At 42.9% G+C, this 72,089-nt stretch overlaps 1 protein-coding gene across 1 annotated transcript; it reads right to left on the bottom strand.

The window, feature by feature from the left end:
• Nucleotides 1-11,771: 11,771 nt before the first annotated feature.
• Nucleotides 11,772-45,127, bottom strand: LOC126266770 (facilitated trehalose transporter Tret1-like). Its single transcript, XM_049971335.1, has 4 exons — nt 45,079-45,127; nt 36,813-37,525; nt 29,193-29,468; nt 11,772-11,798 (listed from the first exon to the last, which is right to left on the bottom strand). The coding sequence occupies exons 1-4, from the start codon at nt 45,125-45,127 to the stop codon at nt 11,772-11,774; spliced, it is 1,065 nt and encodes a 354-aa protein (XP_049827292.1).
• Between the last annotated feature and the right edge of the window lie 26,962 nt (nt 45,128-72,089).

Here is a 72,089-nt window from a genome sequence, read left to right as displayed (position 1 = left end):
TATATAACTCAGTACTTATCTCGAAATATCTCTTCTTACCTTACCGACTCCTAAACTTTAATATACGATGATTATCAATGCAAAGTAGTTTGAAACCCTATTATTCCTTGGAGCTTCCATTTACTCCATGGAATAGCTTCTCTGCTATCTACGTTTTCTCTTATGAAAAGAATGAAGGAGATCTTGCCGATTAGCCGTGAAAGTAGGAGGATGTATATGTATGTATTGTTGAGCTAGTCGCAATCTTGATGAGATTCTGTATGAGAAGGAATTTAATACATGAACTAAATTAAAGTAAGAGTGTTCGCGTATTATTTAAGTGATTATTATTGACAGCGTCTGCTTACTACGCTGTGTTGCACGGGATCAGTGGGGAACGTCTGATTTACACTGGACGAACCTGCCGTTTTGTATGCTGAAGATATCCAGTTTATTGCTTCAAATAAATAGGCTAACACGGTCTTACCAGCAGATCTCCGGTCTTCCCCATGTGATCACCGAAAGTGAATAATTATTACAAATGTTTTCAGGAGATCGACTGACAATTTTCGTCGCACCGAGACTTCGAAATTGCTTCACTGCCTTATGGAATTTAAGTTAAGCTCATTTTAATCGGGATAGAACAGTACTGAATTGTGTGACTGTGATAAGCCTGCTTTGTGAATGAAAATTCCCTTAATATACGCATGTTTTACTATCCTGATCAGTGAAGCTAAATTAGGCCGGTGTGAGGGAGGTTTTTTATATTTTAGATCCCACAAAAAAAATTAAAGAAGCATTGCAGAATAAACTATGTCATTGTTAACTGACAAGGGGAGGTAAGCAGTCGGGACCCGCCGATTTCGCCCAAATTGCATGTGTAGAAGGAGGTGGGTCTCCACATCACGTGCCTTAAATACTTCGCCTGAGTGGGCCTTAGCAAAGGACAAAATGGTCTCGAAAGTTTTTCCGATAGTACTACACTCCTGGAAATTGAAATAAGAACACCGTGAATTCATTGTCCCAGGAAGGGGAAACTTTATTGACACATTCCTGGGGTCAGATACATCACATGATCACACTGACAGAACCACAGGCACATAGACACAGGCAACAGAGCATGCACAATGTCGGCACTAGTACAGTGTATATCCACCTTTCGCAGCAATGCAGGCTGCTATTCTCCCATGGAGATCGTAGAGATGCTGGATGTAGTCCTGTGGAACGGCTTGCCATGCCATTTCCACCTGGCGCCTCAGTTGGACCAGCGTTCGTGCTGGACGTGCAGACCGCGTGAGACGACGCTTCATCCAGTCCCAAACATGCTCAATGGGGGACAGATCCAGAGATCTTGCTGGCCAGGGCAGTTGACTTACACCTTCTAGAGCACGTTGGGTGGCACGGGATACATGCGGACGTGCATTGTCCTGTTGGAACAGCAAGTTCCCTTGCCGGTCTAGGAATGGTAGAACAATGGGTTCGATGACGGTTTGGATGTATCGTGCACTATTCAGTGTCCCCTCGACGATCACCAGAGGTGTACAGCCAGTGTAGGAGATCGCTCCCCACACCATGATGCCGGGTGTTGGCCCTGTGTGCCTAGGTCGTATGCAGTCCTGATTGTGGCGCTCACCTGCACGGCGCCAAACACGCATACGACCATCATTGGCACCAAGGCAAAAGCGACTCTCCTCGCTGAAGACGACACGTCTCCATTCGTCCCTCCATTCACGCCTGTCGCGACACCACTGGAGGCGGGCTGCACGATGTTGGGGCGTGAGCGGAAGACGGCCTAACGGTGTGCGTGACCGTAGCCCAGCTTCATGGAGACGGTTGCGAATGGTCCTCGCCGATACCCCAGGAGCAACAGTGTCCCTAATTTGCTGGGAAGTGGCGGTGCGGTCCCCTACGGCACTGCGTAGGATCCTACGGTCTTGGCGTGCATCCGTGCGGCGCTGCGGTTCGGTCCCAGGTCGACGGGCACGTGCACCTTCCGCCGACCACTGGCGACAACGTCGATGTACTGTGGAGACCTCACGCCCCACGTGTTGAGCAATTCGGCGGTACATCCACCCGGCCTCCCGCATGCCCACTATACGCCCTCGCTCAAAGTCCGTCAACTGCACATACGGTTCACGTCCACGTTGTCGCGGCATGCTACCAGTGTTAAAGACTGCGATGGAGCTCCGTATGCCACGGCAAACTGGCTGACACTGACGGCGGCGGTGCACAAATGCTGCGCAGCTAGCGCCATTCGACGGCCAACACGGCGGTTCCTGGTGTGTCCGCTGTGCCGTGCGTGTGATCATTGCTTGTACAGCCCTCTCGCAGTGTTCGGAGCAAGTATGGTGGGTCTGACACAGCGGTGTCAATGTGTTCTTTTTTCCATTTCCAGGAATGTATATTGCATACAAAAATAAAAAAAGTTTTTTTAGAAACAAAAGATTATTAATCAAAATTGTATAACTTATTTTTATATATCATGCTTCAACTAAATGCCCATAGAACATGTTTCAGTGTTTAAAAATTTGATTTCGCCCGGATCCGAACCGAGGCCCCCATGCAGTAAGCAGTCACTCTACCATAGAACCACACTGGTTGCCGAAAAATATCTACCTTAGTTTAACATATTCAACATTATCGGTAAACTTCAAAGACGATTTTCTAAAGAATTTTTGAGTGTTACATCGAACTGCTTGGAGAGAGGTATATTTGAGTTCTGAACTTCACATACCATGAACATAAATAATTACAAAAATTCAATTGGCATGTAGTCCCTGTTTTAGAGGAAGTGGTCTAAATGTCAGCTAGGGTTTGGTACTTGGCAATGCTCCGGCCTAGTGGTCTGAATTAAAAACAATGCTCCAGGCCACATCAGTTGTTCTGTACAACCATTTGTAGTCAACATAAACTCCATCTTGACCATATTAAAAGTTCTGCAGGCCTGCATTAATTATTTTTTCAGTTTCTGTGTTTATGAATAGTCTTCCCTCTACTCTCCAACTTTTTTGGAACATCTTTACTTTTATTAGCTACTATTGTTTGTTGTAATTACCGTAAAAATTATGTAGTAGTGATGGCACAGCTATGGGATCACCACTGTCTCTAGCAGACACGAATTTCTCATGGAGGACTTTGAGGAGCAGGTTCTGAACTCTGTGGTGTAACATCCATCTTGGTTCCTAAGCTACGCCAATGACATGACCACATGGCCACATGGTGAAAATGCGCTGCAACAGTATGTCGATCACATGAACGATGTCCATCCCAACATTAAATTTGCCGCTGAGATGGGGAAGGATGACAAGCTACAGTTCTTGAATGTTTTAGCTGAGCAGAAGGCAGCAGGTGGCTTGGTCGTTTAGTGTACAGGAAACCGACGCACACTAATCGATACTTGAAGGCCAATAGTTTTCCCCACCCTGTATACAAGAAAGAGGTCCTGAACGCGTTAATGTATAGGGAAAAAATTATTTCTGACTCGGCCCTCTACAGTCTGGATTCCAGCACTTGAGACACGGGTTCAGAGAGAAATGTTACAGCAAAAGAGACATTGGAAACGATTTCAGGTGTCACCAAAGAAGGACGTCTTGTGAATTGCAGGTCAAGCCAGCTGTTTTCCTGCCATGCTGTGGGGCAGCAAGTTAGGATGTGTGATGCAGAGACTTCTACTGAGACCTGGGTTCCGGCCCACCCTGTAAAGCTCTTCATGTGCTTTGTGTGTACTGTGTCCCTCGGCGAGTGCGGCGCCTTCTGTATAATCCAGTCAATTAGCACAGTTGCAGTGGAAATGGAAATGAGCGTTTGGCGTCATTGGCTGGGAGGCCCCTTAGGGGGCAGGTCCGGCCGCCTTGGTGCAGGTCTCACTACATTCGACGCCACATTGGGCGACCTGCGCGCCGGATGGGGATGAAATGATGATGAAGACAACACAACACCCAGTCCCTGAGCGGGGAAAATCCCCAACCGAGCCGGGAATCGAACCCGGGTCCCTTAGGATGGCAATCCGTCATGCTGACCATTCAGCTGTCGGGGCGGACCACTGTTGCAGTGCGTTGTACCGAGCACAAGTGGCATATTAAACAAAGGGAGCTTGACAAGTCAGCCATAGCTGAGGATTGCGTGGAAAACAGACACAAAATATACTTTGAAAACATGGGAGTCTTGGCTCATGCATCAACATACTGGGATTCGGTTATAAAAAGGGCGCCTAAGACTAGAATGAACAGCAACAATTTTAACAGAGACCAAGGTATACGCTTAGGATATCGTGCTGGCGGAATTTGGTTGTCGAAAGGAAGTAACGACGTATCCTTTACGCATATAGGGAGGCGGGAGCGGCAGTTTCAAATGTGGCAGTAGCCCCTTGCACCAATTGACTTCACTCAGTTCTATAGAGAGCTGGAACTGCTATGATCTGCCCAGCTCATCTTCCGCGCATGCGTCGTTTCATCCCTTTCTGACTGGTGCCAGAAGCCGCAATCGTGGCTACATAAGAGGAAAACCGCGCTGGCCCCGGTATCCTGTGGGTCTGAATATCACAGCTTCCAAATTAGAAGATTTTCGCTGCCTGGGCTACCCTCGAAGACGGAATCGACGCTTCGGAAGCGCCCCCTGTCACCGTCTGCTGTCGTCTGATGCTGTCGTCTGGTGTCATCAGTCGCCACCTGCTGCCGACAGTCGCCGTCTGCTGCCATCCATCGCCGTCTGCTGCCATCCCTCCGTCTATCCACCGTCCCTGCCAGATGCTCGCCTTGACCCCATCCCCTCGTTTCCCTGTCTTCGTTCCTTTTCCCTATCTCGGCGACAAATGTAGATTGTCCACCGAGGACACCCTGACTACCACAGTCATATACACCTCCCCTCCCCTACCCCCCACCATTACCTCCTGGAATGTCTCCTCTGGGATTCCCCATCTGCAACACTTCCTCTTCTCATAGGCTCCTCCCCTTCTGTCTCCTCCCCTCTCCTGTATCACAACCTGCATACAGCCCCTGCTCTTGCTCCGCTCTTGTACCGCTACTATCCATCAGGAAGACTTACCCTCGCTCCCCACTCACCCTGCTACAACCGACCCTGCTTCGCCCCACCCATGTCACCACCATCCACGCCACAGCCCCTACCATGAAGCACCTACCCTTGCTTCAGAGTGCCTCTGCCTCATATGAGGGGCCTGCCTCCTTCCACCTCCCTCTCCAACCAGTCCCTCGCCCCTCCTCCAAAGCCACCACACAAAAAAAACCTAAATGTCTGAGGCTGACCTCACCTCCACCACCTCCTCCAAGAAACCATCGTCCTCCAGAGTATCCACCTCTTCCAATGCCCCCACTCCCTCCAGTAGATCTCCCTTGCTGCCCACTCCATGTTCCATTTGAATACCTATGCCACATATTGCCACAATCAGGCCACATCTCCTTCACCCACCTAGTAACCCTCATTTAAGCCTCTCTCCTCCTCTCTCCACTCACTTTGCTCCTCCCCATCCCTGGTGCGACAACAGTATTGTCTCCTACACCTAAATATTCGCATCCTGCCCACCAACAAATACATCTTCATGCATACCCTGTCCCAGTACCAGGTCAACTCCTTCATCCTTAATGAAACCTTCCTCCAGCCTCACCATGTTGTCCACGTCTCTCCCTACCAACTTCACAGCACTCACAATCTCCTTCGCCTAGCACAGGATGGGAGCGGCTATTGGGGCCACCTCAAGCATATTGCTGTCCAGTAACAACCCTGCTCTATGACCCAACAGAACACCTCATCCCCAGTCCCTTTTTTCCACCCCCACTGTCGCCTATGCCACTATCTATGTCCAGATGTGCAGATACTCTCCCCTATTAATTCATCTCCCATGTTGAGTGGACCTTCTTCACCTATGTGATTGCCACATACCTCAACATCCACAGCTGTGACCCTGCCACACTTTTGCAGTGGCATCAGTTCCTTGCTACCCTCCATGGTGTCGTTGTTCCCCTCCCACAGCACACCTGTCTCGAAAGTAACTTACCCTGGATGTCGTCCTCGTTTCCCCCAACCTCTTTGGTCGTATCATTGTGGATGCCATCGACCTCATTGGTAGCGACCACCTCCCAGTTCATCTCACCATCTCTTCAGCCCATCGCCCACCCCCTGCCCCCACACCTTGCTGCCTCTCCAAAGTCTGTCTATGACTACCATCGAGCTGACTGGGATGCCTACTGGAAATCCATCGCCTCACAGGTCAAAAGCCACCCATTTACCTTTCATCATCCCACTGATATCGCCCATGCCTCGTCCTTCCTTCATAGACCATCGCTGACGCCATGGGGGCTCATGTTCCTACCAAACTTATCCACCCTCACCATTGTACTCCTCTTCCAACAGACTGTCCTTCTTCTCCTTCAATCCTGCAGGCTCCATCACTCCTTCCGCCACACCTGTGACCAGGGTACACTCCTCCGCCACTGACAACTACGTCACATCTGCAACAGCTTAACAGCAAACAACCGCTGGGGCTGCTGCCAGACATGTACGTGGCTCAGCTCCACCCTCCCTGCCAACTCCTCCCTTCCACTGCCTTACTGGTAGCCATCCTGCATTGCATTTCCCCCTTCTCCACGATGACCACCACTACCTTGACAACATCAGTAAGGCTAACCTTTTTGCTTCCCACCTCTCTGAGGTCTTCTTCATTCCTGACAATCCTCACTTTCATTACTCCCTCTTCCCCACAGTACTCGAAGTCTCTGATACCTCTGTCCTGATATCCAGTCCCAGGTTCCAGTACTTGGATCAGTTACCCCCTCAGTCATAAACATTCCTGTTACAGCACACATCATCAAACTCATTTTCCACTTAAAACGCAATGCCACCTGTGGTCATAGTGGCGTCACCTAATGCCACCTCAAAGAATCCCCCCTCCTTCCTAGCTGTCCTTGCTATCTTGTACAATGTGATCCTCTCCACTGGCTTTTACATCGACCAGTGGAAGACTTCCCACATCCTGCTGTCCCCTAAACAAAACAAACCCCTCTCAGACACCTCTTCCTATCGTCCCATCTGCCTCACCTCCATGTTCAGTAAGGTGTTCGAATCCATCCTCTCCCAACATATTCATCACCACCTTAACCAGCACCACATCCTTCCCCTTATCCAGTGTGACCTGGGGCCCTCCTTCTCAGCCAACAACCAGCTCCTTATCCCTACCAATCTTCTTTCCCTCCAACTTCACCCCTGTTGTTCTGATATCTTTGTTTCCCTCGACCTCCAGAACGCCTATGATCATGTCTGGCATCCCTGGCTCCTCTTTAAACTCCAGACCTACGCCTTCCCATCAATTTCTTCTATCTCATTGCTTCCTTCCTCGTCCCTCCTATGTCCTTATCCACAACAGCAACTCCCATACATTCCATCTCGCTGTGGGTGTGCCCCAAGGCTCCATCCATTCTCCTCTCCTCTAACGCCTTATACTGCAGACATGCCCAAACTTCCCTGACCAGGGTGTATACGACCTGGGACAATCGGGAAATCCGGGCAAACCCAGGAATTTTTCGGAATTCCGAGAATTTTTCATTCTTTTAACTTGCAGTTAAATTTTTGTAATTTTGCCTGGTAAGAACTGATTCTCTAGCAAAGAATGTTACTGTATCCTGCTACTGGAGAATGATACTGCAGCAATAAAATATAAGCGAGAGGAAAAAAATTGTGGCAAAGGAAATGCGCAATTTACAACAACAAAACATCGTGCACGCACAAGCGTCTGCAAATAGCAAAAATATGTCAAAGGCCGTAGGGAGAAGACTATGTAATTCTTTGTAACAATAAACTGCCTGCTGTGAGCATGACGTCACAACTGTTCACATCAGTTTCGTTAGACCAGTTGCTAGCGGCTTGATGCGCATGCGCAGTTGACTCGCGTATCAGCAGTACCTTCTGCCACTACTTGTAGTGAAGCTGTTAGCTGTATCGGAAGTAGCAGCAAGCTGCCAGATGCAAACGAGAAAAATTTTTCTGGCGCGCCCTAGCGGCCAGATTCACACATGCGCAGAGTTGTCTGAGTAGTAGTGGGGAAAGGGTTAGTCTCCACGTGACCTGTGTTTACGTGATTTCGCTGCTTCTCTTCGTTCACAGTTCCCAGGTCAAATGAAGACAAAACGGATTTATGTGGCCAGGAGCTATTAAGTGAATTAAAACACATTCACATAATTACCGAGGGCAAAAATATATTTTTAGTTTCAGTTTTCTGATTTTATGTTATTTCCAAGTTATTAGCAGTCAAGCATTAATCGCCTTGCAGAACAGTGAAGTTATTTTTGCAAGTATGCTAAAGAATTTGGCTTTATTAATCTTTCCGCTGAGGCAATCATTTTATTTGAAACGAAGTGTTTCATTCCACAGTATTGGCTAGTTCCAACTGTTCGCTAAATTTCAAGTGCACGTTATCATCTTCTGACATGTATGGGATTGTTGTGTTGTGGTCTTCAGTCCTGAGAATGGTTTGATGCAGGTCCCCGTGCTACTCTATCCTGTGCAAGCTTCTTCATCTCCCAGTACCTACTGCAACCTACATCCTTCTGAATCTAATTAGTGTATTCATCTCTTGGCCTCCCTACACGACTTTTACCCTCCACGCTGCCCTCCAATACTAAATTGGTGATCACTTGATGCCTCAGAATATGTCCTACCAACCGATCCCTTCATCTAGTCAAGTTGTGCCACAAATTACTCATCTCCCCAGTTCTATTCAATATTTCCTCATTAGAATGTGATATACCCATCTAATCTTCAGCGTTCTTCTGTAGATTTGATTTTTTTTTAGTTTTTGCTATTCTGTACCTTTTTCTAAATGACGCAGGTCACAAATGAAAACATGAATAGTTACATGAATTGATTGCCCTTCTGTATAAAATAACAAATTGCTGCTACACATGTACAAGTGCATTATGACATGACGTATTTGTACTTGATGCTGGGCATTTTTACCTTATTTGTGAGTGTTTAGTTACATGTAGAATACCAGGGACTTTCCTGCACTTTATATTGAAGTTAACAAAAAACGAAGCATACTTAAATGTCTGGTGCCACAACATTTCACATTGAATATAAAACACTTACAAGAGGCTATATGATGTAGTAGACGTCAACGTAGGATAAGTAATGATTGTGAATGGACCTTGAGGAGAGTCATGATTGGTAACTTCACATGCGAGGCAAATTATGGAGTCACATGACAATAAGGGCAGAGAAAATTTTGATACATAGGGTGTTTATAAATGAATGATGTGGTTTTAAAAATTAGTAACAAATCGATTTATTTCTTAATATGGGCAAACCTTACAGCACAAACAGCAACAACTGTCAAAGCTTTTGACACATTAATCACAATCTTTCAGTATGTATACCCTTGGTCACACAACACACATATCCACACTAATCAAATTCTTCCCGTACTCAGTGCAACGTTGTTGTTGTTGTTGCTGTCGTGGTCTTCAGTCCTGAGACTGGTTTGATGCAGCTCTCCATGCTACTCTATACTGTGCAAGCTTCTTCATCTCCCAATACCTACTGCAACCTACATCCTTCTGAATCTGCTTAGTGTATTCATCTCTTCGCCTCCCTCTACGATTTTTACCCTCCACGCTGCCCTCCAATACTAAATTGATGATCCCTCGATTTCTGAGAACATGTCCTACCTACCGATCCCTTCTTCTAGTCCAGTTGTGCCACAAACTCCTCTACTCCCCAATTCCGTTCAATATCTCCTCATTAGTTATGTGATATACCCATCTAATCTTCAGCATTCTTCTGTAGCAACACATTTCGAAAACTTCAATTCTCTTCTTGTGTAAACTACTTATCGTCCACGTTTCACTTCCATACATGGCTACACTCCATACTAATACTTTCAGAAACGACTTCCTGACACTTAAATCTCTACTCGATGCTAACAAATTTCTCTTCTTCAGAAACTCTTTCCTTGCCATTGCCAGTCTACATTTTATATCCTCTCTACTTCGGCCATCATCAGATATTTTGCTCCCCAAATAGCAAACCTCCTTTACTACTTTAAATGTCTCATTTGCTAATCAAATTCCCCCAGCATCACCCGAATTAATTTCACTACATTCCATTATCATTTTTTTTGCTTTTGTTGATATTCATCTTATATCCTCCTTTCAAGACGCTGTCCATTCCGTTCAGCTGCTCTTACAGGTCCTTTGCTGTCTCTGACAGAATTACAATTACAATATCATTGGTAAACCTCCAAGTTTTTATTTCTTCTCCATGGATTTTAATTCCTATTCCAAATTTTTCTTTTGTTTTCTTTACTGCTTGCTCAATAGGCTACAACCCTGTCTCACTCCCTTCCCAACCACTGATTCCCTTTCATGTCCCTCGACTCTTATAACCTCCATTTGGTTCCTGTACAAATTGTAAATAGCCTTTCGCTCCCTACATTTTACAACTGACATCTTCAGGCTTTGAAAGAGAGTATTCCAGTCAACATTGTCAGAAGCTTTCTCTAAGTTTACAAATTCTAGAAACGTAGGTTTGTCTTTTCTTAATCTATTTTCTAAGGTAAGTCGTAGGGTCAGTATTGCCTCACGTGTTCCAGCATTGCTACGCAATCCAAAATAATCTTCCCTGAGGTCGGCTTCTACCAGTTTTTCCATTCGTCTGTAAAGAATTCGTGTTCGTATTATGCAGCCGTGGCTTATTAAACTGATTGTTCGGTATTTTTCACATATGTCAACACCTGCTTTCTTTGGGATTGGAATTATTATAGTCTTCTTGAAGTCTGAGGGTATTCCGCCTGTCTCATACATCTTGCTCACCAGATGGTAGAGTTTTGTCAGGACTGGCTCTCCCAAGGCCGTCAGTAGTTCTAATGGAATGTTGTCTAGTCCCGGGGCCTTGTTTCGACTTAGGTCTTTCAGTACTTCGTCAAATTCATCACGCACTATCATATCTCCTATTTCATCTTCATCTAAATTTTCTTCCATTTCCATAATATCGCCCTGAAGCATATCGCCCTTGTATAGACACATTATATACTCCTTCCACCTTTCTACTTTCCCTTCTTTGCTTAGAACTGTGTTTCCATCTGAGCTCTTGATATTCACGCGAGTGGCTCTCTTTTCTCCAAAGGTCTCTTTAATTTTCCTGTAGGCAGTATCTACCTTACCCCTAGTGATAAGCGCCTCTACATCCTTACATTTGTCCTCTAGCCATCCCTGCTTAGTCATTTTGCATTTCCTGTCGATCTCATTTTTGAGACGTTTGTATTCCTTTTCACCTGCTTGATTTACTGCATTTTTGTATTTTCTCCTTTCATCAATTAAATTCAATATCTCTTCTGTTACGCAAGGATTTCTATTAGCCCTCGTCTTTTTACCTACTTGATCATCTGCTACCTTCACTATTTCATCTCTCAAAGCTACCCATTCTTCTTCTACTGTATTTCTTTCCCCCATTGTTGTAAATCCTTACCTAATGCTCTTCCTGAAGCTCTCTAGAACCTCTGGTTCTTTCACTTTATCTAGGTCCCATCTCCTCAAATTCCCACCTTTTTGCAGTTTCTTCAGTCTTTATCTACAGTTCATAACCAATAGATTGTGGTCAGATTCCACATCTTCCCCTGGAAATATCTTACATTTTAAAACCTGGTTCTCGAATCTCTGCCTTACCATTATATGATCTATCGGATACCTTCTAGGATCTTGGCATAATAAAGAACCAAAAATGAGATCAAAGAGTACTGATACTCCAAGAAAATTTACATCCCAAAAACCAGACTGAAAAGCTTAATATCAGACGGGACATACTTCATTGTGAATCTGGAACAAAAACCAATGTACACTTCAAGCCAAATTATGCATTTTAGTATGGTTTACGAAATTCCGATGCTCTTGGGAGTGTCCTCTGATATCCTGTTTCTTTTATGGTGTAATGTACGCTCTATTACTGCTTTTTAAATACGAACATACGGGCTTCCTACACCACTGCAGCTGCGCACTGTTTTCTGACGCTCTTTGGCAACTGGTAAATCGAACCTGTTTCTAACAGTCTCTGGATAGTATTGCGAACGGTGGTTCGAAAAGCGTTACTTTCAAAGTAAATTTATTTTTAGGCAAGATGAATTATGTTACGTGTGAGAAAGTGGGATCGATTTCTAAGTCACAGAGCGTTTAAAACTGAACAGTTTGACGACCAGGCACTTAAAAGAATTTCGAGCCAAGATATTTATGTCATAATTTTAATTATACTGGCATATTTGTGTGATGTGTCCTAAAGTATAACACACGTAAAAAAAGGTCAATATTACATGTGAATCTTAGCTTCTGTTGTAGCTTGTTAATCTTAGAGACCAGTATTATATGTGAAAGCTTAGCTTTTCTTGTAGCTTTACTATGTACATTAATGTAAACCGTTAACTTTTCCTCTTTGTGTGTTCGCGCTACGTAACCAGTGATCTTGCTATTGGCTTACTATAACACGTGTGTTATGCTCTGAATATCTGCTGTCATCGCCTGGCGAGATCACGTGGCATGACGTACGATTGGCTTACAAAAGGACATCGCAACCTCGGTTACAACGCTGTGGAAACTAACGCGCTGTGTTTGTTGCAAATCGAATGTATGCTTTCGTAATACGAAAGTATGCAGCGTGTATGTTGCTGCAAATCAAAGGTCTTTCCAAAACTTCTCTCCTTTTTTTTCATTAAATCTTTACAAAATTCTCTCCCCCGTCTTTACTTTATTTATTTTTTCCTATTTTCCGGGAAGTTCTACGCGAGTATATAAAACGTTAACCATTCAAAGTATTGGTAAGTTTTACAGTCCCGAGGGAAAATCTACGGAGACCTGCTGTCACTTAGCACGGAAAAAGTATATTTTCACCCGGGGAAAAGCATATTTTTTAAACGGAATATCGGGGAAAAATCCGGGAATAGTCCCGGAATTGTTTTACTTGTCCCCGTATACACTCTGCTGAACTGTTCACCTCAACCAATTTACTGATGACACCGCCTCCCTGGCCCTCTATCCTACCCTTCAATGGTCCCATTGTAGCCTTCAAACCTACCTCGACCAGTTCACAGCCTGGTGCAGCCAATGACTCCTTCACACCAATCCTTCCAAGACCCATTCAATCATCATAATTCATATCACCCCCTCCTTCCGCCTCCATAATTTTTACCTTATCATTTATGGTCTCCTATCCACCTCACTTCTTCCCTGAAATACCTTGGCCCCTCCCTCGATCGTCACCTCACCTGGACACACCCCATCTCCTTATGATATAACACAAAGCCCAGAATAGACCATGCCTCCTGAAACTCCTGTCCAATCAGATATGGGGATTGCATTTTTCCACCTATCTTCACACCTACAAATCCTTGATCCATGCCATTCTTTGTAGTGCCAGCATCACCTGGATTTCTGGCCAACACAGATTCTATTAAGCCCTGTGTTCGAGGATTTGTCCTCAAACACTTATGGGGCCATCGCAAGGGTTCTGTACATTTTTACCAAACGTGTAGCGGATTTTCAAGCAGAAGCAGCTGACTTGAAGGAATCCATAACCGTTGCAGCAGATGGACAGCGACTCCGACCCTGCTACCACCAGATCAATTTCTGGCCAGGCTGGATATGGGCTGAGCTACCAGCGAAGCTGAAGTTTATTATACCTCCAGGGGAAAAATACCTTGTTACCATCTGAATGTGGACAGACAGTACAGTTAATAACTCTTGATCATTAAACATTTGAAAAAACTCTGTGGAAACTGAACACAATGCAAGATACTCGTACAATGACCATTAAAAACGGAGCACTATGAACTTCCACTATAACTGTAAAAGGACCTACCTTTGAACGGTGGATTGCAGATGAAAAGAAGGGTGGATATTGAGGGAGACAGGGGAACGATGATGATGAGGACGACGATCTGGGAAGAGGTGGTGACGAGACAGGGTTGGCTGTGTGGGATAAGTAGGGAGTGGAACTATTGGCAGCTATGGATTGGAGAGCAAAAATGGGTGGAGGGCAGCACGGAAGTGGGAAAGAGTGAGGTACAGTAGGTACAGCAGGAGGAGAGCAGGAGGAGCGAGCACTGGTGGGTGTAGATAGAATAGGAAGCGTTAGTGTTGGTGGGACGGTTGCAGGTAAGCTGCATGAAACAAGTGAAGAAATCAAGAGAGAAATGATTACCAGAAGGACTCACTCAAAGCATAGAAAAGTCAAAAAAACCTTCGGTGAAATTAAAAACAAGAGTGCAATGGGAATTTCGCTGTTAAATGCAGAGGAGAGAGTGGATTGGTGGGAAGAGTACACTGAAGGTCTCTATGACAAGCAGATTTATCTGATGTAATAGAAGAAGAAACAGGAGTCAATACAGAAGAGATAAGGGATCCATTAATAGAACCGAAGTTTAAAAAGAACTTTGAAGGCTTAAGATCAAATAAGGCAGTAGGGATGTATGACATTCCATCAGAGTCTCTAAAATTATTGGGGGAGTGGCAATGAAACGGCTACTCGCTTTCTTGTGTAGAATGTGTGAAACTGGCGAAATACCACCTGATTTTCCGAAAAAATATCATTCACACAATCCGAAGACTGCAAGAGCCGACAAGTGCCAAAATTTTCAAACAATCAGCTTAACATCTCATGCATCCAAGCTGCTCACAAGTATCATGTATAGAGGAATGGAAATGAAAATTGAGGGACAGTTACATGACGATCAGTTCAGATTCAGAAACGGTATAGGCACTACAGAGGCAGTTCAGGGGTTGCGGTTGATATTGAAAGTGAGACTGTAGAAAAATCAAGATATGTTCATAACATTTTTTACCTGGAAAAAGCCTTAGACAGCGTAAAATGGCGGAAGATGTTCGAAATTCTGGGGAAAGTAGGGGTAAGCTATAGGAAGAGACAGGTAACACGTACGACATGTACAAGAGCCAAGAGAGAATAATAAGAGTGGAAAACAAGAACAAAATGCCGAGATTAAAAAGGGTGTAATATAGGGTTGTTGTCTTTTGCTCCTACTGTTCAGTCCATACATCGAAGAAGCAATGATGGAAATAAAGGATTCAAGAATGGAATTAAAATTCAAGATGAAAGGCTATTAATGATAAGATTCACTGATGGCATTGCTATCCTCAGTGAGGATGTGCTGAATGGAATTAATAATGAGTACAGAATACAGACTGAGAGTAAATCGAGGAAAGATGAAATCAATTAGAAGCACTAAAAAAGAGAAGAGCGAGAAACTTGACTTCAAGATGGTCAGGAAGCAGATGGAGTTAAGGAATTCTGCTATCTATGTAGCAAAATAATCAATGACGGATGGAGCAAGGGGGACATCAAAAGCAGATTAGCACTGGCGAAAAGGGCATTCCTGGGTAAGAAAAGTCTACTAAAATCAAACATACGCTTTAATTTGAGGGATAAATTTCTCAGAATGTACATTTGGAGCACAGTGTTGTATGGTAGCGAAACAGGGACTGTGGGAAAATCAAAAAAGAAGAGAATCGAAGTATTTGAGATATGGTGCAGCAGACGCATGTTGAAAATTAGGTGGATTGATATGGTAAGGAATGAGGAGGTACTGCACAGAAATGGAGGGGAAAGGAATATATGGAAACACTAGCAAGTAGATTAAAGCTGAAGAAACTCAAAAAAGGTGGGAATTTAAGGAGATGGGACCTGGATAAACTGAAAGAACCAGAAGTTGTACAGAGTTTCAGGGAGAGCATAAGGGAACAATTGACAGAAGTGGGGGAAAGAAATACAGTAGAAGAAGAATGGGTAGCTTTGAGGGATGAAGTAGTGAAGGCAGCAGAGGATCAAGTAGGTAAAAAGACGAGAGCCAGTAGAAATCCTTGGGTAACAGAAGAAATATTGAATTAAATGATAAAAGGAGAAAACATAAAAATTCTGTCAATGAAGCAGGCAAAAAGGAATACAAACGTCTCAAAAATGAGATCGACAGGAAATGCAAAATGGCTAAGCAGGGATGGCTAGAGGACAAATGTAAGGATGTAGAGGCTTATCTCACTAGAGGTAAGATAGATACTGCCTACAGGAAAATTAAAAAGACCTTTGGAGAAAAGAGAACCACTTGCATGAATATCAAGAGCTCAAATGGAATCCCAGTTCTAAGCAAAGAAGGGAAAGTAGAAAGGTGGAAGGAGTATATACAGGGTCTATACAAGGGTGGTATACTTGAGGATAATATTGTGGAAATGGAAGAGGATGTAAATGAAGATGAAATGGGAGATATGATACTGCGTGAAGAGTTTGACAGAGGACTGAAAGACCTGAGTCGAAACAAGGCCCCCGGAGTAGACAACATTCCATTGGAACTACTGATGGCCTTGGGAGAGCCAGTCGTGACAAAACGGTACCATCTGATGAGCAAGATGTATGAAACAGGCGAAATACCCTCAGACTTCAAGAAGAATATAATAATTCCAATCCCAAAGAAAGCAGGTATTGACAGATGTGAAAATTACCGAACAATCAGTTTAATAAGCCACAGCTGCTAAATACTAACACGAATTCGTTACAGACGAATGGAAAAACCAGTAGAAGCAGACCTCGGGGAAGATCAGTTTGGATTCCGTAGAAATACTGGAACACGTGAGGCAATACTGACCTTACTACTTATCTTAGAAGAAAGATTAAGGAAAGGCAAACCTAAGTCTCTAGCATGTGTAGACTTAGGGAAAGCTTTTGACAATGTTGACTGGAATACTCTCTTTCAAATTCTAAAGGTGGCTGGGGTAAAATACAGGGAGCGAAAGGCTATTTACAATTTGTACAGAAACCAGATGGCAGTTATAAGAGTCGAGGGAAATGAAAGGGAAGCAGTGGTTGGGAAGGGAGTAAGACAGGGTTGAAGCCTCTCCCCGATGTTATTCAATCTGTATATTGAGCAAGCAGTAAAGGAAACAAAAGCAAAATTTGGAGTAGGTATTAAAATCCAGGGAGAAGAAATAAAATCTTTGAGGTTCGCCGATGACATTGTAATTCTGTCAGAGACAGCAAAGGACTTGGAAGAGCAGCTGAACGGAATGGACAGTGTCTTGAAGGGAAGATATAAGATGAACACCAACAAAAGCAAAACATGGGTAATGGAATGTAGTGAAATTAATTTGGGTGATGCTGTGGGAATTAGATTAGGAAATGAGACACTTAAAGTAGTAAATGAGTTTTGCTATTTGGGGAGCAAAATAACTGATGATGGTCGAAGTAGAGAGAATATAAACTGTAGCCTGCAAAGGCAAGGAAAGCATTTCTGAAGAAGAGAAATTTGTTAACATAGAGCATAGATTTAAGTGTTAGAAAGTCATTTCTGGAAGTATTTGTATGGAGTGTAACCATGTATGGAAGTGAAACATGGACGATAAATAGTTTGGACAAAAAGAGAATAGAAGCTTTCGAAATGTGGTGCTACAGAAGAATGCTGAAGATTAGATGGGTAGATCACATAACTAATGAGGAGGTATTGAGTAGAATTGGGGAGAAGAGGAGTTTGTGGCACAACTTGACTAGAAGAAGGGATCGGTTGGTAGGACATGTTCTGAGACATCGAGGGATCACCAATTTAGCATTGGAGGGTAGCGTGGAGGGTAAAAATCGTAGCGGGAGACCAAGAGATGAATACACTAAGCAGATTCAGAAGGATGTAGGCTGCAGTAGGTACTGGGAGATGAATGCGCTTGCACAGGATAGAGTAGCATGGAGAGCTGCATCAAACCTGGCTTAGGACTGAAGACAACAACAACAACAACAGCAAGAAGAAATGACAGGATGATAGGACATCCGTTAAGCCATCAGGGAATAACATCCATTGTACTAGAGAGAGCTGTAGAGGGTAAAAAATGTAGAGGAAGACAGAGATTGGAATACATCTAATAAATAACTGAGGATCTAAGTAGAAAGTGCTACTGCGTAGATAGAGGCGCTGCAGCAGAGGGGACACAATAGAATCGTTGAAATCGAGTGTGAAGATGCTGTTGAATTTGATGGGTTGGTAAAGGATCCCTATGTGAGAAGGTAAGCATATGCGGAAAGCGAAGCAGAGAATGTGACGTTCGAGGTTCTAGAGAGTCTTATACAACTTTGGAGATATGGAGATCCAGGCAACATTTGCTTAGCAAAGGATGTGCTAGATCAAAGATTTGCACGTTTGAAGGGTAATATATAGGCAAACAAAATAATATGTAAGATTTCTGTTGCCATGTTCTGAGTGAGTACCCAAGTCAGTGTGAGACCTTTTGATCAGATAGCGTATATATTGTCATGCTACTCTGATATTAATTTTTCTATACTGTCCCTTTGTACTTTACCACTACAGCATCGCCTACAAAGCTGTGTGTTATCAACCGATGTAAAAGAATATTACAATATGATGCTTAGAGTTGTTATCGCTTGAATGTACTATCTCTGATAAGTGAATAGATACATTGACTTCTGGACGTATTTTCGTGCCACATAGAAACAGTATGTTAGAACACTGATTTGCAGCCATTGGGCCATTTTGAAGTGGTACTGCAAAAGCTAAATAGGTACAAAAATGAAGCTCATAATATATACAGAACTGCAAAGCACTAGGCAGCAGTACATTACAAAAATGGTGAAAATAAAACAACCCTTAAATTTTTCATCAGCGCATGTCAGACTTTAAAATCCTACGACATAAATCATTTCATCGTCAAAAATCGGCATTTTCACTAATATTAAACGAATGAAAAGCTCTGTACATTGTGAAATGATGTAAATATTGTGAACTGTTACAAATGTTAGCACCGGCACATAAATCGCTGCATATCAATTTTCTAGCTCACTGCTTATATCTGAACCAGCGCCGTTGACCTTAACTGTCCAGATAACTAATACATTAAAATATCTTGGTCTTACCCACGACTGGCTACTAACGTTGAAATCTCACCTACTAATCATCCAACAGAAAGCCCACAATAGACGAAAACTATTAACTATTAACAGGCCGAACTTGGGGATTACGCACCTCCACTATTCTCCACACCCATAGAATCTCTTCCTTTGCTCTGGAAATGGAGTGTAGATCTCCACCCCACCAAAGTTCTATAAGTCCTTCCAAAGCATCGTACGCCAAGCACTCAGTCTGGTGTTCCACGCCTGTTTACCTTCCCCAACCAGGATCCTCTACCGTCTCATCAAATTCTCACCCTCCTTCCATCCACATCGAATACCTCCACATCTTCTACACCGCCTTTGTCACGCTAGTGGTCCTCTCTGATACCAATCCTGGTATGCTGCCGTGCCTTCATACACTCCATACCCTATTCCAACGTAACTTCAACCAACTACCTCTCCCAAACAGTGAGATCTGTCCTAATATTTATCCTTCCTATCGGCTTTAACCCTTCTCCACCTATCCCATTTCATATCAGGCCTCCTGTCTCCTTTCCCTCTCCATCAAGCCCCATCCCTTTCTATTGCAACCACTGCTCTACCTACACAACACACTACTCCTCACCCTCTGTCTTTTCCACTGCCTGTATTTCCCACAACTCAGATCCTATTTCTCATCACCATAGTTTTCCTATTGACAGACTCCTATTTTACTACCCACACTCCTTGACCTTATGGAACTTCTTCTCTCCTCTGGCATTACTACTAACCCTAATGCAACTTCTTCAGACGTGCAGAGTTTGTGTTTTATCAGAAGAATTTTATCCTTCTACAATATATTTTAAAATCATATATTTTCGTTGTTTTCTTAACGGCCCATCTTTAATTTTTATTTTAAAATAGTAAAAAGCCCCAAATTTTGTTTGTACATTTCTCACTGTAATTTTTTTATTCACTTGGCTGAAGACAGGAGAATTGTACCCCCGCCCATAAGTATAAATTACAGCCGATGAAAAATCATAGACGATACAAAATACTCGCCAACGATACAGCCAATGTTGTTGTTGTTGTTGTGGTCTTCAGTCCTGAGACTGGTTTGATGCAGCTCTCCATGCTACTCTATCCTCTGCAAGCTCCTTCATCTCCCAGTACCTGCTGCGACCTACATCCTTCTGAATCTGCTTAGTGTATTCATCTCTTGGTCTCCCGCTACGATTTTTACCCTCCACGCTACCCTCCAATGCTAAATTTGTGATACCTTGATGCCTCAGAACATGTCCTATCAACCGACCCCTTCTTCTAGTCAAGTTGTGCCACAAACTTCTCTTCTCCCCAATCCTATTCAATACCTCCTCATTAGTTATGAGATCTACCCATCTAATCTTCAGCATTCTTCTGTAGCACCACATTTCGAAAGCTTCTATTCTCTTCTTGTCCAAACTAGTTATCGTCCATGTTTCACTTCCATACATGGTTACACTCCATACAAATACTTCCAGAAATGACTTCCTGACACTTAAATCTATGCTCTATGTTAACAAATTTCTCTTCTTCAGAAATGCTTTCCTTGCCTTTGCAGTCTACAGTTTATATTCTCTCTACTTCGACCATCATCAGTTATTTTGCTCCCCAAATAGCAAAACTCATTTACTACTTTAAGTGTCTCATTTCCTAATCTAATTCCCTCAGCATCACCCGATTTAATTTGACTACATTCCATTATCCTTGTTTTGCTTTTGTTGGTGTTCATCTTATATCTTCCCTTCAAGACACTGTCCATTCCGTTCAGCTGCTCTTCCAAGTCCTTTGCTGTCTCTGACAGAATTACAATGTCATCGGCGAACCTCAAAGATTTTATTTCTTCTCCCTGGATTTTAATACCTACTCCAAATTTTGCTTTTGTTTCCTTTACTGCTTGCTCAATATACAGATTGAATAACATCGGGGAGAGGCTACAACCCTATCTCACTCCCTTCCCAACCACTCCTTCCCTTTCATTTCCCTCGACTCTTATAACTGCCATCTGGTTTCTGTACAAATTGTAAATAGCCTTTCGCTCCCTGTATTTTACCCCAGCCACCTTTAGAATTTGAAAAAGAGTATTCCCGTCAACATTGTCAAAAGCTTTCTCTAAGTCTACAAATGCTAGAGACGTAGGTTTGCCTTTCCTTAATCTTTCTTCTAAGATAAGTCGTAAGGTCAGTTTTGCCTCACGTGTTCCAACATTTCTACGGAGATACAGCCAATAGCACAGCATAATAAATTTGTCCGCACATAAAAAGGCGCTACGACGTAAATACAGGATCGTCTTTTTACCAGTGGAATGTACTGTTATAAGAACATAGCCTATTGCATAACTACATTCTTGATACTAGGGAGCCGGTCTCGGTGGCAGTGCGGTTCTAGGCGCTGCAGTCCGGAACCGCGGGACTGCTACGGTCGCAGGTTCGAATCCTGCCTCGGCCATGGATGTGTGTGATGTCCTTAGGTTAGTTAGGTTTAAGTAGTTATAAGTTCTAGGGGACTGATGACCTAAGATGTTAAGTCCCATGGTGCTCAGACCCATTTGAACCATTTTTTTATATTAGGGGATGGTAAAAATACATGTCTTGCATTTACAAGGTAGCATTTTGTGATGCGATGTCGAAATTTATTGTGCTGCTCTGTTTGCTATATCTTTTCCAAGAATTTTGTGTCTCCTACATTTTTTCATCAGCTGCAATGTACACTTTTTTCTTTATTATTATTTCGTCCCTCAACGCCCCATATCGATGGAAAGGGGGGAGGGTGGGTGTGGGCTGAATCCGCTCTTTAGCCAATTGACAATAAATGAATTTAAAACTTATAAAGTTTTAAATTCATTGTACATATTACTGTTTTTAACTAAAACGCAAGAAATCATATCTCTAATATACACTACTGGCCATTGAAATTGCTAAACCACGAAGAAGAAGTTCTACTGACGTGAAATTGAACCGACAGAAAGAAGATGGCTGTAATATGCAAATGATTAGCTTTTCAGAGCAATTACACAAGGTTGGCGCCGATGGCGACACCTACAACGTGCTGACATGAGGAAAGTTTCCAACCGAATTCTCATACACAAACAGCACTTGACCGGCGTTGCCTGGTGAAACGTTGTTGTGATGCCTCGTGTAAGGAGGAGAAAAGCGTACCATCACGTTTCCGACTTTGATAAAGGTCGGATTGTAGCCTATCGCTATTGCGGTTTCTCGTATCGCGACATTGCTGCTCGCTTTGGTCGAGATCCAATGATTGTTAGCAGAATATGGAATCGGTGGGTTCAGGAGGGTAATACGGAACGCCGTGCTGGTTCCCAACGGCCTCGTATCACTAGCAGTCGAGATGACAGGCATCTTATTCGCATGGCTATAACGGATCGTGCAGCCATTCTCGATCCCTGAGTCAACAGATGGGGACGTTTGCAAGATAACAGCCATCTGCACGAACAGTTCGAGACGTTTGCAGCAGCATGGACTATCAACTCGGAGACCATGACTGAGGCTACCCTTGACGCTACATCACAGACAGCAACGCCTGCGGTGGTGTACTTAACGACGAACCTGGGTGCACGAATGGCAAAACGTCATTTTTTTCGGATGAATCCAGGTTCTGTTTACAGCATTATGATGGTCGCATCCGTGTTTGTCGACATCGCGGTGAACGCCCATTAGAAGCGTGTATTCGTCATCGCCATGGTATGGGGTGCCATTGGTCACACGTCTCGGTCACCACTTGTTCGCATTGACGGCACTTTGAACAGTGGATGTTACATTTCAGATGTGTTACGGCCAGTGGCTCTACCCTTCATTCGATCCCTGCGAACCCCTACATTTCAGCAGGATAATGCACGACCGCATGTTGCAGGTCCTGTACGGGCCTTTCTGGATACAGAAAATGCTCGACTACTGCCCTGGCCAGCACATCCTCCAGATCTCTCACCATCTGAAAACGTCTGGTCAATGGTGGCCGAGCAGTTGGCTCGTCACAATACGCCAGTCACTACTCTTGACGAACTGTGGTATCGTGTTGAAGCTGCATGGGCAGCTGTACCTGTACACGCCATCCAAGCTCTGTGTGATCAATGCCCAGGCGTGTCAAGGCAGTTATTACGGCCAGAGGTGGTCGTTCTGGGTACTGATTTCTTAGGATATATGCGCCCAAATTGCGTGAAAATGTAATCACATGTAATTTCTAGTATAATATATTTGTCCAATGAATACACGTTTATCAAGTGCATTTCTTCTTGGTGTAACAATTGTAATGGCCAGTAGTGTATATAGGGATATGACTGGTATATATGTATATATGACTATATATGGATATGGATTAAATAAACATTGAGCTATGACTTTCTGCGTTTTTAGTTAAAAACATTAATAATAAAATATACACGAGGAAAAGGAGGATTGATTTCTATGTGCGCATACTCCGAATGAATCCCGACAGACTAACTAAACAAATGTTTGACTTCTTTTACAAAAAAAGGCTAAACCCAATTCGTTAAAGGAAGTGGAAAAGGATTTGAGAGAACTCCAGATTCATGAAGTAATGTTAAAGAATGGTACAGCCAAGACCGGGATCAAAGACAAAATTAAGAGTTTCCAAGTTAAAATCAACACCAGGAAACCGATTCAGATATCAGAGGAGGAAAGAAAGAAGAGATCAGATAAAATGAAGAACTATTGCGAGAAAAAGAGAACACAAGCATTTAAGAAGTGATTTATGTGACGTACCCCAAAGATGCGTGATTCGAATATAACGAAACATGTTAAGAGTACATTGAAGAATGATGTGAAACACTGATAATTGAAAGAAGCATTTTCCTGGCACCATAAAACCAGAAGGAGACTGGGATAGGGAGTGTGTTACTGAATGGGAAAAGGTTGGTTGGTGAGGAGGGTAGGATTGTGATGGTATAAGGATGCAGTATTTCTGCACAGTATCGATGGAGTACGAGTGGCTGTTAGGACAGAAGAGGGGGTGGAGCAGCGTGTGCGGAGTATTGGCCGGGCGAACATTTGACGGTGAAACGAGGCAATGTATACTCAAACAAAGTAATGTGTAACATTTCTGTTGCCATGTTCTGTGTGAGTACCCACGCCAGTGTCAGACCTTTAGATCAGATAACATATATATTTTTACGCTATTCGGTTATAAATTTTCTTATCCTGTCCCTTTGCTCCTTACCACTATAATTTCATATAGGAATATTTTTCAACAGATGTAAAAACATATTATGATATAATGCTTACAATTGTTATCGCTGGAATGTACTATCTGTGATAGGTGAACAGACAGTTCGACTTGTGGACATATTTTCGTACCACAGGCCTTAGTTTACGTATAAACAGTGAGTTAGAATAATGATTGCAGTGATTTACGTGCCGGATGTTAACATTGGTAACAGTTCACGTATTTTGCATCATTTCACGATGTACAGAGCTTCGCACTCGTATGATTTTACTGTATTTCTACGCTGAAAAGTTTTACGTTTGAATCTGATATGTGTACATGTTGAAGGATATTAAAGTCTGACGTGTACTGAAATAACCGTTTTTGGCATGTCTGTAGTTCATTTTTGTATTCTTTTATCTTTTGCAGTACCATCTGAAACTGTAATTGTGAAATAAATAATTTGTACAGTCAACGGCGAATATGATGTCCTTCAAAAAAGTTGTCGCTGTTGTCCTGATGTCAACCGTGTGTGTTGAAATTACATTGTGAAATACTGTGTATATAGATTATTTAATGTGTGCAGTAACTGGTAGTGACAAATGATTGGACACTATTGCGCTAGACTTTTACTTTACTTGTATTAATAAAGTGATGTACAGTAGAGATAAACAGAATGAGGCAGCGCAGTCTTGTACTTTGGAAGGATGGAGGCTCCAGTCTCCATCCAGTCATCCTGCTTTAGGTTTCCCATGGTCTTCTTAAATTGCTTCACGCAAACGCCAGGATGGTTTCTACTAAAAGATTACTTCTGGCTACCTGTCCCATCCTTGTCAAACTAAATCTGTAAATATGTAACTGCTTGTATATACGAATTATATCAATTTGATGTTCTCGAATTGTAATTCTTTGACCTGTCTAGCATCCTTGTAAAGGTGATCCACGGTTGAAGTAATTACTACTGCTAATATATTACTACTACTATATTACACGAGGACACTCCTTCCATCGAGGAAAATGAAAGAAATCGGCTCACACTGCTGGAATTTTACAAAAATTGTACTCTCTGGTAGTCAAATAACAGATCTGAGGGCTCTTGAGTTACAGGCTATCTCTTGAATTTCTTCGTAGGAAGGGGTAGGGACGGGAGTGACTGAAACAAGGGCCCCAGCACTTTCTGACGTCAACATCTGTTATCTTCAATTTCTTAAGATTAAACAGTAACAACAGTTCTAGTATCCCCTTCCCTCTTAATAACACCATAACAGTTTTAGAATGTCCGTTTCCTAACTACTCATGCACTGGGCATGGCTAGATGTTCCAAGCTGAGTTCTAGTAAATGTGTTGCGTTACTAATATATTCTCTGATGTAACAAAATTCTGGGTAGAATATGTCGGTGCCGTTGGGAGATCCCCTCCTCAAACTGATATCAACTGCCGCTCTCTTATCTGTTGCTGGTGAAGATGGGACAAATTCTTCGAGGTAATGTCGAGGTCTGTATCGAGGATCTTGGAAATTCGTTCAGATATACTACGATACTGTATATGTAGGTGTTTTGAGGGTGTACAGCCCAGTTGAGCATGGTGTCGAACTAAGTATAGATGACGGATATTGGTACATCATTGAATGCTGCATCAACTTTGTGCCAGAATTCATTAATCATAGCACCTGGCGAATGGTGGGGTAGCGGAAATTTTGAGTGGATGGGAGCTCTGGAGAAATTGCTGTGTATAGCAGTTCAGGACAGCACGGACAACAAACTGTTGCATTATCAAGTTGAAGATTAATGTCACAGCAACCACGAAGATCAGGCATAATGATTAGTATTTAGCACAACCACAAAACGTAGGTGAGAGTAATGCTTTCTACACTGTCTGTATAAAGAAAATATTACGCAAACAGTTTGTCACCCATAAATTGCCTTAAAAGTTGATTGTTCATGAGAAGATAATGTTATGCCTCGTGTAAGAAGGAGGAGCTCTGCTACTATGTGTCGAAATTTGACAGCAGTAGGATCGTGGCCTAAAGAGACTGCAGTTTATCTCCCTCGATACCGCTGCCCGCGTTGGTCGAGATAGGACGAGTACCTTCCGAATATGGAATCGATTGGTTCAGAGGACTTATGTTCAGCATCGTTCAGGTCCCCAACAGCCTCAAGCGACTAGCACCCAAGAGGACAGACACACAGTTCGCTCGTCATGTAGCATCGTAATGCCACGTCATGTACCTTGCGTCACGAAATGAGCTGGTCTGGAGAACAGACATACGCAGACAGTGCAACAACGTCTGAAGCACCACGAGTAGTGATCACCACGAGTAGTGATCCCGGCAGCCACTGCTGGGGTTCTCCTTGCCACGTGGTGATGGGTTGCCAAGAGACTGCCACGCCACCACTCGTCAGCCTACAGTTGATGAACTCTGGACTCAGTTGAAGCGTGATGGAATGACGTACCCACATTTGTCATACAAGGCGCAGTTCGACTATCATTGACCCAGCAGAGTTAGAGCCATTGTTGGTACTAGAGGTGGCAACTCTCCAGTATACCAAATTTAGCACCCTTTTTACTCTGAGCCAGTTGCTCTTCCTACTATACTCTGTATTTCATTTGCTGTATTCCTGCTGTTGTAGTTTTAGTATCCAGCACAGAACTTACCGTCATCGACATCTTCTTCTCGAACAGAAACAGAATTAGCTTGGCCCTGCTATTGGAATGATGTGCGCACACCTGTTCGCTGCCGCGGCCAGAAGTGAACTGCGATCACTGGTAACGAAAATTTACCCCATCATCCAAATTCGAACACGCTGTCTCTGAGTCATGCACCACCACACTGCTTGAACAGGTGCCTGTCGCCGTTCTCACTCCACAGCAGTAACAAAATAGGAGAAACCGTTAATATCTGGTAGAGTGAAGTGAACCTTCTACCATAAAGTCCAGAATGGCTTTCAGAGTTCAAATATAAAAATATAATTTATGTCCCTTTTGCTGTTAGAGACACTATTTTATGTTTTTGCGTATGTGATATATCCTTATAAAACTATACGTCAATGTTTATTTATAATTTGTTTACCGTAGAATATTGTGATAACCAAGCAACATCAGGAATCAACCAATTTGAAAATTTAGTATTTAAGAAGAGGATCTACAGACATATAAATGTCTATATAAAAAAAGGTTACTAGTGGATAGATGGATTATAATGAAACGCTTAGAGAGCTTTCATCCACACTATGTACATGATCTGTAGTGCAAGCAATAATACAGTAGTGACACACTATTAGTATCACTAGTGGCGAAGGAGGTGTGGGAAGCCAGTTACTAGTAAGATCTAACTCTGGAAAGCCCGTGGAAATTTTAACCGAATTTGGCGCACTAATTGAAAAAAAATCATGAAGGTAATATATCACTGATTTTCCTAAGAGTAGATAGCACAAAAATGATATGTAAAAATAATCTAAAACGCGTAAATTAACGTTTAATCTAATAGAACTCTGTGGAACCCTGTACTATCTTCTAAAAAATTTTCCAATATTTTTATGTACTAAGGAATCAATCATCCCAAGCGTTTATATATAGGATCGTGAGGGAGGGAAGGAAATGGGGGTTATAACCAAGCAGCGCAGTTAATTACTTCAGGCGTGCCAGAGCTATTCTGAAACACACACATTTTTATTTGCTCAAGAGTTTATTTCCTCTTACTTCTGATGGGAAAACAAAAAACAATGTTTATAATCCAGTACTTTGTTACATTACTGTTACAGAGCATTTGTGTCTTTATAAATTGTTCACTGAACAGTATTGCGATAACAAGGCGATACCAGTAATAAAAGGGTTACGAAATATTTTTCTTCTAATTCAGAACAGTATCTACAGTGTATTGTATTGACTGTGGGAAAACGGTGTTCGAAAGCACTACAGTATTCCCTTTATGTAGCCTTTTGAAGTTGCTGCTGGCAATCCAAGGCAAATAAACTGAACAGAACGCTGCATTAATCAGAATTTTATGGTGGGAATGTGTCAAAAACTGTAAGCCTAATTTCCTCAAACGTTCATTATATAATGAAGCTGAAAAAATCGTCTTTTTTTTCTTTATGGTTACTTACGCTCTGGAATTTCTGGGGCAACATTTATTATCTCATTCCCAAGATATATGGAACGAATGTAGCTTCTCCACTCCTAAATTTCTGTCTTTTGTGTTTTGACCTGGTCGAAAGACGGCAAGCCTATGGATCACTTTCATTTTTTTTCGTTTTTGGGGAAAGAGGACGCAAACCAAAATCACACGGCAACCACACGGACCATCCATGCAGATGTGGATCCGCAGGACTTATATGTTACGTTAGAATTCTGGCAAACAATTGCAGTTTGTCAGTTACATGTACTTTAAAAGAAAGAATATCGATGATTCAAAAATAGTTTATTATTAGTTACTGTCACAAGCAGATGTCCGCCACCTGTGATTACCTTTATTCATTCGTCACATATCTGTCAGTTCGTGCAGTTAAAATTCTCCCTTCAAGAGATTCTTTACTTTCAGTATGTAACACATCTGTTTTTTGTATGCAGGATTCTAATTCATTGCATATATCTCTGTTCTAGCCGACGGCGTGTGAGATAAAAATTGCTTAATTATTATTTCAGTTGTTTCTCTGTTATGTTACTAAGATTCAAAAACACAAACATATCTGACACTTAATGCACCATTTTCTTAACTCTGTAGCATTCAGTATAATACAGAGTTAGCGACATTGGTTTTTCACCGGCCGTTGTCAAGTTGTTACCGTACTCTGGTTCTTCAGAAAATAAATTATTTCTACGTTCGTACTTAGGGTCGACTTCTAAGTTTGTTCTACCCAGAGATTTTTCACATTTGTGTCAGATATTCCACCTTTGCCAGTTCCGCAAATGGCTCACCTTATCCACTTTAATTTAGGATTATAATTTCTCCCAATAATGAATGCCACGATCAGATGCTTTCTTCTAACATTCGCTGTATCTCAACAGTTATCTCACATATGAATCCACCAGTCAGATCTTAATACAAGAACTGAGCCAATACGTCTTTAATTTCAGATCGGACATTCTTTCGAGAGTTCCTCGGGAGTACTGCCTGCTGCTCCGCCTACGCGACTGACCATTTCTTCGTTGATCTGAGCAAAAGTTTTGTTCCTCGTCTCAGGCATGAGCGCGTAAACATAAACGACGGCACCCACACACATCACGGTGAAGCCCCAGAAGGAGTAGTAGGCGCCCAGGCCGTCAGAGACCACTTGGAACATCTTCTGCAGGAAGAAGCCGTACAGCGCCATCACGGTGATGCCAACAGCTGAAGCGACCCCCTTCACCGACACGTGGAACAGCTCACCCATGACCAAGGACAGCACTAGTGCGAGACCAATAGAGGCCAAAATCTGCAACAAGTTTAACGCTTGTCACAAGATTGATTTCTTCCAGACTCCTAGTAATATCCAGGGCTACTCTATAATATCAAGGTTAATGCACGTTACTCACAAATGCAGTAAATGAAGCAGGCAAAAAGGAATACAAACGTCTCAAAAATGAGATGGAAGTGTAAAATGGCTAAGCAGGAATGGCTAGAGGACAAATGTAAGGATGTAGAGGGGTAAGATAGATACTGCCTACAGGAAAAGTAAAGATACCTTTGGAGAAAAGAGAACCACTTGTATGAATATCAACAGGTCAAGTGGAAACCCAGTTCTAAGCGAAGATGGGAAAGCAGAAAGGTGGAAGGAGTATATAGAGGATCTATACAATGGCGATGTACTTGAGGACAACATTATGGAAATGGAAGAGGATGTAGATGAAGATGAAATGGGAGATATGGTACTGCGTGAAGAGTTAGACAGACCACTGAAAGACCTAAGTCGAAACAAGGCCCCACGAGTAGACAACATTCCATTAGAACTACTGACAGCCTTGGGAGAGCCAGTCCTGACAAAACTCTACCATCTGGTGAGCAAGATGTATGAGACAGGCGAAATACCCTCAGACTTCAAGAATAATGTAACAAATTCAAGTCCGCAGCTCGTGGTCGTGAGGTATCGTTCTCGCTTCTCACGCCCGGGTTCCCGGGTTCGATTCCCGGCGGGGTCAGGGATTTTCTCTGCCTCGTGATGACTGGGTGTTGTGTGATGTCCATAGGTTAGTTAGGTTTAAGTAGTTCTAAGTTCTGGGGGACTGCTGACCATAGATGTTAAGTCCCATAGTGCTCAGAGCCATTTGGACCATTTAATAAATGCTATCCCAAAGAAAACAGGTGTTGACAGATGTGAAAATTACCGAACTATCAGTTTAATACATCACAGCTGCAAAATACTAACGCGAATTCCTTACAGACAAGTGAAAAAACTAGTAGAAGCCGACCTTGGGGAAGATTCGTTTGGATTCCGTAGAAATGTTGGAACACGTGAGGCAATACAGACCTTACGACGTATCTTAGAAGAAAGATTAAGGAAAGGCAAACCTACGTTTCTAGCATTTGTAGACTTAGAGAAAGCTTTTGACAATGTTGACTGGAATACTCTTTTTCAAATTCTAAAGGTGGTTGGAGTATAATACAGGGAGCGAAAGGCTATTTACAATTTGTACAGAAACAAGATGACAGTTACAAGAGTCGAGGGACATGAAAGGGAAGCAGTGGTTCGGAAGGGAGTGAGATAGGGTTGTGGCCTCTCCCCGATGTTATTCAATCTGTATATTGAGCAAACAATAAAGTAAACAAAAGAAAAATTCGGAGCAGGTATTAAAATCCATGGAGAAGAAATAAAAACTTTGAGATTCGCCGATGACATTGTAATTCTGTCAGAGAAAGCAAAGGACTTGGAAGAGCAGTTGAACGGAATGGACAATGTCTTGAAAGGAGGATATAAGATGAACATCAACAAAAGCAAAACGAGGATAATGGAATGTAGTCGAATTAAGCCGGTTGACGCTGAGGGAATTAGATTCGGAAATGAGACACTTAAACTAGTAAAGGAGTTTTGCTATTTGGGGAGCAAAATAACTGATGATGGTCGAAGCAGAGCGGATATAAAATGTAGACTAGCAATGGTAGACTAGCAATGGTAAGGAAGCGTTTCTGAAGAAGAGAAATTTGTTAACATCGAGGGAGGGATTTAAGTGTCAGGAAGTCGTTTCTGAGAGTATTTGTATGGAGTGTAGCCATGTGTGGAAGTGAAACAAGGACGATAAATAGTTTGGACAAGAAGAGAATAGAAGCTTTCGAAATGTGGTGCTACAGAAGAATGCTGAAGATTAGATGGGTAGATCACATAACTAATGAGGAGGTATTGAATAGGATTGGGGAGAAGAGAAGTTTGTGGCACAACTTGACTAGAAGAAGGGATCGGTAGGTAGGACATGTTCTGAGACATCAAGGGATCACCAATTTAGTATTGGAGGGCAGCGTGGAGGGTAAAAATTGTAGAGAGAGACCAAGAGATGAATACACTAAGCAGATTCAGAAGCATGTACGTTGCAGTAGGTACTGGGAGATGAATGCGCTTGCACAGGAGAGAGTAGCATGGAGAGCTGCATCAAACCAGTCTTAGGACTGAAGACCACAACACCAACAACTCACAAAACAAAAACAATTTAGATGTGGAGCAGTTCAAAATTACAGACCAAAAAACATTTCATCTCTAAGCTGAGTAAAGATAGTAATGAAACAGAATAATGTCAGGATGAGAATAAAAGCACAAGCACCGCCGTACAGGCCACAGACGGGCCAGATGGGACCGTCCGACCGCCGTATCATCTTCAGGCAACGAAGTCATCGAGATGCGATATGTATGGGCGTGGCTTCAGCACATCGCTATCCCGAGCGTTTTCTGGTTAGCATACACGGTACCGTAAGTACTCGATCAAGTGCTTCTCAACTGGCGTCACAAGGCTGTTTGCGCCCTTATCCAGTCCTTCCGCGAATTAAAAATTCCTCCTAGTATATCGAATCGAAACTGGGTCCTCAGCGTGACAGTCAGCTGCGCAGATCCCTCAGTTACGGAGATAGACACGATGAGAAAAAGGTATAGATAAAAATGAAACAGGCGCTGCTGAAAGCTGTAGAAGATGTGGCAAGAGTATTAAGCAAAAATGCTAGCAATGAATGGGTCACGCACTAGATTATTCGAGAAATGAGTGATAGGAAGAAACAGAAAGATGACAATATAGATAGTGTAAGGAAACAGTCATAGCATGAGCCACAACATAAGTCACAGAAAGCGAATTAAAAAATCTAAAAATAATATGAACCCAAAAATTTAACACACACCAAGACTTACAATATTGTATAAAATAAATACACTGACGGAAAATAAATCAGACCACGAAGGCGTTGCGCGACGTAAACTATAATTGGTAGGCGTGTTTCAGTATCTGAAAGATGATGTCTATTCAAATTTCGCGCCAGTCGCATAAGAGTGGCGCTAGTTACGAAACCATGGGGATGCAAATGAGGTTTGCTTTAAATGCACGCTGTAACGATCGTGAGCGTTAGTTACCTTTGAGATTGGAATTCGTAACTTGATATTAGCTAGAAATGCATTTAAGGCGAGAAAAATGACATTATCAGCACCTCGCTGAGATTGAATGAGGCCGTGTAATAGGATTACGAGAAGCTAGATGTTCCTTTTGCTATTTGGCAGAAATATAGCCACTGTACATGATTGCTGGCAGCGATTGTCACGAGAATGTACGTCGCAACAAGACCAGGCTCTGAACGTCCACGTGCCGCTACCACGAGGGAAGACCATCGTTTTCGGTGCGTCACTCTGGTGCATCGTAACGCGATACGCGAGAGCTGTTGTGAAGGAAGATCTCAGTGGAGAGCAGGGTGGAGGTCTGATGTGTTTTCTGATGAAAGCCGGCCGCTGTGGCCCAACGGTTCTAGGCGCTTCAATCTGGAACCGCGCGACCACTATGGTAGCAGGTTCGAATCCTGCCTCGGGCATGGATGTGTGTGATGTCCTTAGGTTAGTTAGATTTAAGTAGTTCTAAGTTCTAGGGGACTGATGACCACAGCAGTTGAGTCCCATAGTGCTCAGAGCCATTTGAACCATTTTTGAACACATCCATGCCCGAGGCAGGATTCGAACCTGCGAGCTTAGTGGTCGCGCGGCTGGCTTATCTCACGCTTACATTAACCTGTGATCCTGCAATGTTAATCACTTTAGTATGTTACCTAGACAAGTGTGTCTCCGACATTTCATTACCCTACATTAATTATTTTCTAATACCGCAAAATTTTTACGTCAGTTTATATGCTTGTCCACACGTCAGTGTAATATATTAAAGTGTCAGGCTCCAGACTACTGTAAAGTATTCCTGTGCAGTATAAAAGGAGTGTGACACAAGGAGGTCTTTCAACTTATATTCCAAAATTTAGCAATTTATCCCTCAACCTTTTCAGTTCTGCAGAAAACCTGTTAGAAATGAAACCTGCAGAAAGGGGCACACTTGTCTGTACCGTGCTTAAGAAAGTGCTATGTACGGGCAAATCGTTTGTCCATCTAACGTTCACCGATTGAATGTGGCTGTCTCTCTTGATCGAGTACATACCGTTAACAACAGCTCTTATGCGTGAGCATATGTACAGAGATTGAAGACCTAGAATTCTGAGACGCTTGAAGAACAATTCTTGTACACGTAAACGTGAGGTAAAGGTCAAACCACACTTCATGTGTTTATACACAATTTCAACAAAACGTTTATAACGTAACAGGAGCCATCTGCAATGAATATTCAAAACTACAGTATAAAAGTTATAAATTTACAATATACTTACTAACTGCATATCGACCCAACAAACCACATAACAACAGATTAACACTAACAGATGCGACGGTTAGTCATGAAGTTTTAATTATCAAGAACAAATAAATTGAGGCAATTAGTTTCTGCTTGTTTGCAGGTGTATGTAGACAGCCATTATACACACTGAAATTCTCGCTCTACTGCAGCGTTGTAATCTGCTAGAGGACCCAAACATACAGTCATATCTCACGAACAGATTTTTTAACACTGATGTGCAGGGAAAACAATCCACATAACACGGTATGCCAGCTGGAGTACCCCAGGGAAGCAGTTTGTTCAGCCAGTACATTAATGACTTTTCAGCAACGCAAAACACGACTTTAGCCATCTACGCAGATGACACAGCCATCCTTGCGCAAGGCTGGAAACCGTCGAACATAAATTCACGAATACAGAACGCACTCAGAACTGCCGAGCCTTGGTTGGAACAACAAGTGCGAGGCAGTTCTGTTCATTCGTAGACCGAAGCTACTGCGCAGACATCAACTATGTCGACTGGTAACACTGCATGACACCCAACGTGTTTCCGAGAAAAGTCAGATATCTCGGTGTCTGGCTGGGCCGAAACTTACATGGGGGGACCACACTGAATACGTTGCCAACAGAACGCGCGCGAGGCTCGAACGACTCTGCCCAATGTTCAACAGGAAAAGCACACTGAACAGGATGGTGTCTAGGTCCATATACATGACACTGACTAGACCTCTGATGACGTATGCAGCTCCCGTCTGGGATACGCTGCTCCTACAGGCCTACGCCGCCTGCAGATCATAGAGAACAAGGTGCTACGCATCATTAGCAACACTCCACGCTGCACACGCACTGTGAATCTTCATTATGTGTACCGTCTTGAAACCCTCAAGGAAGAATTTAAAAAATACGCCACACGACTACACAAGAACTCGGGACACTCGAACACTCCTCTCATCCTTACTCTGGGAAACTATGATCACAACCATAGGAGGAAGCATAAGCAGTCAAAGACTACAAGCTAGGGCATAACCACCTACGGCAAGCTAACATACACCCACAACATCGGCAAGCCCCTGCATATCAGCAACGTTGACTGGATGTGCCAGATGCTATTAATGTCGACCAACAGGCTACAGCAGCGAAACAGACAATCTCGACACTGACGCACAACATTACCCTACACTGTGAATCTGATATATGACCTATAGGACACAAGACGATGATGAATCTGACTGTTACAGGTTTGGTGACGCTGATCGAGAAGCCAACACTGGCACCCACCGGCAGCCGTCGAGTAACACCACCCCACAACAAAGGTATCGACCTGCAGGATACCCGCTACTAACGAAGCCTACCCTTGCATGACCTGTTGCAGGCAGTGATAAAACCGCTACTGCTCTTACAACCCGACCCAACTATCGCAGACGTATTTTTCCCATGGCTCTTGCCTTGGCACTTTTTCCCCTCTGCTCTTCAAACCGCTACCCTTCGCTCAACTTTAGACCCAATCTATCTCCAGATGAGCGCGTATTAATGGTTAACCTCAATCAGACGTACCCAAACATCGCAGTACCCACATCCTGCGAGATCTCACTTTAGTGAAATTTAACCCTTATGCAGAGATGGCAGTAGACCTTCTGTATTGGCCATCAGTGGAGGCTGCCGTCGGTTAAGAGTACCTAGTTCTGTACTAATTTAAGAATATGTGTCTTAGTATTACTTTATAAATCCTTTACTTAGGTTGCGATTACTACACATGTCCCAAGTGTCCACTCAAATCAGTGGCTTCTTGCAAGTAAGGTCGTAGTGCACGCCTTCTCATGGCCTAATACTGGATAGAATATTAATATGACATCCCGGTGGCCTGTCAGTATTTATTTCGCCCGCCTACTGGAGCAACCTTCTTTCGTTCGCACAGCCTGGGATACAAGGACTGTGGCAGTCAATTTAGGAACAGTAGCACAGAATAACTAGGGGATTTTCAAGGCGGAACGTTTCGGAATAGCCAAAATGCAGACTTCTACAATGTCTCCCTCTCTGGGGAAAAACGTGTTGCACTGAAAGGTGAACATGTTGAGAAGAACCAAGTTTTGTGAACGGAGATTGTTTTTTTTTTTTTTTCAAGACAGTAATTAAAAATTCGTGCCTAAACCTTGAACGAAACGTTTCCCTTGTCATTATTTTCTTACACTGAATCCAATCATGCCGGCGAGCGGCACCCAGTCGAATGCAGTAGGCACGTCTCCGTAGATATCGTCGACGTAGAAGTAAGCTCCCTCTGCAGCCAGACAGAAGACGCACGCTGAGAAAGACGCCATACAGAGGGGCCGCCGATCGAACCTCTCGACGACCAGCGACGACACAACGTTTGCCCCAAGCGTGACGGCCGTCAGGATAATGGAATAGATCCAGAATGAGATTTTCACTCTGCAGCCGAGTGTGCGCTGATATGAAACTTCCTGGCAGATTAAAACTGTGTGCCCGACCGAGACTCGAACTCGGGACCTTTGCCTTTCGCGGGCAAGTGCTCTACCAACTGAGCTACCGAAGCACGACTCACGCCCGGTACTCACAGCTTTACTTCTGCCAGTACCTCGTCTCCTACCTTCCAAACTTTCTTTCTTTCTTTCTTTCGGGAGTGCTGGTTCTGCATGGTTCGCAGGAGAGCTTCTGTAAAGTTTGGAAGGTAGGAGACGAGGTACTGGCAGAAGTAAAGCTGTGAGTACCGGGCGTGAGTCGTGCTTCGGTAGCTCAGTTGGTAGAGCACTTGACCGCGAAAGGCAAAGGTCCCGAGTTCGAGTCTCGGTCGGGCACACAGTTTTAATCTGCCAGGAAGTTTCAATGGAAGAGATGTTCGAGTCGAGCTCGCTTCCACTCTTCTCAAATATGTACGTCGTGTACGTGGCGAGAGCTATCGATCCAGACGACATCTGGAACAGAATGAACCCTACCGCTAAGAGCAATGTCCTGCGGTGCACAGGCACCAAGATGACATCTTTCAACTTTCCTTTACTTTGTTGTTTCTCTCTTATAGCTTGATACATCGACTCCAGCTCAAACTTCAGTTCTTCCCTTGACAGTTGACCTTTGAATCTTTCGAGACACTTCACAGCTTCCGCTTCTCTGCGTTGCTTGAGAAAGTAGTATGGTGACTCCGGCATCCAGATGAATGTCAAGAAGAAGATGATCGGAATTGAGGCGCAGATGAGAGCAACAGTGGTGACGGACAGGTAAGGCCCAATGCTATACACGAGCAGGTAACCACACTGCATGAGGAAGTAGTGGATCACAATTAGCGTCCCTCTTACGTCGGTGTCGGCTATCTCACACAGAAACACTGGCAAGGCCGTGATGATGGGGCCGCCGCCCAAGCTACCAATCGCTCGAGCTGCGAGCAGCATTCCGTAAGAATTGGCGAACGCCACCATCACCCACCAGATGAACAGAGGTACGGCTCCGAACAGCAACACTTTCTTACGTCCCACAACGTCAACGGCGTAGCCGGTGGCGAATATGGCCACCAGCATGGTGAGTGAGTTGATGGACGCGAGCCAAGAGCCCTCGTCGGCGGTGAGTGGAAGCGGCGAATCTTCTGCCTCCAGGATTGGCAGAGTCGTCCCAGGCCAACCCATGAAGGTACCGTAGCACATGTTGATCAGCGACGCTGTGAAAAAAAGAAGGCCATGTAAACATCAGCGTGCTAACTAGTACAGCTGCTGCTGCTGCTGCATTTCAGAAACTGAGTTCCATTAACATGTTGTAAGTGCTTAGCTCTTAGGTGGACTAATTTTATATGGCATAATTGACTGATATAGATTACATCCCAAGTGCTTCCTTGTATGTTTTCGCGAAAGCACACTTACAAAGGTCTAAAACTTTCGTTCGAATATATTAGTAATATGAGAGAGAAGAACACATATTTTTGAAGTATTTAGATTAATCGATAACAAAATTACGGTGTCAGTACTTATTCATAAGCCAGTTAGATTTAAATTTTATTACATGAAAATGCAAAAATGATGCAGCTACCCTGATACATAGTTCAAAAAGTTCTTTCTGTTTTACAACAACACCGTGAGCGCCAGCATACTAATAAAAGAAAACTAAAAATGTTACCAGTATTTCATTATATACTCTCTGAGACGAAAAAAAAGCCAAAGCACCACGAAGGAATTATCCGAATTAATCGGAGATCGGTACATGTGATGTACACGTTCACGCAAACAGATGATTACAATTTCAGGAAGAATTTGACGATTTATTCAAGAGAAAAACCTTCACAAACTGAGCAAGTCATTAACGCGTTGGTCCAACTCTGACCCTTACGCATGCAGTTGTTCGGCTTGGCACTGACTGATAGAGTTGTTGAATGTCCTCCTGAGGGACATCGTCCCAAATTCTGCGCAATTGGCCAAAATCCCGAGTTGCTTGAAGGGCCCTGCCGATAATGCTCCAAACGTTCTCAGTTTGGGAGGGATCCGATAACCTTGCTGGCCAAGGTAGTATTTGGTAAGTACGAAGATAAGCAGTAGAAACTGAAGCCATGTCCAGGTGAACATCTTGCAGAAATGTAAGCCCAGGATGGCTTCCCACGAAAGGCAGAAAAACAGGGTGCAGAACATAGTCGACGTAACTGCTTTGTTGTAAGAGCGCCATGGAAGACAATAAAAGGGGTCGTTCTATGAACCCCAGACCATCACGTCTGATTGTCAGGCTGTATGGCGAGCGACAGCCAGGTTGGTATCCCACCGCTATCTGAGGAGTCTTCGTTGGTCAGCAGGGCTCAATTCCAAGGGGCACTCATCACTGAAGACAGTACTACTTCAGTCAATAAGATTCCCGGCTGAATGTGGCCAACACGACTGCAAACTGGTTTGTCGGTGTACAGAGGTCAATGGCAGTCGGCGCAAAGGGCGCCGGGAACTTTGGGTCGCCTATTAATGGTCCTAGTGGCCACTGAAGCACCAGTTGCAGGTCGGATCGATGACAATGATGAATCCTGGGCTCTGAGTGCCCCTCTGACGATTACTCGGTCCTCAAAACCTGTCGTCCTTGCAGGTCAACCGCTTCCCTCATTATTGGGATGGGATGTAATCCATATCAGTCAATTATTCACCCATTCCAAGTTCTATATTGTTAACTCTGGCAAGTAACAAGTCTAAAAAAAAAAGAATTTGAAACGTCTCAAGGCGATGAAACACCCGACATCTTTCCTCTACACTAGACGTCATCAACAAACATCTTCAATCACATAAATGTGAAAGTTATGTGCTAAGGTCTGATCAGGGTAGGTCCAGAAAATAAAGTCGATAGTTGCCAACCGCAAGGTGGAATGAAAATAATATCTTTGAGTAGGAGGATCTTTGGTGCTTAAGAGAGCCGGGGGGCGCGCAGTAAAAAAAAACTCGGGAGTCGCAGCTAGGCGCCCAGAGGAAGCAGACGTGTGCGGACAGCTTCAAGGTAGGAGTCGCGCTCGCTGAGCAGTTACCTTAAGAAAACTTTAGCACATAAATGGGAGAAGATATATACTGATTTCAAAATGGTTTTTGCTAGATAATGTTCAGAGTTAGGATTTGTATGTCCAAGGTTTGACACAGTAAGCGTTTTGTAAAATTTGCTGTAGGAGTGGTTCGTGCTACAAAAATATTGTAAATGGTAGGAATTGTGAAAGACTTGAAATTTTGACAATATATATATGTTGAGATCAACATTGTGTTTAAACCTAACAGCCTGAATCGTAATCCACATCCTTTGCTTGTATTGAATATGAAAATGAGTAGTAAAGTAAAGTTACCCACCAATGAAAGAACGTTAGAAAATGAAGCCTCTATGCAATATTTATGTGCAGTTCGTGGTTTGAAATCTATTTTGGTATAACGAACGTTATCAGAGCAAAGTTATTTCAAATAACTAATTTTATGCCATTGTACAACTGGTGTTATTCAAGTCAAGATATAATTTCATTAAGTAAATATCAGGGTCAAAAGTTAGTTTTTTAGTACCATCTTAATGCCATTTCACAAACAGCACTATTCTCTTAAACTTGATTGCTGCGTCAAATGCATGTTGCATTTCTGTCAAAATGGAGGAGTGTAAGAAACAAGTTCACAGGCGCAGTCGGATGCAGGTTTGTTGAATAATTAATTTGGAACAATCTTATCATTGACACTTTCACAAAAAAGGAAACAATTTTGGTTAGATACTTTCACTTTTAAAGATAATTTTAACTAAGATATTATCAAATGGTCCGCTGTATGAAGCAAGTTAAGACACTCGGGCATTATGTCGAAAACTGCCGATGACATTCTGCAATATTCTGAAGTAATTTCTGCTCATTATCTTCATGCGGTGATGTCGGATGTTTTCAGTAGAGCCCAGTAGACCGTTAATTTGATAGAGAAACGAGTACGCTTTCTCATTCCACCATAAGGATGCCGCAGCTAAGGTTCTTTGCTAGGTGCATCCATAGCCGAGTTTCAATACGATTAATGCTCTGCTGGAGTCTTCCAGCAACAGCTCACATTACGTCACGAAGATAACGCGCAGGAATTACATCGGGAACTACTGAACAACATACAGGTAAACCACGGAAATTGTTGCTGTAATTACTTGTGCTGCTGGCCATGCTCATACGATTTGGCTGGATAGGTCTGTAGGCGAACTGCAGTGATAGTCTGACGACTTTATACACGCTAGTGAAAACCGGTTGAAATTAATTTGCAATTTGTTAAAAGTCGTTTGAGTGTTTCAGATATCTACACGAATCTACAGCCTTATGATCCCATATATTCAACTGTAGACAATGTGAAATGTAAGTGAATAATCATAATTTTCGCGTTATTCTTTCATACACTTAACACTCTTCATTAAAAATGAAACAAAATACTATCCCATACTTCCCACAATAATACATGTTACAGCTTTTGCATTTAGTTTAATACTTGTGTACTGAAGTGTGCATGCTGGGGATCTGGACAAATACACAGAAATAGTGATGCTGTCAACTATAGACTAGCTGCTGACAGTTCTAGCTACTTCATACAAATCTTATCATATGGACGTAAGCGTGGACGGGTGTCTTTCTGCCTATGTTATCGAGTGAGATGGCGCAGAGGTTAGCACCTTGTACTCGTGTCCGGGAGGACGACGATTCAAATCTGTGTCCAACCATCTAGATCTAGGTTTTACGTGTTTCTCTAAATCACTCCGGGCAAATTCTGTGATGTTTCCTTTGAAAGGGAGTCACTGATTTCCTACCCCATCCTTCAAACAATTTGAGCTCTAATAACCTCGATGTCGACGGAATCCCTTCCTTCTTTCCTGCTAATGTTTGCCCTCACATTACTTAGTTATGTTTTAAAGATCATAATCTGAAATTTTTCTTTCAGTCACTGTATTTTTGCCAACGTAGTTCCTGAAACTGCTTCTTCAAGCAGAGACAATTTGAGTCATCCAATGAACAAGTACTATATTGATACCATTTTTCAGGAATACAACAGGTTGTGTTAAGCGCTTAAGTTGCATCGGCATTTAAGTGGGTGAATCCCTGTACTACATAATATATACAATTAAGGACACTGTAAGACCGTGTTGATTAGTGAAAATGCTCCTACCTGCCGCCGTCGACTTCACAAGTAGATGGAATAACATATGCTAATGCTTCGTACGAAATCAGTGTTAATTGACAATGGATTGGAGCACAATGATTTCTTGAATACAGTCTCACAAAGAGTAGTATGCCGGCCATGAATGGCGGTTACAGTCCGAAGCGTGCACCTCGATCAGTGGAGGTAAAGGATCACAAACCTTTACTCAGCTCATACAGACCTCTGGCTCAACTTCAAGTCTGATTCAGGAATAGCAAATGTTTTGAAGTAGATTGAAGCGTTACTTCCAGGAACAATTCCAATAGCTAAGCGTACCTCGCAATAAACCTGAAGGTATAAACGGTGTTGGTATCTTTCATATTCTGCTCATTATAAATTTAAGAAAATATAAGGCTCTGTCGAGGAAATCCGCTTCTACAGAAAAGACGAAGTATAAGAAGAAAAGCGTCCTTCATCTGGAGATTCGTAACTTAGTTAACTTCTTTAAAAAAACTCAATTATGTAGTAAACTCCAGTATTCAATAGTATATATAAATTCGTCCACGAACTAAGTAAAGTTTGGTGTTTACGTCAAGCACAGGGTGGTACGTAGTGTGATTACTGAGGAGTGGCGAAATCTTGCGTTAATGGACTGCAGCAGCAGACAACCGACGCGAGTGCCTTTTCAACAGCACACCATTGCCTGCAGCGCCTCTCCTCGGCTCGCGACCATATCAGTCGCACCCTAGAAGTTAGTAAGAGCTGATGGCAGAGTTCGAGCGTGGTGCAGACCCCGGGAAGCCTTGGATCCAAGTTGTCAACAACGCACTGCGCAAGCTGATGGTGGCTCTGTAATAGTGTGGGCTGTGTTTACATAGAATGGACTGGGTCCTCTAGTTCAACTGAACCTATCATTGACTGGCAATGGTTATATTTGGCTACTAGGAGAACATTTGCAACCATTTATGGACTTGATGTTCGCAAACAATGATGAATTTGTCACCGGACCACAATTGTTCGCGATTTTTTTAAGAGCATTCTGGACAATTCGAGCGAATGGTTTGGCCGTTAAGATCGCCAGACATAAATCTCAACGAACATTTATGGGACATATTCGAGACGTCAGTTAGTGCACAAAGTACCTGTAGAAATTTCGTAATTACAGACGCCTACAGAGGCAGCATAGCTCAGTATTTCTGCAGCGGCTCTCAACGACTTGTAGAGTACATGCCACGTCGGGCAACGACATTGGCAGGTATCGCACGACTTTTTGTCATCTCAGTGTAGGTTCCGTTTCTTACCACAGTTACCTACGCTTTCTGAGCAAACGCCGTCACGACACCGGAAAGAGTATAATAGAGAATGGCCAAGACGTGCAAAGCACACGGATTCTCATAGAAGCCTATGGACATAAATCTCAACGAACATTTTTGGGAAATATTCGAGATGTCAGTTAGTGCACAAAGTACCTGTAGCAATTTCGTAATTACGGACGCCTACAGAGGCAGCATAGCTCAGTATTTCTGCAGGGGCTCCCAACGACTTGTTGAGTACATGCCACGTCGGGCAGCGACATTGGCAGGTATCGCACGACTTTTGTCATCTCAGTGTAGGTTCCGTTTCTTACCACAGTTACCTACGCTTTCTGAGCAAACGCCGTCACGACACCGGAAAGAGTACAATAGAGAATGGCCAAGACGTGCAAAGCACACGGATTCTCATAGAAGCCTATGGACATAAATCTCAACGAATATTTATGGGACATATTCGAGATGTCAGTTAGTGTACAAAGTACCTGTAGCAATTTCTTAATTACGGACGCCTACAGAGGCAGCATAGCTCAGTATTTCTGCAGGCGCTCCCAACGACTTGTTGAGTACATGCCACGTCGGGCAACGACATTGGCAGGTATCGCACGACTTTTGTCATCTCAGTGTAGGTTCCGTTTCTTACCACAGTTATCTGCGCTTTCTGAGCAAACGCCGTCACGACACCGGAAAGAGTATAATAGAGAATCGCCAAGACGTGCAAAGCACACGGATTCTCATAGAAGCCTATGGACATATGCAAAGGGATGGTAAAGTGGTTGCCGTGGCTGTGGGAACAGATCAGCGTAGGTGTCGTTGTGCCACTCTCCCACTGCATTCAGTGAAACCATACATGAAGTGCATAGCGGGCAACTCTTAAGCCTATCCTTACTGCTTTGTATCACTGTTAGCGTACAGGTAACACATAGGAAGAGCAATCCGAGGCGGAACAGTGCGTACTGAGCGCAAGCTCGAGGGAGAAGAGTAAAAAGAAAATGTTTGCGAGTTCTCAAGGGACCAAACTGCTGAGGCCGTCGATCCCTAGACTTACACACTACTTAAACTATCTTATGCTAAGAACAGCACATACAACCATGCCTGAGGGAGGACTCGAACCTCCGGCGGCAGAGGCCGCGCAATCCGTGACATGGCGCCTCAAACCGTGCGGCCACAACGCGCGGCGAGAAGAGTAAAGTAGGCATTATTGTCAACGGCGAGCTCCGTGAGTAAATGGAAAATGTTACGTACTATTTTCAGTGCAATACAGACAAACAGCTGATTTGGGCAAGAAACCAACAGAAATGCAGCAATTATTAATATAGGAAATTAATTTCCAATATGAGTCAGCGATCATTGTGAAGAAAGTCATCTAGATCGCTAATTAAAATTTCTTTATTTGTTATGGTGTTTCAGCTACTGCCATCATCTGATGTTAAAAAGATTAGGCCTTACAAAAGAAGGTTCCGTATCAGTATTAAAAACTGTCCCTGACGTTTTTGTATACCTGATGATGGTAGTCGCTGAAATGTCATAATACATAAAGAACATTTTAATAAGTTATGTAGACGGTTTTATTCGCGAAATGCAATAACTCTGTAACGAGCGGCCAAAGACCGTGTGTCCCTTACACCAAAATGCTCGTAAGAAATCCCTGAACAACCTTTGAAAGTTTGTCGGTGGAGTTCCGGTTCACCCTGCATTTGTGGATGTTATATTGTAAATGAAAATCTTACTTTGAAATTACAGAAACAGAATTATTCGGATTTCATTGTAGTGAGAGCGTGCAGGTTAGAACTAATTTAATACTGCGAGTTATAATGTGAGTAATTTCTGTGAGAATATTATCATTGGATTTTTGTTTAACTGGTCTCTCGTACGAGTTGGTAACCTAACAGCTTACGTGGGCACCATACCCTCGTCCAGACTGTCTTCCCACACTACCGTTCATCTAGTGTGGACTAGTGCAATCGACGAAATCAGGAATGAGTTTAGCCGGCAGGAGTTTGAAATAAGAGCCTACCTTCTTAATCAGAGTGCAATTTCGTTGGCTCTCACTTCTCCAATTCTGCAAGTTGCCCCCTCAGACTCAGTTGAATTTTGCTCTTGATAGTGTACTCCTATTTTACTGTAATAAGTTTTCTCGCTTGTGTCATGTCCATCTGCAGCCACTCATCGAAGATTAAATGCCGTAAAGCCAGAAAATTGCGGGGATTTTGATTGTCGGTGTATTTATCTGCTTGATTCCACTGAAATTCAGGAACTGTTGCAACGTATAGCCATAAAAAGCGACAGTGACGGAAAGTTATAAAGGAGTAGCTGTTTACCTGCGGCTGCAGTCAGGTGCTGCAGTAGACGGCTTCGTCCGTTCGCCATCCTTCAGGGTGTCGGAGGCAGTTGCAACTCATAGACTCGCTTTATACGTAAATGCTGGATATTCCATTCTAGTTACTTGATATCAGATGGTAGATAAGACTGAGAGCATCAGTGAATATTGCGAACTACTTACATTCAGTAATTTTGTTATCTTTTATTGAATGATGACAATCCAGAGCATCTCTTTGTGGTAGCTAAAGTGTTCGTGTGAACAGAGGTCGAGCAGTAATCTGAGGGAAATTTGTTTTCTTCGAGATAGCACTTATCCAACACTTCTCTGGGGCCAATAACAGATGTTTGACATTCGCAGTTGATGCTACCTTGCTGAAATCTCTCAATTGCTTCATTGTTTAATATATTCTTAGAGAATTATAATTAATTTGTTAAAAGAGAGCCGGCAGGAGTGGCCGTGCGGTTCTAGGCGCTGCAGTCTGGAACCGAGCGACCGCTACGGTCCCAGGTTCGAATCCTGCCTCGGGCATGGATGTGTGTGATGTCCCTAGGTTAGTTAGGTTTAATTAGTTCTAAGTTCTAGGCGACTGATGACCTCAGAAGTTAAGTCGCATAGTGCTCAGAGCCATTTGAACTATTTTTTTTTTTTTTTGTTAAAAGAGAGAATGTGGCTTGGCAAGTAATATGACTACTAAGGTAGATACATTGAACCTTGTTTAAAAAGACACGCAGTTACTGCGTTACTGTTGTATGTACTTCGTTTTTCATGATGTTGTGGAGACAACTTTAATTCTGTTGACTGTGGTACTCCACTAAATTCACAACTTTTTACACTGTTAAGGTGATAGTGTTCAGTATTTTACAACGTACGATGTTTCATCTACTCTCCTACCTCTCTGAGCCACTTTCTGACAATGAACATTCTTCAAAATCAAAGATTTATACCGCGAAACTGTGTGTCCTGAGCTATCGTCATTTGGCAGTCTCGACCACAAAGACTTTATTTGACTCGATTCCTTTTTCTTCTCCGAGAAAACTAGAGGATGACGCAATACCCGGTTGTGGCTCTAGTGTTGAACAGCGTACACACAGAAACCAACTTGAGCGCCAATAAGGGACATTCAAATGTAAACGAGACAGATGGAAAAAAACAAACAGTCTATTATTTCAAAAGCAATCACCGTAACTGTTAATACATCTGACCCACTGTGAGACAAGACTGTCAGCGACTTCATGGAAAAACGTTTGCGGTTACCTATGGAACTATGATACAGGTAGTTCCCGGGTGTGCACATTTTCTTGGGAATCAAATCGACGACCACGAATGTCTTTCTTCAGGGCTCCAAAAACACGGAAATTGCGTGGGGAGAGATTGGGCCTGTGTGGAGGACGAGTAACGGTTTCCCAGCGAATCTTCTGCAGCGTAGCCGAAACAACAGGCAGTCCATCTCCAGGAAAGTCATGATGACGTTTTGCTTCGACTGCAAGGTCCACTACTCGTAGACATTGTGGAATACGGCGCCACAATTAGCGCATAGCGGTACGTGGACACTTTGCAATAATTGAAGCACGCCATAAAGCCCAGACGCCTAGGAATGTTGACGGATGTCACAGGATAATGCCCGCCCACATGTTGCGAAGGATGTTTCGACTACGATAGAGGAGCTTCGCTGGGAAGGTCTTACACCTCCTCCATATAGTCCCGACCTCTCACCATATGATTTCCATATTTTTGGAGCCCTGAATAAAGTCATTCACGGGCGTCGATTTGCTTCCCACTGAAGTGTGTACGTAGGAACACTATCACATAACATCCGTTCAAGTTGATCGTTGATTGCTTTACCCAGTTTCTTTTTTATTACAATCGGCGCTCTGGCCCAATAGGCTGAGCTACCGGGCCGGCACCATCTGAGCTTCCCAAACGCGATTCGCGAACCGCGCTCACAGGTTTAAATTCTGCCAGGCCCTCGTCTCCTACCTTCCAAACTTCACGGAAGCTTATCCCCCTGGCATAATATGGAAACAATGTCTTCACAATATTTTGTGACTTACTATAAGGTTTGCCCAACAGTGTACAAAATGATGCCAAAAGACAGAATACTGCTGTATAGAAGTATCTGACACATAACATATCCCGGAAAAGTGTAATCTACCCCCTCCTTCCTTCTTGCAGCTATTGTCCACATTAGTCTTCTATGAAAATTTGAGAGGAGCAAAGATTACAATAAAATTTGTAGTTTACTTGTGCTTTCACTTAGCGTTGGGTCCAGTTCTTATTGCCTGGGGCGCGCGGGGTAGATGATCGGTCCGTGCGACCCCCCCCCCCCCCCCCCCCTCCGAGTCCTCCCTCGGGCATCATGGGTGGGTGCGTTGTCTTTAGCGTAAGCTATTTTAACTCAGATAAAGTAGTGTGTAAGCTTAGGGAGCGATGACCTCAGCAGTTTGGTCCCATACCACACATTTCCAATTCTTGTATGGGGGTCTGATTCGTGAAACTGAAAATGTCACATTTTAGGACCTCACGGTTGGATTGATCTAAATAAATTTGAAGATTGTTGTTGCAGAATTTTTTGTTACGTTAATATATTTTGTCACATTTTAGTATATCATACATTCTTTTAATTATTCGCATTAACAAAGCTGAAATTACATTGTTCGCGCAAAATACAAAAACACCCTCCGATCGCGTCAGAGGCACGCCTTCTACTGTCCCACTCAGCGGTAATAACAATATTGCAAAGGGTTTACAGTTGTTATCGACAAGTGAATTTCTAATAGTTTCCGTTACTTTCGATTATTATTTCATAAATGAATCCAGAAATAAACATAGTAACCAGCACATTATTGCGTAATTGATAGCATAAATTTTAAGTGTGCCAATAGTTCGTAATTTCAAATGTTTCTAAAAAAAATTTAACTGTACATTCAGCACTAGTGCTTATCGATTATAGCACCCAAAATAAAGCATTTCCTTGTCAAAAGTTTTAGCTTGAAATGTAACATACTGTGTACAAAATTATATGAAAGTTATCAGAAAAGCAGCTGAGATAATATTGACCTGTCCAAAATTGGAAAAATAATACTTGCATCGACAACTGTTGAGGAAAACTAATACTAGAGGAGGATGTCCCGTTACAAGCTCTCCTGCGATCCTTGCAGAAGATTCGCTGGAGAGCTTCTGTAAAATTTGGAAGGTAGAGGACGAGGTCCTAACAGAATTTAAAACTGTGAGGACGGGTCGCGAGTCGTGCTTGGGTAGCTCAGATGGTAGAGCACATCCCCGCGAAAGGCAAAGGTCCAGAGGTCGAGTCTTGGTGAGGCACACAGTTTTAATCTGCCGAGACGTTTCACATCAGCGCACACTACTCTGTAGAGTGAAAATTTCATTCTGGAAATAGCAACGAACTTTGATGGTTGTACAGAGTATCTTGAGGAACAAACTGAGGATGGGACGCCATTTCTGGAAACGTCGTCCAACGGCGCTACAGAGCATCTAAGCTGTAGGAATTAACGCCTGCCGCTAGGCCACTTCTTCAACAGTAGACGTGTAGCGCTGACGGGCACCAAGCAGTCTTATGAAAGGCGTGAACGCCTTCGACATCATCTGACATGCGGAGTGCTGTTAGCCTAACTGTTAGAAATTCCGTTTGACGTCCGTCAGCATAAAAACTCACTTCTGTGCTGCCGAAGTGTTGGCCTAGAGGAGGACTTTAATCCCTGTAACTCCGACGCTCTGCAGCGCCGTTGGATGACGTCTTCAGACATGGGTTCTCATTCTCAGGTGCTCCTGAAGACACCCTCTACAACCGTCCAACTCTAGCGGCATCGTTTTACTGCATCCTGAATATCTCGAAATACCGCAACCCTCGTGATCTAGTAGAGTACAAGAAGAAAGATATATATGCTCAGTAAACTAGGCAGAAAATCCGTAACGTCATACCTCAATGAGGACTTGAAAGTTTCAGCTCAGGGCAGGAGCATGTAGAGAAATTCTAGCTCAAGTTTAAAAGGATAGCTGATCATGCTCTGGGTAGACATGTACGCAGTAGAACAGTTCTTATGTATATAGTTACTGTAAAGAAACTTCTAAAGAAACAGAGATTACTGCATAAAAGGTGTGAAACAAAACGTAGGGCTATAGACAGAGAGATGCTGAATGAAATATGTTTAGCTGTCAAGAGATCAATGCGTGATGTCTTCAATAACTACCGTAGCAGAATATTGTCAAGTGATCTTTCACAGAACCCAACGAAATTCTGATCGTGACAATAAGTTAAGATCCAGTCCCTAGTGAATAGGAACTGAAATTGAGGGTAGAAAAGCAAAAGCTGAAATGCATAACTCCGTTTTCAAATGTCCCTTTACAAAGGAAAAGCCAGGAGACTTGTTCCAGTTTTTATTTATTTATTTATTTATTTATTTGTCCATAAAAATCTCTTTTTCAGTTCATATATTGTACACGGGATATTGGACAGAAAATCTATTTTAGCTATTAGTTTTTCAAACGTCAAACATACATGATTTAAAGATTTATTACAAATACAATTACAAATTTCTGAAATACTGTATATTTATAACTTATTTCTGCAAATTAAAGATAAAAATTAAATTTTTTCTTGCATAAGATACAGCGAGATTGAATAGTAGCAGTTTTTCAGAAGGTAGGCTGTCACGGACTTTTTAAAGCTTTGTAGTTCAGGAAGAGATTTTATATGTCTTGGTAATCTGTTGTAAAGTTTTGTTCCAGAATGACATACACCTTTTTGGCATAATGTTGTGTTACAATGATTAATATTTATGTCACTGTCTGACCTGGTACTGTAATCATGGACACTTTTGTTTTGAAGGAAAAAGGTTTTCTTTTCTCAGTACGCTTTTTTTGACATGCATGACTTCTTCCAGTGTATAAATGCAGAGTAGGGATAGGATCTTTAGATCTTTAAAGAAAGGTTTGCATGGTTTTCTGCTGCTGACTCGTTTCATTATTCTTATAATAACCTTTTGTTTCCTGAAAACTGTTGTACCTTTCCCCAGAAAATGATACAGTACTTCAGTACTGAATTAATTTATTCCTCGTAGCACTGAAAGATGAATGAAGTAAGTACTATTGTCAGTGCTGTTGAGAAACAGATGAAATCGTTAAAATTGAACAAAGCTCCAGGACCCGACGGAATCGCTGTCAGATTTTATACTGAATTTAGGGATGAGTTAACCCCGTCTTCTAACTATATCATAGATTCCTTGAACAAAAAGCTGTTCCCAGTATAAGGACAAAAACCACAGGTCACACCCGTCTAGAAGAAGGTTAGTAGGAGTGATCCTCAAAACTACCGTGCAATATCCTTGACATCGATTTGTTGCAGAATCTTAAAACATATTCTCAGCTTAAACATAATGAGGTCTCTTGAACAGAATGACCTCCTCAGTGGCAACCAGCATGGATTTCGAAAACATCGATAATGTGAAACTCAACTCGCACTTTGTTCACATGACATACTGAAATCTTCAGATCAAGGCAATCAGGTAGACGCTGTATTTCTATTTTCCGAAAAGCATTTGACTCGGTATCCACCTGCCCTTATTGACAAAAGTATGATTATAAGGGGTATAAAGTGAAATATGTGTTGGATTCAGGACCTTTTGGTAGGAAGGACACAACATATTATCTTGGATGAGGAGTCATCGTCAGATGCAGAAGTAACTTCGGGAGTGCCCTGAGGAAATGTGTTGGAACCCTTGCTATTCAATGAAGTGCTACCTGAAAAAGCTACATACATATTTAGTCAGATCTCGTTAAGATTTCAAAGTGGTGCTAGGATTGGCAACTTGCTTGAAACGTCAAATGTAAAATTTTGAACTTTGAAAAATGATGAAACGTTGTATTCTATGATTCTAATATCAATGAGTCACTACTGGAAGCGGCCATCTCATATAAATACCTGGGTGTGACACTTTGTAGGAATATGAAGCTGGACGATCACATACACTCGGTCATGGGTAAAGCAGGTGGTAGACTTCGGTTTATTGGTAGAATACTGTGGAAGTGTAATCAGTCTACAAAGGAGATTGCCAACAAAGCACTACTGCGACCGGTTCTCGAATACTGTTCAAGCGTGCGAGACCCGTACCAAATAGGACTAACAGGCGATACTCAACGTATACAGGGAAGGGCAGCACAAATGGTCACTGGTTTGTTTAATCTGTGGGAGAGTGTCACAGAGATATTGAAGGATCTGAACTGGTAGACTCTTGAAAATAGACGTAAACTATCCCGAGAAGGCCTATTAATAAAGTTTCCAGAACCAGCTTTAACGGTTACTCTAGGAATATACCGCATCGCTCACATAGGGATCCTGAGGATAAGATTAGAATAATTACTGCACGCACAGAGGCGTTCACCGCGCGCTCCATACGTGAATGGGACAGGAAGAAACCCTAATAACAGGTACAATGGAACGTAGCCTCTGCCATGCACTTCACAGCAGCTTGCAGAATACGGATGTAAATGTAGTTTTGTTAAATATTTTCGTGGCCTAGACGCTTACCTCTTAATCCAAATCTTGCTCAATACAGTTGCTTTCCTATGATGTTGAACTCGAGAAGTGTTTCTTTTTGTTCTTTTTTGTAAAGCGCGGTATGTAGTTTAAATAGTTACAGCGCGCGCTTCTCAGATCCAAATTTTACTTATAAGCGTGGACTGAATCTATATAGAAGGACTTCAGAATATACCGTGGTAGTATAAGGCACAGATTCACGAGCCAAAAGTAGTAGTCTTAGAACAACGTACTATACAGTTATTCCCATTCTTTCTCAAGCTTTTCTGTAGCCATTGTCATTCACACCGTGGAACACTTTAGTTGTGACAGATAAACGGAAAACAGCTACTGCAAAGTTCCACAGCTCGAAAGATACAGTAGGCAGGACAGCCCAGTGATCCAGGAGAATATTAAACAGACTTTGTCATACTCGTTCAAAACGGATTCTATAAACAGAGGAGACTAAAATGACAAAAATGCACAGGCTATGTACAAATAAAACGAGCCCAGTAAACAAATATGTCCAGAAGGCGTTCAACACGATCCCAGAACAAAATACGACGCTATGGGATAGCAAATTGGAAATCTTTGGTAAGGAATTGCGCATAAGTAAAAGGAAAACGAAAATTGTTGTATGACGAACTGTTTTAGGCTAAGCGTTGCTGTGGCTCTGTCTGGTTACATGGAGAAGAAAGAAGAATAAGAGCACACGTTTATATTACTTATGGGAATTGGATATACGTCCTAATCATCTTCTCTCCCGTGTACCAGTCCATCTCCTCCTCCTCCTCCTCCTCCTCTTTGTTAATCTCCTGCTCCCTTCCTTTCACTGTCCATCACTTCCTCCCCTCTCTCTGTACATCTTATGCTCCCCCACCCCTCTCCATCTCCTCCAGCCTCTCTCTCTCCGCCTCTGATCATCACCTTCTCCCCCATCTTCTGAAATTGGTCGCTTGCTTTATCATAAATATATGTCAAATTGATGCTAATTGTTATTATCTTTACGTGAAGAAAAGTATTATCTTCTCAACAATCTTGAAATCGTCAGCTACACCCTCAATTTTCATATATGAAATTTATTAATAGCGCTTCTCTTGCCTTTACCTGCGGTCACTTTCAGAACTCAAATTAATCATCAAATTAACTAATTTAGTGCAACTGCATTCTGAATTGCTGATGTATCCATTAACACCACAGTAAAAGAAAAACAGTGAATGGATGGAGGAGTATGAATGAGAACAGTGGCGTATTTAAGTTTACAAAACTAATGACAAGTTTTATTCATGCTTTTATAACTGCAATCGAGCTGATATTTTTTTTTAGAAAATGACAAACACAAATCAGGAAAGGAATGGTGCATGAGTGCCAAAGTATTCATTGGGGTGGGGTGGGGTGGGGTGGGAAATGTCCCCACCAGAGCCCTGAAATCCCGGCAGATTTCAGGATGAATAAGTTCGCCCTCGTAACACAAGATATATCTTAGATGATATGCTGTTCTACTGTCAGTACAGCTGGAAACTGCCACTGGCTCTTAGTCCGCCACAAGTTGGATGCCGTAAGTCTCACCTACTAGGGAAAGACCAGACGTTCTCCACCAGGGAGGACCAGAAGACGAAGAAACAAAGAATCACAGTCACTTCCCACCAAGCCTCTTATAGGAGCCAGAAGGCGAATTAGCAGCCAAAATCTACTTCCACGTTGTACAAATCAGTCGAACTATCCTCCACTCACTAAATATCCCCTCTTGACTGTTCTGCTGCCCTGGTAGACAATCGACGCACGGTACCAGGATTCCCAAGCTGGGGGAGCAAGCATGTGCTTTGTATTTCCTGAGGAGAGGCAATCAGCTACTCAAAATCTCTCTTGTCTGGAGCCAATCAGCTACTCAAAATCTCTCTTGTCTGAAGCAAGAAGACTTTAGATTAGGGAGGCGTCATTCTCACCGTAATGTTTCAGTGAAAGACTACCTGGATGGGACAACAGTCCCTCATTTACGAAGAGATCTAATCCTTCCAGGCTGGCCAATTTCTGAAAGAAGACTGTTAAGCTTCCTAGTCAGTCATGCCTGTGATTTATATGTTGTTTTTTTCGCTCGCTAAAAGAATGTGCTGACTTCCTGGCATCAGGGGAGTTACAGTTTTGCCTCCACTAACCATGTGCACCAGCTGCTCTGACTGTATCGTCCCAGCTTCTAAAATGAGAATGCTTATAATTTTACGACCCTTTCGCCACTTGCACAAAAGCCCAGATTACAGCAGTCTCTCTTAAATGGTTTGCTCCAGCCACTTTCCGCCATGTGGCCACCTTTGCAATGGACTGTTGCCTGGCCCAGGTAAAATATTTTGTGATCCGGTACCCTCCTCCTCCGACACTAAGTGGGAAGAGTGGAGTGCCATGGCCGGCCGCAGTGGTCTAGCGGTTCTAGGCGCTCAGTTCGGAACCGCGCGACTGCTTCGGTCGCAGGTTCGAATCCTGCCTCGGGCTTGGATGTGTGTGATGTCCTTAGGTTAGTTAGGTTTAAGTAGTTATAAGTTCTAGGGGACTGATGACCACAGCAGTTGAGTCCCATAGTGCTCAGAACAATTTTTTGGAGTGCCATGGCCCGAGGTCCCTCTCCAGGTATAGTTCACAGAGCGCTGCTTCTCCAAAACATTTGCACAACTGCTCTCTGGACACTATATCTATGACCCACAATCCATCTTTCTCCCTTTCATGTGTCACATCCACTATAACCCCACAGGTACAAGTTCTCTACAGGCTACACGTGCAGTTGTATGACCATTCTGCCCACAATTTTCTCATGTAAAAAAGTCATAAACCACACATACCAAATGTTGTACTGGGGAACATGGAGATCATGACCTAAAATATGAACATTAATCTGCCTGATAGAGTAGTTAGGATGAGAGAGTGGCTTGTCACCTTTCACTTCTTTTTCCTCCTGTCTCTCCATCTTCTCCTGCCCTTCTCTCCGTCCATTTCCTCCTTTCCACTTCGTATCTCCATTTCCTCTTGCCTCTCTGTCCATCTCCTCTTCCCCCTCTCTCTGACCTTGAGTCTTGTTGATTGTTGTTGCATATTTAAATTCTGAGTCAGAATTTTAAGCATGAGCCGATAAGCCATAAATGCAACCTTCCTCTCTGCTAACAATGTTACACTATTATATATATATATATATATATATATATATATATATATATATATATATATATATATATATATTGTTTTCCCTACAATTATTACATAAATATATTTAGATATCAGATGTAGCGCTGTAGTGGGTATATAAAAATAATGTAGTGAGCGTTAGTTACCGTTGTGATTGGATGTGGTTAGTTCATGTTAGTCAAGGACGCCTCCAAGATGGCATTATAACCGCCTCAAGAATTTAAACGAGGTCGTGTAACAGAGCTATGAGAAGATGGATGTTCCTTCTGCTATATTGCAAACAGACTTGGCAGGAATGTATCCACTGTACATCATTTCTGGCAGCGATTGTGACGAGAATTTACGGTCTCAAGAAGACCTGTCTCTGGACGGTCACGTGGCACTACTGATGGGGAAGATCATCGCGTTTGGAGTATGACTCTGGAGCATCGTACTCCATCTGCAGGAGCAATTTGAGGGGCAGTTGGCACCACTACTAACTCTTACAAATCGGTTATTTCAAGGACAGCTCCAAGCCAGCCACCCTGCAGCGTGCATTCCACTGACCACAAACCATGACCATTTGCAACTTCAGTGGTGTCAAGCGAGAGCTAATTGGCGGGCAGGATAGAGGTCTGTTGGGTTTTCTGATGAAAGCTGATTTTTCCTCGGTGCCAGTGACGGCCGTGTTTTGGTTATAAAGAGGCGATGGCCATATGTTGATTAGAATGAGGCCAGTTGAGGCCTGCAACCAACCAGTTTACATGCTAGACACACTGAACACACCCGTGGAGTTACGGTCTAGGGTGCGATTTTGAATGACAGCAGGAGCACTCTCGTATTTATTCCACACACTCTGACGGCAAAATTGTACATCAGTCTCTTGATTTGACTTGCTATACTGCCATCCATGAACAGCATTCCACAGTGTGTTTTCCAACAGGGTAACCCTTGTCCATATAATGCTGTTGTAACCCAAAATACGCCACAGAGTATAGACATGTTGCCTTTGCCTGCTCGATCATCAGATCTGTCTTCAATCGAGCACATGTGGGACACCCCGTCCCTGTATTGACTGATCAAATGCAACAGGCATGGAACTTCATCCCACAAACTGACATCCAGTACCTGTACGACACAATGCATCCATGTCTGCAGGCTTTCATTCAACTTTCTGCCGGTTATACCGGTTTTTAATGTGCCATCATTTCATATTTTGCAACGGCTTATCTCGCACTTACATTAACCTATGATCTTGCATTATTAATCACTTAAGTATGTTACCTACACAAATGCATTCCCGAAATTTCATTACTCCACATTCATTACACTTTGGCGTTCCGACTTTTTACCGTCAGTGCATACAGGGCGTTAGAAAAAGGTACGGCCAAACTTTCAGGAAACATTCCTCACACACAAAAAAAGAAAATATGTTATGTGGACATGTGTCCGGAAACGCTTACTTTCCATGTTAGAGCTCATTTTATTACTTCTCTTCAAATCACATTAATCATAGAATGGAAACACACAACAACAGAACGTACCAGCGTGACTTCAAACACTTTGTTACAGGAAATGTTCAAAATGTCCTCCGTTAGCGAGGATACATGCATCCACCCTCCGTCGCATGGAATCCCTGATTCGCTGATGCAGCCCTGAAGAATGGCGTATTGTATCACAGCCGTCCACAATTCGAGCACGGAGAGTCTCTACATTTGGTACCGGGGTTGCGTACACAAGAGCTTTCAAATGCCCCCATAAATGAACGTCAACAGGGTTGAGATCAGGAGAGCGTGAAGGCCATGGAATTGGTCCGCCTCTACCAATCCATCGGTCATCGAATGTGTTGTTGAGAAGCGTACGAACACTTCGACTGAAATGTGCAGCAGCTCCATCGTGCATGAACCACATGTTGTGTCGTACTTGTAAAGGCACATGCTCTAACAGCACAGGTAGAGTATCCCGTATGAAATCATGATAACGTGCTCCATTGAGCGTAGGAAGTACAGTACATACTGACGAAACTAAAATGAGCTCTAACATGGAAATTAAGTGTTTCCGGACACATGTCCACATAACATATTTTCTTTATTTGTGTGTGAGGAATGTTTCCTGAAAGTTTGGCCGTACCTTTTTGTAACACCCTGTATATACAGTGCGGCACAAAAAAGGTGTTAGAAAGTATTAGCTTACTGTGGTTTAATTGTGTGCCACAAATGATTCTCCTTGTGATGTTATTGTACTGTAACTCTGAAAATTCAGTTACCTCAGTCATCGATGTGCCGTGCCCTCCTGCGATGCTCTTGTTTTCGCGGAGTTTTCTCTGTCCAAACGATACGCTTTGCGGCGCGCTGCTTGGTGAGCGCTCCCTTGATACGTGGAGCGCGGAGCTCTGCAGGGGAAAAAGAAGTACAGAGCGAGTCTGCACGGGGCATCGCAGGGGATCAGTTGGCGCGTGGTGTACTGCTGTGCCGCATTGGTGGTGTCACTGCAGAGCCTGTGGTTGTGGCGAGCGGAACTGGAGTACGGCTGCAGTGAGCGATGAACATAGGCCCTGACCGAGAGCCGTTCTGCCCTTGCTCTGTGACGAGACCCCCGGTGTTTGGCCTGGCTTGTACATCTGTGGTAGCTCCCAGGATTAATGGTCAGATGGTGAGCTATTTCTCTGGTGGACTGTCTCAAATCGTGATTTCTCCATGTGGCCACTCTGTTTGTTCGAGGGGTGTTCTTCTAAATCGCTTGAGTTTGGTTCAGTGTTAATGGCAAGTGGAATTAACTGACTTGTGCACTGATTGATTTTACTATCAGTTCTTGATTTCCGATATTCGTAACTTATCTGAGTGAATTGCTAATTTCACGATTTGTCAATGAACTCCTGGTCTGCGTGCTAAAGATTAACTTTCAACGTAAGTTGGATTTTCCTGTTCCACTTCCTGCCTGTGGGCAGTTGTAACTTGTTGAAAACCTTGTGCCAGCAAAGGGCGGGGTTTCGTTTTTTACAAGGTCAAGGTCCTGAGTGGCTCTGCAGACTACCTTTTATGAATGTTAATTTGATTCAAGCTGTCTTAACGGCAGAATTAACATCAACTGTAGTAGCAGTTTATCACGCAATACCGAATTTAAGGAACTTTGAGCCAAATCTTATCTGTATTTGTTTTCTACTTTGATGATCCTGTATTTCACCGTTGTGGTGGTTTGTTTAAGTGAGTTGTATATTAACGTTGTTTTGTGTGTGTCACAGAAGCTGTTGTCAGCGTACAGTCCCCTTTTTTGTTGTTGTTTCTGGTCGGGTTCCGCACACGAAATTCAGACTCGCGGCCGATGTTAACTCTTTCAAGCTACTGCATTATGTAACGATGACCCGACATTTGTTATTACGCTTTTCTCTGTAAGCTACAGATTCTTTGGTTATTAATCAGGTTGCTCAATTTCCATAGAGACTTTTGCTGTTAAGACAATTTACATTTGAGTAGCTTGAAACCTTCTAGGTTGCTGTAAACTGTGTTAACATATTGACGTTCGTAAGGAACTATCATTTTGCCTGGATTAAAATACTGTCATTCAACTTACATCAGTAGTTAAGATTTTTTTTATTTTAATTGTGAAGTTGATTCTATACAGCACTAATTTTGTTTTTATTAAACTTAGGCGCAATGAGGCTGTTTATCTTACACACCTACAAGAATTGTTTGTTTAAATGGGTGGTAATTCTTTTAAAATTTTGTTTTAGGTAATTCTTTAACCATGAGAATACCATCGGTTGTTTATAATAATACACACATCAAAAAAAGTTTTGCATCACCCCGGTCCTCAGAACTCCTGAAGATATACGTTGACTGTGGATACTGTATCCCAGACACAGTCCCTAAGACTGTTCAGAGATGAGCAGTGCCTATTAGACGGAGTAGGTCCGACAACCGATCAATTCCAGTCATTCCACCAGGAAGACGATACATGGCTCGTGTTGTCTGTAGTTCAACCATGCCTAGACGGTGAATACCGCGGTTCGACAACGTCCGCATTGTTACTCTGTGCCAGGAAAGACTCTCAACAACAGAAGTGTCCAGACGTCTCGGGGTGAACCTAAGCGATGTTGTTCGGACATGGTGGAGGTACAGAGAGACAGGAACTTTCGATGACATGTCTCGCTCAGGCCGCCCAAGGGCTACTACTGCAATGGATGACCGCTACCTAATTACTATGGCTCGGAGGAACCCAGACAGGACGCCAACATGCTGAATAATGCTTTTCGTGCAGCAATAGGACTCAAACTGCACACAATAGGCTGCATGATCCACAACTACACTCCCGACGTCCACGGTGAGGTTCATATTTGCAACCACGATACAATCAGTGCAGTACAGATCGGCCCAAAAATATGCTGAATGGATCGCTCAGGATTGGTATCATTTTCTCTTCACCGATAAGTGTCGCATATGCCTTCAACCAAAGAATTGTTGGAGATGTGCTTGAAGGCAAACCGGCCAGGTCGAACGCCTTAGACACACAGTCCAGCGAGTGCAGGAAGGTAGAGGTTCCCTGCTGTTTTGGGGTGGCACTATGTGTGGCCGACGTACGCCGCTGGTGGACATGGAAGGCGCCGTAACGGCTGTACAATAGGTCAATGCCATCCTCCGACTGGTAGCGGAACCATACCGGCAGCATATTGGCGAGGCATTCGTCTTCATGGACGACAATTCGCGCCCCCATCGTGCACATCTCGTGAATGACTTCCTTCAGGATAACGACATCGCTCGACTAGAGTGGCCAGCATGTTCTCCACACATAAAGCTTATCGAACATGCCTGGGATAGAAAAGGCCTGTTTCTGGACGACTTGACCCACTAACCACTCTGACGGATCTAGGCCAAATCGCCACTGAGGAGTGGGACAGTCAGGACCAACGGTGCCTCGATGAACTTGTGGATAGTATGCCACGAAGAATACAGGCTTGCATCAATGCAAGAGGACGTTCTACTGGGTATTAGAGGTACCGGTGTGTACAGCAATCTGGACCACCACTGAAGGTCTCGCTGTATGGTGGTACAACATGCAGTGTGTGGTTTTCTTGGCAATAAAAAGGGCGGAAATGATGTTTATGTTGATCTCTATTCCAATTTTCTGTACAATTTCCTGAACTCTCAGAACCGAAGTGATGCAAAATTCTTTTTGATGTATGTATTATTCTGTAACTGTGTTGTTACCACTGTTTGCATCTTGGTTTTGTCAAATAAATCTGTTCTTTTACTGTATTCTCAAATTGTGGTTCAGAATTCCACTCCAGCAGCCTCTTGTCCTGCTCTCACTTTATCAGTCGATGCCCCAATTCACATTTCTGAACGGAAACAGAAATACTGGAGAAGCGTTTATTGACTTACAATTGTGATGAGTCGTGTATGCAGCAGCAAATGTGGTACAAGAAGAACACCATCCCGAAAGACCATTTCTCGGTGAGACTGAAATACAGAACAGCTGTAAAATTGTGATGGAAAAATTTAGTCATCCTCTGATACAGATTTTATGTGATGTTTTCCCCGTTTCTTGACAAGTTGATGAATTGTTTGAAAAGACCATATCCCTACATGAGTCATGAATGGCCAGTCAGGGCGACCAGCCTCAGCTGTAACCCTGGAGAATGTTGGACAACTGCGAGTCTTAGTGAGGAGTCCACTGCATCAACAAGACACTCAACACAGCAAATCAGCATGTCACGACGGTGTCTCCAGAGGATAATGAAGAAGAGACTTGATTTCCTTAACGAAAGTCAACAGTGGTAACCTTTAAAGAACTAGGGTATGGTGGGGTGACGTTCTTTTGGAAAGGAGATGACTGAGGCCTTTGAAAATGGAACAGTAGATACATAACTGATATTGTTTAGAGATGAGGAACGTTTACATCTCCGCGGTTACGTCAACAAACAGAACTAGCGCCATTGAGCAACTGAGAAACCGGGCGTTCAATTTGCTGCTGCTCCTCCTCATCAACAGTAAGTCCCTGTTTGGTGGGCAACCAGTACACAATGCAATATTGGGCCGATTGGGACCTGTCGCAGCAGACAAGACAGGTACTGCAACATGTATTTTTACATGGTGTGGAATGGTCCCTTTACAACCCCACTCTCAACCTGTGTGATTATTTCTTATGGGTCTATAGGACAGAGTCACCGAAGATGCAGTTGCAACATTTCAGGATGTTAGTACTGGAATTTCAAGAGAGATTCGTGGAGTCTAACATGATAGTGTCCAGAAAGTCATCACGGAGTTCCGCTCGAGGCTCTACACAGCCATTGCTGCAGAAAGAAAGCGCTTTGAAAATCTACTATCTTAAATTTCAGGTTATTTGCTATAGCATGAATATTATAACAAGACTCTATCACCCCATATTATGTTATACTAGACAAAAACTTCCTAACGCCCATTTTATGTCCTCGTTTGAGCAATATTGGAATGTTGCTCGTCAATCTGGGATCCGAACCACACAGGAATGATGAAGGAGAGAAGATCCAAAGAAGAGCAGCGCATTTCGTCACAGGTTCATTAAGTAAGCGAGAAAGCGTGACGGAGACGCTCATCCAACTCCAGTAGCAGACGTACAAGACAGGAGCTACTCATCGCGGTATGATTTACGTTAAAACTCTGAGAGTTACCTTCCTACTAGAGCCAGCCTATATGATGCTTCCTCCAACGTGTATCTCGTTGAAATATCACAAAAATAAAACCAGAGAGATTCGAGCCCACACGGCAACTTGCCAGTAACAGTTCTCCGCACGCGACTGTAACAGGAAATGACGGAAGCGACAATGGTGCACAAAGCACCCCACGGCACATACCGTAAGGTAGCTTGCGAAGTACAAATGTAGACGTAAAACTTCCGAGAAGTATAGCCCTAGTGCATGGAGTTCATTGTCACTTTGAAAGCATTTAACACGACATTTCCTCGTCCTTACGTAAGGACAGCCTCTACTTACAAGCGTACTTACAGACAGCTGAGTAAAATTCTTACAAAGAGTGCAGTATATTCTTCGTAGAAAACCAGAACGATGGCAAATACCGATGTGGATATTATGGCCCAGCAGTTAGACATCGTTACAAATACGGTTAATTGGGAAGCCAGTCTGTGACAGGTATAATTTTAGCGCTGAGATCACTTTTTGGTGAACCAAGGAGAACTTTCCCATTGTGATGTCCACAACTCTCGTTCACGCACTGCTGAGGCTAGTAAAAGCCGTTCTCTGGTTCTTCAAACTGCATACTTTCCATCTAAGTGCCACGTGATATACAGTGTTTCACAACTATACTGATACCAGGGTTTGTTACATCGCTCTTTGGACAGCAAGAAGACTCGCTAACGTTAATCAGTACGATATACGTGAACTGGTGCTCAGCCGTTTAAATCAGTTCTTTGCCTCTCACGACGAACAGTTATGGTGTAGGAACGCCTAATAGCTCGGTGTAGCATTTCTTTAGTGCATATAGTGATGGATACTCACCAGTTTATCACAATGGTGGTTTTAGAGACTGAATAACTGTCTGCTCAGTTTTTGGCTATAGGTGTTCTGTCACAGGTCAACTTCCTAGCGAAGTGGAGAAGCTGTGCTGCTATGAATAGAAGTGACAAAACGTGCTAAACTTTTTGTCTCACTTGTGATCCCCAGTCGCCCCAATCCTGTACATCCCACAGAACAACCACTTCAGGCTCTAGTGGTGTCATTTATTGTTGTCAAGCAAACACTATCAGTAAATATTATGTGTTACGCCATGTGACTGTGTCACTCTTTTCGAGCAGATATCAGTTCATTCAGACCACATAACGCTCCAAGCGAACGATAGAAAATATAATAACTCGATAGTGTTAAGAAATGGGTTATGACTTAACAACTACCATTTAACGATCTAACGTTCATAAAAATCTGAATATAGTAAGCACCAAGCAACATGCTTATTTGCTGAAGTCTCATGTTGCAGTGTGTTAGTTGTGGTCTGTTGGTTCTGTGATAGATATCATGTGTTTTGCTCCCGAACGAAGGGAGTGCGCAATACGTTCTGCACGGAGCGGGACGGACCATGTTTTGCAGCTCAATACTTGTGGTTTTTGTTTTATTCCACCTATAATGAATTCCACGGTAGCTGAGTTCCTTCACAATACGCAACTTTACGTGAAAATCAATCCTAAAATGTTGCAAGCGAGCCCTGAAGCACGCGCTACACTACTGACGCAGCAGAACAACACTACATCGCCACTCAAATCGGAACTCAATCATGGGGCATTTCTATATTGATACTCAAAATACAATTGAGACTCGTTTGAAGCTAAGACAATAGCCGTAAGAGCGGTGCGCTGACCACATGACGCTCTATATACGCATTCACTGGGGGCTACCGACTGAGTATGACATGGTCGTCGGTCGATACCGTTGGGCCTTCTGAGGCCTGTTCGGACGGACTTAAGTTTTTCAGTTTTTCAAGTCAACATCATTGTATGAAGTTGAGCATGATCTAATAGTAACTGCAAAAGAACCTCATAGCAAATTTCTCTTTAAAATCTTCATAATCAATGCGATTTGGAAAAAAAAACGAGAACTTCAAAACATAACTAATATCAGCTATATAATATGTTACAATGAAAATCAGTGAACCCCTAAAGTGTCAGAGTGAGATTTACCCTGAACACTTTTGTCTGGTGTTCGACATGCACGTTATTACTTCAATACGCAGGCTATGTCGCTCAGTACCTGCATACGTTCAGTACTGTACACTGAGAGCATGTATTAGCATGATTTAAAAGAACAAAGCAAAGCATATTTTGTGGCCATCGCGGAGAAACACAGTTAGCGCAGCCATATGCCCGATGCTGTAAGGCTGAAGAAGGTATCTTCACCAAAGTCAGAGAGCCTTAACTTCATCTACAGGAGCACGTGTGTCCTCTCGTGCGGCTCGCTCGCAATAGATTTACACATTTATAAATCTACTACACACAACTGGAACGTTCACATAAGGCTGGCAATTTGGTAGGTTTCCGACGTTAATTCAACCACAAATAACTTCATATCCAGTACACCTGTCATAAAAATCCCTCTCGAGTTAACGACAGTTGACTGTGAAAAAGTCTTCGTAATTTTACCGAGAACACAATGTCTCCCTAATATTCGACGTATTCTTTAGTCTTAGCAAATATCAGTGCTTGCAAAGAAAGGCGATGTTCGTTTCTATTTGGATCTTTGTCAAATTATAAAATAACCTGCACTGAGGTGACAGAGGTCGAGGGATACCTCCTAATATAGTGTCGGACCTCATTTTGCCCGCAGTACTGCAGCAACTTGATGTGGCATGAACTTGACAAGTCGTTGGAAGTTCCCTGCATGTTATTGAACCATGCTGCCTCTATAGCCGTTCACAGTTGCGAAAGTGTAACTGGTACAGGATATTGTGCAAGAAATGACCTCTCGATTATGTCTCATAAATTTTCCATGGGATTCATTTCTAGGGATCTGTGTGGCCACATCATTCGCTCGAAATGTCCACAACGTTCTTCAAACCAATCGCGAGCAGTTGTGACCCGGTGACAATTTTATCATTGTTTGGGAGCATGACGTCCATGAATGGCTGCAATTGGTCTCTCAGTAGCCGAACATAACCATTTCCAGTCAATGGTCGGTTCAGCCGGACCAGAGGACACAATTCATTCCATATAAACACAGCCCACAGCATTATTGAGCCACCACCAGCTTGCACAGTGCCTTGTTGATGACTTGGATCTATGGCTTCGTGGGATCTGCGCCACACTCGAACCTTATCATAAACTCTTACCAATTTAAATCACGACTCATCTGACCGGGTCACGGTGAGACGCTGCATGCGAAGTCGTGCTGTTGGCAAAGGCACTCGAGTAGCTCGTTTGCTGCCATAGCGAGATTTCGCCGCACTGACCTAACGATTACGTTCGTCGTTACGTCGAACTTTAGTCTCCGCGGTTATTTCCTGAAGTGTTACTTGTCTGTTAGCACGGACAACGCCACGGAAACGCCGCTGCTATCAGTCATTAAGTCAAGGCAACTGCGTTGTCCGTGGTGAGAAATAATGCCTGAAATTTGGTATTCTCGGGACATTCGTGAGACCTTTGACCTCGTAATACTGAATTCCCTAACGATTTTCGAAATGGAATATCCCATGCTTCTAGCTCCAACAATCACTTTGCGTTCAGAGAATGTTAATTCTCGTCGTGCTGCCACAGTCACGTCGGAAACCGGTTCACAAATGTGTGTGAAATCTTATCGGACTTAATTGCTAAGGTCATCAGTCCCTAAGCTTACACACTACTTAACCTAAATTATCCTAAGAACAAACACACATACCCATGCCCGAGGGAGGACTCGAACCTCTGCCGGGACCAGCCGCACAGTCCATGACTGTAGCGCCTTAAGACCGCTCGGATAATCCCGCGCGGCGGAAACCGTTTCACAAGAACCCCTTGAGTAAAAACGTCTGTTCCGCCAATGCACTGTCCTTTTATATCTTTTGCAGGCTATATTACGCCCATCTGTATGTGTGCATATTGCTATCCCATGACTCTTGTTACCTCAGTTTATATTAGTCTTGAATTGTTGTTGTTGTTGTCTTCAGTCCTGAGACTGGTTTGATGCAGCTCTCCATGCTACTCTATCCTGTGCAAGCTGCTTCATCTCCCAGTACCTACTGCAACCTACATCCTTCTGAATCTGCTTAGTGTACTCACCTCTCGGTCTCCCTCTACGATTTTTACCCTCCACGCTGCCCTCCAACGCTAAATTTGTGATCCCTTGATGCCTTAAAACATGTCCTACCAACCGATCCCTTCTTCTAGTCAAGTTGTGCCACAAACTTCTCTTCTCCCCAATCCTATTCAATACCTCCTCATTAGTTACGTGATCTATCCACCTTATCTTCAGTATTCTTCTGTAGCACCACATTTCGAAAGCTTCTATTCTCTTCTTGTCCAAACTAGTTATCGTCCATGTTTCACTTCCATACATGGGTTCACTCCAAACAAATACTTTCAGAAATGACTTCCTGACACTTAAATCTATATTCGATGTTAACAAATTTCTCTTCTTCAGAAACGCTTTCCTTCCCATTGCCAGTCTACATTTTATATCCTCTCTACTTCGACCATCATCAGTTATTTTGCTACCCAAATAGCTAAACTCATTTACTACTTTAAGTGTCTCATTTCCTAATCTAATTCCCTCAGCGTCACCCGATTTAATTTGACTACATTCCATTATCCTCGTTTTGCTTTTGTTGATGTTCATCTTATATCCTCCTTTCAAGACACTGTCCATTCCATTCAACTGACCTTCCAAGTCCTTTGCCGTCTCTGACCGAATTACAATGTCATCGGCGAACCTCAAAGTTTTTACTTCGTCTCCATGAATTTTAATACCTACTCCAAATTTTTCTTTTGTTTCCTTTACTGCTTGCTCAATATACAGATTGAATAACATCGGGGAGAGGCTACAACCCTGTCTCACTCCTTTCCCAACCACTGCTTCCCTTTCATGCCCCTCGACTCTTATGACTGCCATCTGGTTTCTGTACAAATTGTAATTAGCCTTTCGCTCCCTGTATTTTACCCCTGCCACCTTTAGAATTTGAAAAAGAGTATTCCAGTCAACATTGTCAAAAGCTTTCTCTAAGTCTACAAATGCTAGAAACGTAGGTTTGCCTTTTCTTAATCTTTCTTCTAAGATAAGTCGTAAGGTCAGTATTGCCTCACGTGTTCCAACATTTCGACGGAATCCAAACTGATCCTCCCCGAGGTCCGCATCTACCAGTTTTTCCATTCGTCTGTAAAGAATTCGCGTTAGTATTTTGCAGGTGTGACTTATTAAACTGATAGTTCGGTAATTTTCACATCTGTCAGCACCTGCCTTCTTTGGGATTGGAATTATTATATTCTTCTTGAAGTCTGAGGGTATTTCACCTGTCTCATACATCTTGCTCACCAGCTGGTAGAGTTTTGTCATGACTGGTTCTCCCAAGGCCGTCAGTAGTTCTAATGGAATGTTGTCTACTCCGGGGGCCTTCTTTCGACTCAGGTCTTTCAGTGCTCTGTCAAACTCTTCACGCAGTATCGTATCTCCCATTTCGTCTTCATCTACATCCTCTTCCATTTCCATAATATTGTCCTCAAGTACATCTCCCTTGTATAAACCTTCTATATACTCCTTCCACCTTTCTGCCTTCCCTTCTTTGCTTAGAACTGGGTTGCCATCTGAGCTCTTGATAATCATACACGTGGTTCTCTTCTCTCCAAAGGTCTCTTTAATTTTCCTGTAGGCAGTATCTATCTTACCCCTAGTGAGATAAGCTTGTACATCCTTACATTTGTCCTCTAGCCATCCCTGTTTAGCCATTTTGCACTTCCTGTTGATCTCATTTTTTAGACGTTTGTATTCCTTTTTGCCTGCTTCATTCACTGCATTTTTATATTTTCTCCTTTCATCAATTAAATTCAATATTTCTTCTGTTACCCAAGGATTTCTAGCAGCCCTCGTCTTTTTACCTACTTTATCCTCTGCTGCCTTCACTACTACATCCCTCAGAGCTACCCATTCTTCTTCTACTGTATTTCTTTCCCCTATTCCTGTCAATTGTTCCCTTATGCTCTCTCTGAAACTCTGTACAACCTCTGGTTCTTTCAGTTTATCCAGGTCCCATCTCCTTAATTTCCCACCTTTTTGCAGTTTCTTCAGTTTTAATCTACAGGTCATAACCAATAGATTGTGGTCCGAGTCCACATCTGCCCCTGGAAATGTCTTACAACTTAAAACCTGGTTCCTAAATCTCTGTCTTACCATTATATAATCTATTTGATACCTTTTAGTATCTCCAGGGTTCTTCCACGTATACAACCTTCTTTCATGATTCTTAAACCAAGTGTTAGCTATGATTAAGTTGTGCTCTGTGCAAAATTCTACTAGGCAGCTTCCTCTTTCATTTCTTTTAAAATACGTATTTAAAAAGTGAAATAATGTTTCACCGTATCACGTTCGTTATAATATAAATAATGATCCTCTTTTGGTGCTTGTCATATTCTGTACTGAATAGTTACACACTTTTTTCAAACTTAGGAAGGGCAACAATTTTTTTACAGAGTGCCACTGCAGTTTTAATTAGGGTAGAGAGGCTTCGAACTGTTGTTTACAAGTAGTGTTCCCTTCCTACACATGTACTGAATGACAAAATCAGCAGTATCTATTTGACAAGCATTTCACAAGTCATAATCGCCTATTGGATACGCATGGTGAAATTGAGCGACTGCCACTTATACAGTCATTTAATAAACAAAATACGAAAATCAATTCCGAGGCAATTACTTGTAATACCACAAGAAACCAATAGGCAGACTTAAGAGCCAGTAATATAAAATAAATAGCTGCTACGGTTCATTTTGTTGTTGTCTTCATTGTGAAGACTGGTTTGATGCAGCTTGTCATTACTGTCAAAATTTTATGGCTGCGAGGAAAGGAGAGAAACTCTAAGACAGTGCACAAAGCATGGTGCCAGACGAGCATCAGGCAGGCAGCCAGCGCTGCTTATGACGTAAGTCTTGTTAACAGCCTGCTGAGTAGATGGCGTGCTGCAACAGCTAGTGAGGACAACACCCTCGATTGCCCATGCGACTAGCAGACGGATGGATACAAACAGGATTGTCGAGAACAACGGTCATTTGAAAGATTTTCGGAGAGGTAAGGGGAAAGCAACACTGCGAGAGAAACTCATCGACAAAGTCCCTGAAAAATTAGTATACAAGCGACGGCACACAGGGCCAGATCAGTCGGTGCCATGAGGGGAGCAGTGAACGGTGGAGAGTAACCAGGAACCAAGAAGCAGTACCACAGCCCGGTCGTCGAATGTAGTCGCTTTAGAGTGACACTTCGATGCTGATGCAGTAACAACTACGAGAAGTCGAAGGAGGGCAACTGAATTTCCGATAAGTATCCAGAATTAGTTTGATACTTTCTGTGTATCAGAACATAAAGAGGAAAAAGCGCTGTCTCGCACCTCCCTCCCATAGAGGTTAAAGTATTTGATTGTGTATCGTAGTAACGAGCTACAAGCAGGGCGTTCATCTCTGACAGCGAGAGGTAAAAGTCAGGAATTGGAAGTTGGTAAAAAAAGGACTAACATACAGAGAAATAGGACGTACTCACTGTTTTAGAAAGATATAAGGCTACTGTAAGACACCCTTCCGAATAATATTAAACTGTTGGGAATAAATTGTTCTTAAACTGAGTCCTTAAGTTCTTTCTACAAGGCCAACAAGTTGTTGTCTCCATTCGAAAATAATCTGTGCTAAGCGTTCTAGGAGGCATTCTCCCTCTTAATCCGTTGAAGGGTGACTTGGTAGACCTTGGACAAGACTGCTGTCAAAATCCTGACTGCGCTACGCAGGTCACACCTTCGTCTACACTGGCGGTGGGAACCTGTGCCGAGACGCGACATAATGTTTCTGGTGTCAGGTGTGTCGGGTGTGTTGTGTACAGGCATTCCAAAGTATGGAATCAGTTCCTCGAACAGTGTACAGCAAGAAGATCGGTGAGCAGGCCTGTCGAATAGGTCTAAAGAAGCAGAAGTCATCCCTAGAAATCAGCAGAAACTTGATGAACTTGTTCAGGCTAGACATGTTGCAGGAGAGCACAGCAGAGGAAGATAACCCTGCAGAGAGAACTACAAATGAAACCAGCAGAACTACAGCATATCATTGCAAGAAGTCCAGTAAAGTGACAGCAATACCTTTATGACTCTGTTCATAACACAGTATTAAACTAAGGTGACTTCAGCTAGTATTTCAGACGGTAGAGGCATCAGTGTGAAGGATGCTCTTGCATTCGTAAATAATTCATTTAGTGGGCCTAAGTTCGAACCTAGGGAGCTTATTAGGAATATCAATGTGCCATTCGAAGTAGTCGGGATGGAAGATAAACCATTGCTGTTGCAATACATGGAATCTAAAATTATGGGGGTAGCAAGGGCGAAATTAAATGTCACCTGGTGGGGCTAACAATTGGGATGTAGTGAACGAAATCTTTGAAGAAAACTATTCAGACAAGGGCACTATTGATTTTTACGGTTGTAGGTTGTTTCAGGCCAGACGATATCCAGGGGGATCAATTGCATCATGAGGAAATAGGGTATATAAGTTGGAAAAATCGTGCAGAGAGACTGTCACCAAGGTGCAGGGGCACAACTTCAAGGTGCGTTATAAATGGAATGCACGATAGGACACATTTGGTTCATACAAGAGCTAGCAAGCAACAGGATTCAAACAGTTGTATGAAGCCAGGGTGACCAAATTAGCTTAGATGACGCAGTGCAAGTAGCGCTACAAGAGGAAAGCGCACTATATTCTATGAAAGAAGAGGGTCAGTTCCCGAGAATGGATTGTAAGGAAATTGAAATTCAGAATATTATAGGAGAAAATATTATAATTGTGGGCAGAGGGGTCACGTGGCCAGAGACTGTAGTAAACCAAAGAGGAGCAATAAGATACAATACGATGACGATCAACGCCTACAAAGAAAGAAAGAAGCGAATAAGTTCGACAAAAAACAATGGGGAACGTAGAGCACAATTAATAGAAGTGACAGATATTAATCGCAGCAGATTTAAGGGGAACAGTAGGGAGACTGACAGATTACCTCCGTGGAAATGCCCCCAAGGTAATTTTTCCAATTCATCTATTCTATTTGCCCATGATGCAATTGCTTCCCCTGGGTATGGTCTTCCCTGAAGTGACCTCCAACTGTAGAAATCAACAGTGCGCTTGTCTGTATAGTTTTCTTTCAAGATTTCCTTCACTTGATACCAATTATTAGCTCCACCTCAGACATTTAATTTCCCCCTAGCCCCTCCCGTAATTTTAGTCTTCATGTATTGCACCAGCAATGGTTTATCTTCCTTTCGGACTACTTCGAATTTCACGTTCACATTCCTAATACTTAGCCCCACTAAATGACGTATTTACGAATACAAGAGCATCCTTCACACTAATGCCTCTAACGTCTGAACTTGTAGCTGAAGTGTTACGAACAGAGTCTTAAAGGTACTGCTGTTGTCACTTTTCTGAACTTTTTTCGTTTATGATGCTATGGTTTTGATGGTTTCACTTGTAGTTCCCTCTACGGGCATTTCTTCCTCTGTTGGGCTCTCCTGCAACACGTCTAGCCTCGACAAGTTCACCAACTATCTGCTGAGTTCTAGGGACGGATTCTGCTTCTTTAGACCTGTTCCACAGACCTGCTCATTGATCTTGTAGCTGTGCACGAGCTCTAGGAACTAATTCCAGTAGTCTTCGTACTTCTCCTCCAACATTCTGTTGCCTGACCCCTACTCCGGAATGCCTGTACATAACACACGCGACACACCTGACACCAGACATTTTATGTCGCTTCTCGGCACAGGTTCTATCGCCAGCTTGGATGAAATTGTGGTCTGCGTAGTGCAATAAGGATTCTGACGACAGTGTGGTCTAGCCTAATAGGACGCTTAACACAGATGATTTTGGAATGGAGAGAACAAGTTTTTGGCTTTGTAGAAAGTAAGAAGAAATTAAGGACTCAATTTAAGAACAATTTACTCCCAACAATTCAGCCTTATTCTGAGAGGTGTCTTACAGTAGCTTTGTATCTCTCCAACCTAATGAATATATCCAAGTTCTCTATATATTAGTCTTTCCAGTGTATGGTGTATAATGATAGTGTGTCATTTATGCTTGTGTAAAATAATTATGTGCTATTTATGATCTGGCAGAAAAATACGTAAAGACTTGGTGTAGGTTAAGTGAACATTTCAGACACTTTGACACGTTGTTGTGGTCTTCAGTCCTGAGACTGGTTTGAAGCAGCTCTACATGCTACTCTATCCTGTGCAAGCTTCTTCATCTCCCAGTACATACTGCAACCTACATCCTTCTGAATCTGCTTAGTGTATTCATCTCTTGGTCTCCCTCTACGATTTTTACCCTCCACGCTGCCCTCTAATACTAAATTGGTGATCCCTTGATGCCTCAGAACATGTCCTACCAACTGATCCCTCCTTCTGGTCAAGTTATGCCACAAACTTCTCTTCTCCCCAATCCTATTCCATACCTCCTCATTAGTTATGTGATCTACCCATCTAATCTTCAGCATTCTTCTGTAGCACTACATTTCGAAAGCTTCTATTCTCTTCTTGTCCAAACTATTTATCATCCATGTTTCACTTTCATACATGGCTACACTCCATACAAATACTTTCAGAAGTGACTTCCTGACACTTAAATCTATACTCGATGTTAACAAATTTCTC

This window comes from Schistocerca gregaria, chromosome 1 (assembly GCF_023897955.1).
Source record: "Schistocerca gregaria isolate iqSchGreg1 chromosome 1, iqSchGreg1.2, whole genome shotgun sequence".
In the NCBI taxonomy this organism is placed as follows: domain Eukaryota; kingdom Metazoa; phylum Arthropoda; class Insecta; order Orthoptera; family Acrididae; genus Schistocerca; species Schistocerca gregaria.
This window is presented reverse-complemented; position numbering and strand designations above follow the sequence as displayed.

Excerpts from the sequence above, each read along its gene's own strand:
- LOC126266770 (XM_049971335.1), bottom strand. The coding sequence starts at position 45,127 with ATGGCGAACGGACGAAGCCGTCTACTGCAGCACCTGACTGCAGCCGCA. Across the intron at positions 37,526-45,078 it reads GCACCTGACTGCAGCCGCAG|CGTCGCTGATCAACATGTGC; the intron begins GTAAACAGCTAC and ends TTTTTTTCACAG. Across the intron at positions 29,469-36,812 it reads GCAGGACATTGCTCTTAGCG|ATTTTGGCCTCTATTGGTCT; the intron begins GTAGGGTTCATT and ends AACTTGTTGCAG.